This window comes from Benincasa hispida, chromosome 4, assembly GCF_027475165.1.
Source record: "Benincasa hispida cultivar pf3 chromosome 4, pf3_genome.v1.1, whole genome shotgun sequence".
NCBI lineage: Eukaryota > Viridiplantae > Streptophyta > Magnoliopsida > Cucurbitales > Cucurbitaceae > Benincasa > Benincasa hispida.
This window is the reverse complement of record NC_143481.1, coordinates 47,530,520-47,602,608: the sequence shown is the minus strand read 5'-3', so window position 1 is coordinate 47,602,608 and position 72,089 is coordinate 47,530,520. Positions and strand designations below refer to the sequence as shown.

General features: G+C 35.5%; 2 protein-coding genes across 3 annotated transcripts; one reads left to right on the top strand and one right to left on the bottom strand.

The window, feature by feature from the left end:
* Positions 1-1,123: 1,123 nt before the first annotated feature.
* On the bottom strand, positions 1,124-11,063 carry LOC150036770 (zinc finger BED domain-containing protein RICESLEEPER 2-like). The gene is made up of 4 exons (XM_090313229.1): positions 10,233-11,063; positions 10,053-10,107; positions 9,876-9,964; positions 1,124-1,183 (listed from the first exon to the last, which is right to left on the bottom strand). Exons 1-4 carry the CDS (start codon positions 11,061-11,063, stop codon positions 1,124-1,126), a joined length of 1,035 nt encoding a protein of 344 aa, XP_090169355.1.
* Positions 11,064-41,484: 30,421 nt separating this feature from the next.
* On the top strand, positions 41,485-68,259 carry EFS (histone-lysine N-methyltransferase). 2 transcript variants are annotated; one of them, XM_090312608.1, is made up of 20 exons: positions 41,485-41,853; positions 41,981-42,144; positions 42,233-44,663; positions 44,754-45,077; positions 45,203-45,404; positions 46,336-46,505; positions 46,648-46,736; positions 48,426-48,557; positions 48,656-48,772; positions 49,622-49,714; positions 52,410-52,487; positions 57,597-57,653; positions 58,557-59,421; positions 59,502-59,557; positions 60,279-60,358; positions 60,460-60,542; positions 60,687-60,766; positions 64,154-64,233; positions 66,123-66,168; positions 66,667-68,259. In XM_090312608.1, the coding sequence occupies exons 3-20, from the start codon at positions 42,233-42,235 to the stop codon at positions 67,927-67,929; spliced, it is 6,246 nt and encodes a 2,081-aa protein (XP_090168734.1). In that variant the 5' UTR covers positions 41,485-41,853; positions 41,981-42,144; the 3' UTR covers positions 67,930-68,259. The 2 variants fall into 2 exon arrangements, with proteins under 2 accessions (XP_090168734.1, XP_090168735.1); XM_090312609.1 differs by having other exon boundaries at positions 41,567-41,701; positions 41,908-42,144.
* Positions 68,260-72,089: the final 3,830 nt, after the last annotated feature.

Below are 72,089 nucleotides of genomic sequence, written 5' to 3'. Positions count from 1 at the left end.
TTTGACTAAAGAGGAACATTTATAATTTATGATGGGGGTTTGCCACAATAACCTCGTTTAACTAACTGTCTCCTCTCAAATCTATCCAATACGCATGTGTATGCATATAGGAAAAAATGTGTACATGTATTTGTATTATAACACATGCTTTCGTTTCTTAACAATTTTTATATCCAGATTGACTTCTTGGAAAGATGGGATTGAGCAATTTCGCTGATTTGAATAATCCATTGGGTGTACATTCATAAATGGATAAAATTTCTTTTTACCCTCATTTTTATTTTTTTATTTATGTATTTGTAAATGATCTAATTACCTAACCTTTGAAAAGGAAGAAAACAATAGATACCTTCATTGGTTGTATAGTTGATTATGCTAAGCCCTAGAAGTAGAAACCATATCCACCGGCACGTCTGTGGATCCCCTTCGTTACATGATTTTTTCTTAATATATCTCGATAATTGATCTATAGAGCTCCAACTCCAGAGAGTTTGAGGCCTCTGACACCTTTTTTTGAAGAGGAGTCGAGCATTTATTAGGAATTTTGGATCGAAGAAGCAACAGATCTAAATATGGTGCAGAAAAACCAAAATTGATATGAATGGAATATGCCTCTTTCATGAGTTTTTCTCGGTCAATCATCGTAGAGCACTTTCTCACTTCTTTAGTAAGATCAATGTGAAATTACCCTCCACAAGACTCTTGGTCTTTTTTCAGGGCTTTGGTGCAATAACATAATGTCCATAAATCCGGGTCGAACTAGTGTGAGCTAGCCTATTTTTGGAGGTCGTATGAGATTTGTTCTAATTTTTTAATATCTTTTTACGTTCTACTTACTTCATCAAAGGGTAAAATTACCAAAATAACCAAAGATGCACTTATGACGGGCTTCGCTCCTCGATTCTCTTGCTCGCTTCTATAGTCAATGAGATGAGGAATACGAAAAGTGAGGTGAGGAAACCCACATAGTCATTGATGGGAGCAAATCCAATAGGCGTCAAACATATTTAGCAGCAACTTGAGTGATTTGTGCTTTAATGCACCATTCTAGAAAAAGTTAGATACTTCGAACCAATAAAATAAAGGAAAAAAGAACAGTGAAATAGCTCGATCTCAAACATGACTAGATTATCTTCAGCTCAATCTCAAACATGAGTGGATTATCTTCTATCTCGTTGTTTCCCTGCAGAATAAACAAAATAATGGAAAAAGAAGACAACCTAGTGAAACACAAAGATGACGGGAAACTGGCATTACGAGAGAATGATGAGTAGGCACAAAAATCGAGGAAGTGGGAGCGAGATAACGAGGAGCGAAATCATTAAAAGAAACTTATCGTTAAGATTGTCGAACTCAACATTCTTCAAAGCTCTCTTTCTCCGCTTGTTATAAATAGAGATGTTATTCTTTTCGAAACGCATGCAAAACTGTAAAGTGTGAGAGTTGTGATACTATCTCGTAAATTGTCTTAGATAGTTGAATAAAACTTTGAAGTCCCTATTTGCACACTAGATGTAGCTTTAAAGTTGAACCACTTTAAACTTGTTGTTGATCTTTTCTTCTTTCTCTTCTTCATTACCTTTTTGCCCGTAGACCCCTGATTCTTTCATATTTCCTGGACCTTTCGTCTCTGCTCTATGGTTCTTGATTGGAAATTGGTTGAATGAAGTCATTTACAGTCTACATGCAAAATCAAGAGAAAAGATGTTAGAACTAAATGTAGATCGTTTTGAGCCATGGAAGATCCACTACCTCGAAAGTAAAATTAAGCGCAATCTTGATGCTAATCGCAATCGCAAGTTGCTCTCCAAGGTTTATAATGAAGGGATTGAAACCCAATGCGAAAGTGTTTTATCGCTTTTTGTCTTTGAATTGGGATGGAAAAATCACATAGTTGATTTTACATAATTAAAATGCGCTATACATATAAATTTCCAGTTCATAAAAATTATTTTCGAAGACTAATTTCTTCAAGAAAATCCTCTTCATGATCCTCCAAGGTCACGAATGAATACCACCAAGAGATATTCTCTGCTATTCTCTTTGGACTGGGAGGTTAGTGGAAACCTTTGTGGAATTGAAGGAATAATTTAGACAACTCTTTCTCTTTATGTGAATTAATGGAGAATTAGTGTGAGAGCGAGGGAAATAGAGTAACTTAATTTCACGTAAAGAAAAAAAAAAAAAAGTTGTTCCAAACATTGCAAACCATTCTGCAATTAAAGGCAACGAGGGAGATGGTGATTGCCCCTCTCCCACGTTTCCCTCTATCCCACTCTCCTCCAATGCATTAGAGTTTAAAATTAAATTAAATTAATAAAATTAAGTAGTTAACTTAAATTTAAAACTAATTAATTTATATCTAATATTTAAATTAATTAATTTCAATCATATTCTAAATATATATCTCTCACATAACCAATATTTTTAATATAAATCTTATTCATATTAATTATTGAAGGAACTGTGAAGTTCCACAACGGAAGCGGGATTAATCCAATTTTGTTTTTCACATAACAAAAATTTTACAGAATACTATATGCATGAATGAGAAAAATTACAACATGCTTTAAATTAGAAGAAGAAGATGTTGGATTAAGGAAGCAAGCAACGGAAGTAAAACAAGATCATTAAGCATTCTAATTCATTAATTTTGGCTTCAAACTAAGCATGCTTATGAACAAAAAACAGAGTTAAACTCTGACCTTTGAAATACCTTTGATTCACGATTTTCAGCTGCATTCTCTTCCCTCTTCTGATGTGAACCACCACAAGGTATTCCCTACTATTCTCTTGGTATCTTAGATTGAGTTGTGAGACTCAAAATAATCTTGAACCGAAGAGAATTTGAGAGGAGGTTACTGGTTTTATACAATGTGAATAACACTTCTTAAACACAAAATTTCAACATTTAGCAACGATTGCTCTGCCCATTCCCCTCGAAATTCCAGCTTTATATTGCATGACTTTCATGCAAATAACAGCCTTGCATGAATCATGACTCATGCTTGAATAATTGAGCCGAAGAGAAAATGGAATTATGTGTGAGCTACTACAATTTGAAAGTGGAAAAATCCTACTTTTGAGATTTTTTCCATTTTCAAATTTCCTTTGAATTTCCTTTTTAATTTTGATTTCCAAAATTAAAAAACAAAAAAAAATCAATTTAAAATAAAATTTTATTAATTTTACAAAATTAAGTCAATAATTAATTTTCTAATAAAATAAATAAATAATTTAATTAATTTGATATCAAATATTAAATTAATTTAATACCAATTCCACCTTTATGAATCCCCATTCATAAAATTAATATTTAAATCATATTTAAATATTAATCGATTATCCAATTCCGATTAATTCCAAAATTAAACGTATAATTATATCATATATAATTACTAATTTCCTTAATTCTAATTTGAATGTTTCAAATCAACTTATTGCACTACTCTAAGGCTAATCCGTTTGTGAGCTAGTAGGGGGACCTAGTGAACCTACAGATCATGGGCTCCAATGATCCGAGATTAATTGGCTAAACTCTTTACCGAATTAACCCACATTCGTTAACTACTGGGTTAAAGTCTGTACACTCCTCTCAATATATATATATATATTGTGTCAAACCGATATAACCATGATTAGTAAGTTAACCCTTCACAGGTTGTTCGTAATAATGGTCGTGTCAAAAGGTTGTTTTACCCCCGAGATTACCTCTTGTTCCTTAAGTCCCTCGATCCTCTAATGAATAATTAGTTTGTGATCCGATCATCAAACCGAGTCCCTCTCGAGCCAATGAGAGGATAGGGCTCCTTGTTCAAGACCTAGAGTCAGCACTTAAGAGAACAACCTCTCTATTATCCCCGAAAGCAGGTAGGAATCAATTCCATCTTGCACCTTATGTCCCCCAGCTATCTACCCAGTCTTACTCTTGAAATGGGAGACTTATTGAATCGGTGCTGTTAAGCCAACCCTCACCTATGCAAATCTAAGGATAATCCCGAATAAATAGGAGTTCATAGTTAGCTTGGGATTAAGGTCAAATTATTGTTAGGTTTTATGTCCTAAAACTCGTGGTTTGTAAACATTAGAACTTATTCTGATAATTCGATAAAGTTGTTGTTGAATATATTATAAATCCAATAAACCTAAGTCCCTTGACTATTATATGAGTACTTGAACTTTATGTGGAGACATACAAGTGAATCAGGTTCGAGTAAATAGTCAAAATGATTTATAGTATATGAATAAGATTGGGTACCTTATTCTGGTAACACTGTTGGATGCAACCTACTCTGTAGTTGTTACAAAGTGTTGTAAAGTGCTACACATAAAGTGATCATAATTTGTGCATGTTAAGACATAAGAAGTGGGGGTGTCCTGTGCAAATGAGTTTTATGCAAGATCGGACCAAGAAACCTGTCACTCTTACTTTATAACGTTGTTTACTGTTTAAGACTGACTATTTCGAAGTGATGATCTAGGTAACATAACCTTAATCCTGAGCTAACTATGAACTCCTGTTTGTTCAGGATTATCCTCTGATCTGCAAACGGTGAGAGTAGACCAATTACCTCTGTTCGATAAGCTTACCATTTTAGGGATAAGATCGGATGAATAGCTAGGAACATAGGGTGCAAGAAGGAATTCACTCTTACCCGATTAGGGTTAGTAGAGAGGTTGTTCCCTTCAAGTGCTGATTCTAGGTCTTAAACAAGAGGTCTCGCTCTCTCATTGGCCTGAGAGGGATTTGATTTGTTTATTGGATCATAAATCAATTGTTCATTAGGAGATCAGTGGAACTTAAAGAACAAGAGGTAATTTCAGGGATAAAACAGATATTCGACCCAGCCGTTATTACGAGCAACCTGTGAAGGGTTAACTTACTAATCATGGTTATATTGAGTGGACATAATATATCTACAATGAGGGGAGTTCAGTTATGAGCTTTAGTGGAATCACCCATTAGTTAACAAATGGGGGTTAGACTGGTCTAATGAGTTTAGCCGATTAATCTTGGATCGTTGGAGTCTATGATTTGTAGGTCCACGAGGTCCCCCTACTAGCTCGTAAATGGTTAAGCTTTAGGGTAGCTTGAGAAATTAATTTGAAGCGTTCAAATTAAACAGAACAAGAGAATAAATATTTAAATATGATTTAAATATATAAAGATGATTATTATACAAAAAATAATTTAATATTTGATATCAAATTAATTAATTTTTAAAATTAATTTAAGAAAATCAATTTTTAAATTAAAATGATTTAAAAGTCATTTTGTGTTTTAAAAAGAAAAATGGAAAAACATTTTGCATGGATTGCGCAAAGTGGAAAAAGAGTTTTCTCCATTATCATCATCTTTATGCTTACACACAAAACATTTTCTTCTCTACTTTGATTCTCTAAGTATGAGTTGCAAGCCATGCGCTCCATCTCTTTGCACGTTCATCTTAATATATAAAGAAGATTGGAGTTGTTGGAGAAAAAAGGAAGAATACAGAATTCGGAGAGAAAAACTACAGTGAAGAATAAACTATCTTCTTCAATTTGTTGTTGTGAGCTTTCCTTGTTTCTTCATATCTTCAAGCTATTATTGAATCCCACAACTCTGTCTAAAGCTCCAAGAGCATAGTAGGGAAGGCTTTGAGGTGGTTCACGGTGATATCAAGTGAAGGCAGCAACTAACCAAACGCTTTTCTTGAAAAGTTCATCAAAGGTATGTTCTGAAAACCCATTTTTATGAAGAGCACGCTTTAGTTTTTGTCAAAATTAGTGAATTAGAATGCTTATAGATCCTTGATACTTTTGTTGCATGTTGTTTAACTCTTACAGCTACTTAGGTCATCGTTTTTAAATCGTTAGTCTTAAATAGTAAACAACGTTATAAAGTAAAAGTGACTTATTTCGCGGTCCGATCTTGTGCAAACTCATTGCATAAGACGCCCCCACTCCTCATTTCATCACATGTACAAATTAGGATCACATCGTCTATAGCACTTTACAACTCCTTGTAACAACGTGGACTGCATCTGATAATGTTACCAGAATAAGGCACCCAACCTTATTCATATACTATAGGTCATTTTGACTATTTACTCGAACTTGGTCCACTTTTATGTCTCCACATAAAGTTCAAGTACTCATGTAATAGTCATGGATCTTTTAGTTTATTGTATTTATTTCTAAAACGAAATAAGCAATTGATATGTTCAATAACAACTTGTTAAATTTTCAGAATAAGTTTATTATTTACAATCCACGAGTTTTAGGACATAAAACCCAACATAAGAGTGCTTACCCTTGAAGCCACAAATCTTCACAAAACCCTCAAACTGGTCACGAACAATTCGTGGAAATACGAACACCCGATGATGACACAACTACAAGTGAGACCTCCGTATTCTCTTTTGGGATGAGAATTTCTTAAGAGTGTGTGGGCTTTGAGAATTTGGAAGAGATGGATTGAGAAGGAAGAAGAGATCTTGAGAAATTTTGGCAAAACTTAAGATGCAGCACTCTGAGAGCAAGCGCGTAAAAAAAAACTCTTGAAGAAGATAATCTCCTTAAAAAAAAACTGCTCATTCCCTACGTGATTAACCGATAGAGAATTAAGGTTTAATTTTGAAAATTGAAATAAATTAAAATTAATTTAAATTTAAATAATATATATATATACACACACATAACTATATGTTATATCATATATTACACATAACCTATAGTTTTTAATTTTCTTAATCAATCATGGTATTTAAAATAAATCATATTCATACTAAATTTAATTATATGAATCTTATCCATATAACTAGTATTTGAATCATATTCAAATAATTAATTCATCTCAAAATAAATTTTATATTATAATGTATCAAATACCATTATATTAATTATATCACATATAATTAATTTAAATTAATTGTATCATATATAATTAATTCTCTCAATTAACTTGAACAATTCAAATTCAAAATTTATTCTCAATAATCCCCGTTGAACTATAGAGGGGACTTTATAGACCTATAGATTGAAGCTCTAATGGTACTTGAATAATTAATTAAACTCCTTTAATTAAATTACTCAACATCCATTAACTGTTGATCACTTCACTAAAGACCGACAACTACACTCTTCGCACTACAAATATATTTTTGGGTCCATTGGATATAATCAATCAACGATGCGATGAACTTTCACAAATTGCTCGTAAGTACAACTGGGTCAAAATTACCATTTTGCCCATGTAGTTACAACTAACTCATCAAGTACCACTGATCTCTCTAATAAATAATATGTCATAGTTCAACTATGACCAAACCCCTCTCGAGCCAAGAGAGGGTGTGGTGCCATATTGTTCAAGCCCCAGAATCAGCCCTTAAGGGAGCAATTTATCTACTTACCCAGACGTTAGGGAATGAGTGAATTTCGTCTTGTGTAGCTGCATTCCCAACTCCCCTATCAGACGAATCCTCAAAATGGTAGACTTATTGAGCCAACGATCTGGCCACTCTCACTCATACAAATCAAAGGGCCGCCTTCATAGGTAGGAAGAGTTCACAACTCACTCAGGATTTAGGTCATATTACCTATGGTCATCCTGGTGAAATGTAAGTCTCTATTATGAACGGTGTTATATAATGAAACTAATCATTTTGTAGTCCGATCTTATATAAACTCCTTTGTGTTTGCTCACATGTCTCTACATGAATGATCAGGATCACATCATTTGTAGCACTTTACAACAATTGTAACATCTACAAAGCGGATTGTATTCATAATGTCGCTAGGATAAGATACCCAATCTTATCCATCTACTACGGACCATTTAGGTTATCACTTAAATATGATCCAATTATATGTCTCTACATACATGTTTAAACTACATAAGATAACCTTGGATGTTAGTTTATTAGTTTATGGGTTAATGCTACTAAATGTCGAATAAAAAATCTCATATTTTATTAAATAAATAAAAAGTTTGTACATTACGATTACAAACTACAAGACCCACGAGATTTAGGGCATCGACCCCAACAATTATAACCTATATTTTTAATGTAAATCTAACTTATATTAATTTATTAAAATATTAATACTCTCATGTTATATGGTTTATTTTAAAAACTAATTCAAAATTAACTATATATTATAGTAATCGTATCACATGCAATTATATTTTTTTCGTACCATATACAACCAATTTCATTTCAGTAATTTGTACTCTTCAAATTCTTTCCACTTAAAATCTTTGTTTAATCCATTTGTGAGCTAGCAAAGGGACCTAATGAACTTACAATTATAAGTTCCAATGATTCGTGATTAATTAATTAAACTCTTTAATTAAGTTAATCATCATTCATTAACTATAGGGCACTTCACTAAAGACCTATGGTTGCACTCTTATAAACTACAATATATTTATGTGTCAATTGTATCAACCATATTTTGTAAGTCAACCATTCACAAATTGTTCGTAATTATAAATGGATCAAACTTTCATTTTACCCCTGTAGTTACCTCTTATACCTTTAAGTACCATTGATCTTCTAATGAACAGTTTTGTTTATGGTTCTAACATACAAAGTCATTCTTGAGCCAGTGAGAGAATGAGGTCTTATTGTTCAAGTCCTAGAGTCAGCACTTAGGAGAAAAATTTGACTACTTTTCCTAAAGTCGAGAAGGAACGAATTCCATCTCGTGTAGCTATGTTCCCAACTCCTCACTCAGTATCGTTCCCAAAATGATAGGCATATTGAGTCAACAACTAAGACCACTCCCACTCATACTAATTAAAGAACGACCATCATAAACAAGAGTTATAACTCACTCAGGATTAAGATCGAGTTACATGATTATCGTTTGAAATATAAATCTCTTCAATTAATGGTGTTATAAAAAGAGATCATATTTCGTGGTTCGGTCTTATACAAACTCATTGTAAAGGGTACCTCCACTTGCATGTCATCACACGAACGATTTGGATCAAATCATCTTACAACTATTGTAACATTTACAAAGTGGGTCGTATCCATAGTGTTATAAAGATAAGGTATCCAACCTTATCCATATACTATAGTGTTGGGATTGGTGTCCTAATTTTCCCGAGTCTCGTTGTTTTGTAAAGATACACATTGTTCAATGAATAAAATAAGTGTTATTTAATTCTGGCATTTACTCATATCCAATAAACAAAGCTCCTTGGTTATCTTATGTGAACTTAAGCATGTATATGTGATATACAAGTAGATCATGCCTTAAGTGATAACCTAAATTTGTCTATAGTATAAGGATTAAGGTGGGATACCTAATTAGGGTTGGCAAGGGGGCCAGGGCGAGGCGGGATGCGTCGCTCGTCCCCAACCCCGTGGGGGAAATTATCTCACATCCCCGCCATTTGAAGGTGGGGACGGGGGCGGGGATTCCCCGTTTCCCCCCCTTTTTTTAATTGAAATTTGATTAACCCACAAAAAATCTATTAAATAAGTTTATCGAATTCCTCATTTTTTAATTCAAGTGATTTTATTTGAAATTTGATTAGTGCACAACAAATGAACAAAAAATAATAGACTATTCTATGAAATAAACACAATTGAAAATTTAAAAGCTAACAAATCCATTAAATAAATTTACAACTTAAAATTCAATAAAGTTTGAATAAGGAAGTCAACTAAAGAGAAACGTCTTACACATTCAAGTACGTTTAAAACTTAAAATTCAATAAAGCTCGTCCTTCTCTCTTCAACGATGACTTCACAATCAAATCTTTCTCCTTTATTGGCATCATACCGTTCTTAGTTGTATTTATTCCTAAATTTAAAATGTAATAAACAAATAATGTCACAGAAAAAAGACCACGAAATAATGTTAATCCTTGAGCATACCTTAGTCACCACGCCATCTTCATCAAAATCGTCTGCATCTTCTAAAACAGTTGCTAAATGTTTAACCATTTCTTTTCCCGTGCTAGTACCTTACATTGTCAAATATTTATCATAAAAGAAAATATTTATTAATATATTAAATGATAAAAAGATGTAAAACAAAATAAACAAACTAACCTGTCAAAACTTCAGTTGCAATCCAATTTTGAGCGCACATCAAAGCCTCTATCGTCTTTGGATGAAGTTTGTTACGATGTGAGCTTACAACTTACCACAAGTACTAAAGCAGACTCTGATGCAACACTAGATAACGAGATGGCTAATATGTCTCTTGCAATTTCTTGTAAAATTGGATACTTGACAACATTCAATTTTCACCAACTCAAAAATGTCAAAATCGGATGTTCGAGGTAAGACAGGTTCATCCAAATATGCATCAAACTGTTGCTTCTGATTCATATTATTGGATTTTGATACAAACAAGTCATAATCATTAAAATCATCAAACTCTATATTTTGTAAGGTTCCATCTAAATTTCTAGTGTGATAATCATCACCTTCACCTTCATGCTTCAGCTTATATTCTATTTCCAAATCTGAACAATTTTTTTTAATCCTTTTCACTTCAAGAAAAAAACTATCTCCATAAATTCTAGGGAAGTAAAACTCAATCAACTTTAATTTGTAACGTGGATCTAAAACTGCAGCTATGACCATTACCCCAAGAATTTTCTTCCAATACTTATCAAAATTTGACATCATATTTGAAGCCATGTCTCTTATCTCTTGAATGCCAGAATTAGTCCACTCAGAAATAGCCAATTTCAATTTATAAATTTTTGGGAAAAAAAGATTAGCAGTAGGATATTTGGATCCAAAAAATATTTTAGTCATGTGATGAAATATTTTCAGTTTCTCACATATCTCTTTTGCTAATACCCAATCTTGATCCAAAGGCAAACACTTGTACTTTGGTTCTCGGTGTTTTAATCGATAAAAAATAGCCTTGTACTTTAATGCAGTGGCTGACATAAAATATGTAGAATTCCACCTAGTACAACAATCAAGACTCAACATCTGACCATCATAAACATTCAACTGTCGAGCAGTTTCCTCAAATTTCTCCCTTTTTTTGTGTGTGTGTATGCACCCAGAAAGACACACTAGTACGTACTCTTTCGATCCCATCTCCTATCACTGCCAACCCATCTTTCACAATCAAGTTCAAAATACGAGCACAACACCGCATATGAAATAAACTCCCATCCAATATTAAGTTTCCACACAAATTATAAACAAACATATTAACCATGGAGTCATTGATACTATAATTATCTACAGTTACTGATGACAATTTTCGATCAATATTCCAATCTAACAGACATTCCGTATTTCTTCATGAAGCATGTCAGAAGTGTGTGGAGAAGGGACATATATAAACCTGATTATTTTGTTTTGCAAAACCCAACTATCATCAACAAAATGAGCAGTGACAGTTATATAACCTTTTGTTTGGTGGTTTGAAGTACACATGTCCGTTGTAAGGGCAATTTTTCCTCTGATCTCATTCAACAATGCCATGGTTTTCAACTTTTCAGTCTCATAAATTTTCAAAATCTCCTTCTTTATTGTGTTTCTTGACACCATCTTTAAATAATGATTGGATGACATTACAAAATTCCCTAAAACCTTCATACTCAACTTTTGAGAGAAGATATTCATGTCTTATTATCATCCTAGCTAATGCTTTTTTTGCAGCTTCCTGATCGAAGTTATATAAACTCAATGTATTGTTCTTCTCTTTATTAGGATTCAATAGGGATTGTCGTATGTCCTTTTGTCCTTTATATGGGCATATCTTAATATGATCATGCAAATGTTTGGTTCCATTTTTACTTTCACCCCCTAATTTTTTATTGCAATAATTACAAACCGCCTTGTCTACTCAGTCTATTTTTTGTTTTTTAAAATGGTTCCAAACAACCGATGTCAATCTCCTCTTTAAAGATCCCTTCTCAATATCCTCATCAAGAATAACACAATTATCAACATTCAAATTATCATCATTCGATGAGCATGAAGTTAAATTCAGGGTTGAATTTGGGGTCGAATCTGGGGTTGGACTTGGAATTGGATTTGGAGAATCTTTATTTGTAGAAGGTGATGAAGACATTGTTTTCAACCTATCAAAGATTTAATTTAAAAATCCCTCTTTAGACTTGGACTTCATTTTCAAAGCATTCAAACATATTCAAAATTCAACCCCAAAATTGAAAGTATTCAAATTTCAAAATGACCCCAAAAACATTCAAACATACTTTTCAAACTTCTTCAAGCCTAAAATTCAAAACATTCAAATATCAAACCTACACAAACATATTTTTCAAACATATTCAAGCCTAAAATTCAAAACATTCAAATGTCAGACATACACAAACATATTCAAGCCTAAAATTCAAAACATTCAAATGTCAGACATACACAAACATATTCAAGCCTAAAATTCAAAACATTCAAATATCAAACATACACAAACATATTTTTCAAACATATTCAAGCCTAAAATTCAAAATATTCAAATATCAAACATACGCAAACATATTTTCCAAACATATTCAAGCCTAAAATTCAAAACATTCAAATATCAAACATACACAAACATATTTTTCAAACAGGAGAGCGAAAGGAAATTTTTACCGACTTGAACGACAACAAATCTCATACGGCATCAGCTTGAACTTTGAAGCCTTGAAAGTTGAATGACACAAAGTCTGATTTTTTCAAAAGAAAACCAACACAGAACAGTCAAAATATATAAAACAAAAACTCACGATCTAAACAAATTTTGGATATAGCTAAACAAATTTGTCTTCATCTTCAAAGTTCAATGGCGAACATGCGGACGTTGGTACTGGAAGTCTTCAATGGCGACGGCGGACGCGGATGCGGACCTGTCTTCACACAGTCCACAAATTTGTCTTCACCTTCAATGGCAGACGTCGGACGCAGACCTGGATAGTGGGCAATCGACTGGTCGAGTGATGATCTGTCTTCACCTTCGTCTTTAGTGGCGGACCTTCAATGGCGGATGCCAGACTCGAACCTGGACAGATTTATCTTCACCTTCGTCTTCAGTCAATCTTCACGTTGGTTGAGGAATTTAGGGCTAGGCAGTGGGCAGTCGACCAAGTGATGATTTTCTCAAAGCGATGAACTATGAAGTTGAAGACTATTTTCTCATTTTTGGCAAAACAAGAAGGAAGGAAGAGAGGAGAAGATTTAGGGTTTTTTTTTTCTTTTCATTTTGGCTTTTTACTTGTTCATTTAGGGCTTTTTACTTTTTCATTTAGGGCTTTTTACTTTTTCATTTAGGGCTTTTTACTTTTTCATTTTTGGTTTTTTCTATAAACATATATACAAATTAGTTATTTTATATTATTCTAAATATATATTTATAAAATATATATATATATATATATAATCGGAGTCGGGGATTAATCAGGGTCGGGGTCGGGATTGGGGCGGGGATAATGTCCCCGTCCCCGTCCTGTCCCCGGATGGGGCCTTAAAAAAATTTTCCGATTTGACCCCATCCTCGGTTAAACAGAGGAATCCCTGACCTGAAGGACCCGCCCCGCAGGTTTTTTTGCCAACTCTATACCCGATATTGGTGACACTACGGATACGACCCGCTTTGTAGAGGTTTGCAATTGTTGTAAACTACTACAGATGGTAGATCCTGACCATTCATGTGGAGACGTGGAACGGGAGTGTCCTATACAAAGAATTTGTATAAGACCTAGACCACGAGATGACTAGACTCTGTATATAACGCCGTTGATACTAGAGACTTACATCTCACCTAAACGACCATAGGCGATACAACGTCAATCTTGAGTGTTTTGAGAACTCTTGCCTTTGAGGGCAGTCCTTTGATTAGTATGGGTGAGAGTGGCCAGATTGCCAACTCAACATGCCTACTTTTTTGGGGACTTGTCTAATCTAGGAGCTGGGAACTCAATCCACAATATGGAATTCACTTCTTTCCTGAAGTAGGGATAAGCAGAGAGATTACTCCATTAAGGGCTGATTCCGGGGCTTGAACATAGTGGCTACAACTTCTCTTTGGAAGAGAAGACTCGGTCATAGTAGGAATATAACTTATGTTCATTACAGGGATCAGTGGTACTTAAGGAGACAGATGTAACTACAGGGGCATAACGGTTATTAGTCCATCTGTATTTACGACCGATTTGTGAAAGGTTATCTTATTGTTGATTGGTTAAGATGGACACATAATATATCTATGGTAAGGAGAATTTAGCTTCCGATTTTTAGTGGAGTGTCTGGCAGTTAACGGATGGTGGATCCCGTGACTAAAGAGTTTAGTCAGTTATTCACGTACCATTGGAGCTTCGAGCTATAGGTCTATGAGGTCCCGTTGGTAGCTTGGATTCAGTTGAAGATCAGTTCTTGGTGTTGATTTGAAATGTTCAAATTGACAAGAGGTATTTTGATTGTATATGATATAATCGGTATGATGTATAAGATACATCTTGTGGAGGATTGATGTAAATGAGATTTACATTAAGTACCATGGAATAGAAAAAGAACTATGGTTTATATGTTTCATGAGATAAAATATTAAAACTATAGGTTATAACTATAGTATGATAAGTTGGTTATCGTTTATGTTTATAATAATATTAATTATTGGATAATTAATTCTTTTTATTTTAAATAACCAGAGTAGTGGGTGGTTATTGGATCATGGTAACCGTGAGTTTAAAAGGAAAATGTTTTTCCTATTTTAAAAGAGGTTTTTACAAACATTTGAAAATGTTTTTGAGTTTTCTCTCACGAAAAAGAAACTCACAAAGTTGTCAAGTAAATTCGGTTTTCTAAACGATGGTTGGACGAGCTAAATGATCGTGCAGGTGCGAGCTAAACAATCGTGCAGTATTTACTAAACTATCACATAGTTTTCTAGACGATCGTTGGCCCAAGGTAAACGATCGTGTAGAGTCTGTATGCGACAGTCCGAGCTAAACGATAGACTAAACAATCGCATAGCTTTATCTAAACGATTGGGCATTGACCTATACGATAGGTCTCCACCATCTCCCACTTGCCCAGTCGTGTACGCGATCATTGTTTCCTCCTTTGTCTGCCTCATACCAAGTCCGAACAGAGCCCACCTTTTGGATTCTCACACTGAGAATACCAAGGTAACCTTGTTGGTGGTGTCTGTCTCAACTCGACACCGTCGAGGTTTTTTGGAGGTCGTTCATGGTGCTATGAAGTTGGTTCGTGTCGCTGAGGACAAGCGCGGTGTTCGTGCTGTTGCGAAGGAGATCGTGACCCATTGAGTACGAGCGCGAAGTCTTCATGCTGTATTCGTGCGGTGTTGCGGTCGTGTAGATCGAATGTTCGTGGTTGCTGTTGTTCGAGCGATCAGAGTGCACAATGGAGCGTGTAGACGTTTCTACCATTGTTTGTACAGGTTTCCCTTTATGCTTTTGAGACTTTCATTCTGTAATTTCTGTATGATTTGCATAACCGTTTATGTTCGAAGTCAACTGTAAATGTATTGTTGATTCATGATTGTAATTTGGAATAGTTTTTTTTTTCACTGCTTGAGAAAATCTCAGAATCCGATTTCCTTTCATTGGTATCAGAGCCAAGTTCTCTAATATTCAAAAATACAAATCTGAATTGAACGCATTTTTCAGTCGCGGTGGGTTTTTGCATTTGTGGTTAACTATTTTCTGCATTTGTGGATGAACTTGATGAACGTTTCGGGTTTAACTTGCCTTTTGTTAAAGCTTTCGGTATTACAAAATGTTAATTGTAAGGGCCCTTGCGTTTTTTTGGCGAAATTAACTCTACAATCGAGTCTGTAATTCGAAAAGTTCGAGTTCGTCGAGTCGTTCGTGATGAAGCTTTGACGCATGGCGATGCAATTCTCAACGAAGAAGAAGACCAAGCGTTGATCGGATCGTGTATCTTCAGGTAAACGATCGTTGGGATTTAACTAAACGATCGTTTAGATTTTTTTATCTATACGATCGTGTAGTATTTTCTAATCGATCGTTTAGCTAATGCTAAGCGATTGGGTAAATCGTTTACCATATCGCCTAGCGTTGGTTGCGCGATCGCATAGGCGTTGGAGGTAGGTGATCGTAGTGGGAGCATGCGATGCTCGTCGTTTAGTAAGGCGCATGCTAGACGATTGCATAATTAGCAAGCTTCATCGCTTAGTTACTATTTATGCGATCGCACGTATGCGATACGGAGACGTTTGCTAAGTGATCGCTTAGGCGATGGTGCTTCGCGGCAATGTAGTCACTTAGAAGATCGCGGAAGGCGGGCGTAATGCATAGTGCGCTAAGCGATCGTGTACTTTAGGCTTCATCGCTTAGTAAAGGTACACGATCGTATAGTAATAACTAAATGATCATTTGGATTTTCTAGACGATCGTATAGTAAATGCTAAACGATTGTTTAACTCTGGAGCGCTGGTAAGCGATAAAAAGAAGTGTTTGTTTTATTCTGTACACGATCGCGGGGTGCTTAGTACACGATGGTAGGAGAAGCGATGCTTTGCCGAGCGGTTCAAGACCCGGTTCGCTTGTTTGAACCGGAGACTCCTTGTCTTTGTAATAGTTAGCTTTCCTTTTTGTGTTTTAAGGCAATTTTACCCGGTTCATCAACTCTTATTACTTATACATGTGATGTATAGTGCTTATATGCCAAAGTGTTTGTCATATAGTTAAAACCCACCTTAGGTTGTGCAATTACTCATGCATCATGTATTATAATTGTTATAATCTTGCATGAAGAAATTACTTGAAAGCATGCGCATGCATCATGACATATAGGAGTTATATTTTGCATGCATTGAGCATTATCATGTATCATCCTTTTATTATAAATGTTATAGTCTAAGGGTGAATGGAAGCATGTTTTGTAGGAAAACATATTAAATGTAAAATTAATTTTTGATCTATAAAAGTCAAGCTTATTAAAACAATAGAAGTGTAACCATAAAACAGTTACAATTTGTAAATATATTTTTCAAATTGTTACATTAAGATGGTCACAAATTTAAAGGTAGAAGTCATTACAATGACAAGTGATTCTCAACAATCCTTCTCGAATGACTAACATTTGAACGAAAGTAATAATAAAATATTTTCTCATAGAAAAAAAAAATATATATATAAATTTAAAAACCAATATCTTTCTATTTGAATAGATGCATAGTGAGACAGGGCAACTGTAACATTCCGAGTTTTTCATAATTTAATTTAACATTTTCTTTGTTAAATTAAGGACATTTTTGTCAGTTTTGAAATTTAGTTTGCTTAAAGGGAAATTTTGGATTTTTATGTGCATTAATTCAACATTTTATTGGGAGAATTGGTTTAATTTTGGAATTTGGATCCAAAATTTAAGTAAATAATTAGGAGAAGATAATTAGTTTATTTGGAAGTTATTAAATCAATTATCTAAAAGATTTGTAAATTTGGATTTAAGTTAGAAAGTTGGAGTTTAATTTTGTGATTTAGGATTTTTGGAAAGAAGTGATTTAAAAAGTTGGTGAATTTATTATGAGGTTTATTTAATTAATGGAGAAGAGGCGAAAGGTTTGAGTTCGATGTGATATATTTATTAAGGAAAAGAAAAAGAAAAAACTAGATATATTATGGGTTTTGGAATTTAAGAAAAGGGAAGGAAAGAATATTATATATATATATATATATAATTTTGTATGGTGGAGAATTAAAAAGAAAGAAAAATAAAAAGAAAATCCTCATTCTTCTCCCTCTCCAACTGTCACAGTCGCTCTTTTTTAAGCTTCACTTAGCGATTATGCGACACTTGTTCCCGCTTACGAACAAGTCAGCCAATTCGAATACGAACAGCCAATGGCACACCGGATGTCTCTCGCAACTTCCCACCCCGTTTTAGAGAAAACGATTTTAGAAAACGGGTATGGAGAAAAGGCCAAACAGTTTGATTGTAAGAATAGAGAAGAGAAAGATTGTAGTAGGCTAGAAAGCAATAAGCAACAACAACAACTTTATAACATACTACTCTGGGTATAGGGAAGTGATCACGCCGCAAACCCCCTCTCATGATAACTCTCTCTCTCCTCTACGTTTCGTCTCCTTCCCGTAATGCAGCCCATTGCCGTCAATTTCAGCCACCACTTCCAATTCTTTTGGTCATTGCTTAGTGTCCATCGTCGCTGCGCCGCACCTTTGACGAACGAGTGACCGCGAGCACCGTCGGTTCTACTTTTGTGTGCACCCATCGCTACCGATCTCTTTATCTCCATCCGATCTTTCTTTTTCAGACTCATCGTGTGGTTTTATCTTACCGCCGCCCAATCTTGGATCTACCGTTGGCATCACCGCTTTCCAGAATCGACGTTTTGGGTAAGTTTTGGTATCCTGTATGGGTTTTCTTGGTGAATCTTAAATAACCATCTAGTTTTGGCTTCTGTTTTAATTTACCCACGATATTTAAATGATAGGTTGAAGACTTGGAGGATTTTGATATGTGTCTAGTAGTATTTGAGGGTTCGATATTTCCTTTGGTAGGCTTTGAGATGTTCTTGGTTGGATTTTGTTGACGGTAAAAGTTTTAGCCTAATTATTGTTACATCCATGATTTTAGAGGTTGGATCTGAAACTTTGAAGGGGTTAGAGTCATTGTTCAGCAAGGTCATGGGCGTTATCTTGGTTTTGTAAGTGTTCAAGGCTTTGAAACTCTTTGGATTTATTATCAATTTAAGTTTGGGGTTTAGCCATAAATGTCAAAATTAATCATAATTTTGTTTTAGGAATTGGGTTGAGGAGTTTCATAAGCTAAAGGTGTTGGGATTTCTTGAAGTGCATTTAGGTAAGTAATCTTATTACTGGAACCGCCTTTGTGCCGGGCGATAAGATTAAGGGTAATTTTATTGGTTCTAAGATTGAATGACTGTTTAGAAATAATATATGAACATGTGATAATATGTTTGAAGCATGTTATAAGTATGGGCATGTTTTAGAATTTTTATGAGGTGTATTAAGAGAATGATTGAGCTTGGGTCTAAATTATGAGATAAGTGACACTATTAAAATTCTATAGTGCTACACGAAAATTAGATATATGTTGACGTACATGTTTTCATGAAATTTATTTTTGGATCTATGAATGTATGTCGTGTGATTTACCATGAAATTACGAATGATCCATTATGTGAATATTTTAAAGAGTCTAGTGCATGAAAGAGATGTATTAGGGTTGATTCATTTTTTACGAGATTACACATGCTTGTCTAGACTGATTTGCATAATATTATTTACAAGATTTTATAGGACTCGTGAATAGGTAAATGTTATATGTAATATGATCTTGGATGCGATCTCTTTTTCTTTCCAACATTATATTTATTTGAGTGCATGAAAGGATGCATGTCTAGGGGGACTAGTGCGTGAAAGAGATATACTAGGGTCTATATGTATGAAAGTGATACATACCTAGAGGAGGCTGAGGTGTACGAAAGAGGTGCACACTCAATGGTAGTTGCACTCTTCGCACTACAGATATATTTCTATGTCCATTGAATATAACCAATCAACAGTACGATGATCCTTCACAAATTGCTCGTAAGTACAACTGGGCCTAATTACCATTTTTTCCTATAGTTACACCTAACTCCTTAAGTACCAATGATTCCTCTAATGAACAATAGATCATAGTCGCACTATGATTAAATCTCTCTCAAGTCAAGAGAGGGTGTGGTGCCACATTATTCAAGACCCAGAACAGCCCTTAAGGGGGCAATTTATCTACTTACCCCTGCTTCAAGGAAGAAATGAATTTCATCTTGTGTAGCTGAGTTCCTAGCTCCCCAATCAGACGAATCCCCAAAATGGTAGGCTTGTTGAGTCGGCGATCTAACCACTCTCACCCATGAAAATGTAAGGACCGCCCTCATAGACAGGAGTTCATAACTCACTCATGATTAATGTCATGTTACCTATGTTGGGTTTTATGTCCTAAAACTCGTGATTTGTAAACAATAAAAATTATTCTAAAAATTCAATAAGTTGTTACTGAATATATGTATCGCTTATTATAAATCCAATAAATCTACAAGTCCCTTGACTATTACATGAGTACTTGAACTTTATGTGGAAACATAAAAGTGGAGGTTCGAGTAAATAGTAAAAAATGATCTATAGTATATGAATAAAGTTAAGTGCCTTATTCCGGTAATACTGTTGGATGCTGCCTACTCTGTAGTTGTTACAAAGAGTTGTAAAGTGCTACAAACGAAGTGTTCCTAATTCGTACATGTTATGATATGAGGAGTGGGGACGTCCTGTGCAAATGAGTTTTGTACAAGATCGGACCACGAAATCAGTTACTTTTACTTTATAACGTTGTTTACTAACTATTTCAAAGCGATGACCTAGGTAACTTGACCTTAATTCTAAGCTAACTTTGAACTCCTATTTGTTTGGGATTATCTTTTGATCTACAAACAGTGAGAGTAGTCCAACAACACTACTCAATAAGCCTCCCATTTTGGAGATAAGACTAGAAGCTGGGGATATAGCTCTACAAGATGGAATTCACTCCTACCCGATTAGGTTAGTAGAGAGGTTGTTCTCTTTAAGTGTTGATTATGGGTCTTGAACAAGGGGCCCCACCCTCTCATTGGCCCGAGAGGGACTCAATTTATTGATTAGATCACAAATCAATTGTTCATTAGAGGATCGTGGGACTTAAGAAACAAAAGGTAATTTCGGGGGTAAAACAGAGATTTGACCCAGCTGTTATTATGAACAATTTGTGAAGGGTTAACTTACTAATCATGGTTATATCGAGTGGACATAATAGAGTTAAAAAATGGGCTTTAGTGGAGTGACCCATTAGTTAACGAATAAGGGTTAATTCGGTCTAATGAGTTTAGCCAATTAATCTTGGATCGTTAGAGCCCATGATTTGTAGGTCCGCGAGGTCCCCCTATTAGCTCGTAAATGGATTAGCTTTAGAGTAACGTGATAAGTTAATTTGAAACATTCAAATTAGAATTAAAAGAAATTGAAGAATTAATATTTAAATATGATTTAAATATATGAAGGTGAATTTGTGTAACAATAATTTAATATTTGATATTAAATTAACTAGAATGATTTGAATTGTTTAAATAATTATTTATTAATTTTATTTAAGAAAATTAATTTATGAAATTAATTTTGTAAAATTAAGAATATTTTCAATTTAAAAAATAAATTGATTTATGAAATCTATTTGAAAAGTTGAAAAATAAGAAAAACACATAAATGGATTAGTCAGTTTTTTCCATTCATCTTCTAGTTGCTCACCCATAACCCACCATCGTTAGTCTTCAATTACTCCAAGCATGAGCTGCATCTCATGCATCTATCTTCGTTGCATAATTGTCTGCAATATATTGAGAAGATTGAGGTGAATTTGAGGCATGCAATATGTAGAATTTTTGCTGAAAAATTTGTATGAAGAATGTGTTTTTCTATTGGGTTGCTGCTGTGAGTTATTCTCCAAGTTCCCTTAATTCAAGCTTATTTTGAGTCCCACAACTCAATCTAGAGCTCTAAGAGGATAGTATGGAAGATCTTAAGGTGGTCTACAATGAAATTTAGAGAGATTTGCAGATAGAAATCTAGTTTTCAGAAGTTCTACAAATGTATGACTTGAAACCCATTTATTTATGCAATAGAATGCTTTAGTTTTTGCGAAATTAATGAATTAGAGTGCTTATCGATCCTTGTTACTTCTGCTGCATGATGATACGTTGCAACAATTGGTATCAGAGCATCATATAAGCATTCAATTCGGTTTAATTTTGGTGTGGTGGGTGTTTTTTCACAAGTTATATGAAACTGCTGCACTGATATGGTTTTTTGAGTTTTGAAATTTAATTTCTCTTTTATTTTTTTATTAAATTTGTAATTGGCTCTTGTTTGATGAGCTTATAAGTGTTCTCGATAGTCTATAATTTATTTGGAGTCATTAAAGATGAAATTAAGATATAATTGAAGAAATAAGTGAAAAAGACCGAGTTGCATATTCCAGTTTTTCAGCCTCTGCTCAAATATCGCCGTTAAGGTTCAGTGCTAGACAATCGCTTAGCTACGGGAGCTAGACGATGTGAAGAAAAGCTAGACGATCGTGTAGCTTTGGGCATTCAGCGTTGAAGTGCTATGCGACAGCACTACATGATCGTTTACCTTTGTGCGACAGCTAAACGATGCATTGAAACGTTATACAATAGCACTACACGATCGTATAGCTATGCATGCGATAAACGATAAAAAAGATGCGTTATACGATGGCGCTCAACAATTGTGTAATATTTGTCTGGCGCTAGACGATGGAGCTGCACGATAATGTTAGACATTAAGCGATCGTGTAGCATTGTCCGACATTAGACGATGGCACTATGCGATAGATGGAAGACACTATACGATCGTGTAGTTTGGTCAAGCGCTATGCATTGGCTGCTACACAATCAAGCAAACACTAAACGATCACGCTAGATGATTGTAGTCATTGCTAAATGATGAGCCTTAGCGAGATATTAAGCAAGGAACGAGAGCAGCCAATTCGACCGGTTCTCTTGAGGTCTGGTCCGATTTAACCTCAAATGGTTTTTGGCTGGTCCAATCCATACTTTTCTTGTCCGATTCAGACGGTTCAGGTCCAATTCAAGCTATTTGGGTTCGTTTTGGAGTAGTTCGAGCGGGTTTAGAAGCTGTTTTGTAATAATTAGGCTTTTTGTATGCTTGTTTATGCCAAAACTAAAATCGTATCAGTTAGTGTTTAATTGTTTATGCATGTGATGTATGTAATAATTAAATAATTCATGTATGTGCGTACAGTATGCCATGTAGATTTAAAACCCCACTGTAGGAAGCATGTTACATGCATTGAAAGTATGTTATAATATATTATAATATATAGTATGCATGTTAGGGTTTCTTTTATTTAATATGATAGTTATATTAGATATTGAATGTCTTTGTTGTTTGTTGTGGATGTTTAGCATGTCTAAAATTTTGTAAGTTGCTATAAAATTGAGTTAGACATTTAAAATCCATAACAAAGAACAGTTGCATGCTCACTTAGGTTAATGGTTCTCTAGTGTCTGCATGGAATTTGCAAGCTGAGAAACATGACCAACCTCAACAAACATAGAAGCTTGAGTTTCCATGTGATTCTCAATAGAATCCTACACACACTGAGAAGAACTATCAACAAGTTCATACATTAAAGAACTCAACATCATACCTTGGCCTTGAGTTTGAGGAATCAGGCGTTCAATAGGGATCGAGGCTAATCACTTCATTGCTTAGCTCGGTAATCTCAAAAGATTACAACAATGACTCATCGAGTCTCCCAACTGATTTAGTGATATGAGCAACGAGGTCACTCAGTCTCTGAAACTCAGCTCTAGCTTCTGATCCATAATGAAATCTATCCTGCTGGAAACTCGAGAATTCATGTTGACCAAATAAGGGCTCCTACTCAAACTCATCAGAATTGTTAGAAAGTTCCCTAACCAATTTTTTTAAAGACATACCTGAATTGGCAGAATAAGTGCACATCGATGTTAAGCTTGGGCTAGGCATCTCCAAAAGGAATAATAATCATACTTAGGACCATGCGAAAGCTAAGGACATGATTTAGATGGATGACCTTGAAATGAACATATTCGGCATGTCTTAAGCTCTTGCAATTAGCTAGTAGCCAAAACTTGAACAAGAGAGGTTAGTTCAGAAATTTGATTTCTAAACTCATGAAATTCTCTTACATCTTTTTCTTTACGTTGAGCCGCTTGCCTTGTACGAAGTGCGTAGTAGATATTCACATCATCTGCCATGAGAAAACAAGTAGACACAAGAAAAGAAAATTATTTTTGGGTTTTTAAAGTTTACAAGTCAAATTCAACTAAAAGAGATTAAATGACTTGCCTCCCCAACAACAACGCCATTTTTGTTCGAATTCGAAAATCACTAACGTTAATTCAATTTCAACCCAAAACAAAAAAAAATATATATATATATATATATATATATATATATATTTATATCACCGAAACCTACTTCTTATACTAACAAGTAACATAAGCAGAAAGTACGAGATCAAACCATAGAGAGGCCAATAATTAAATATTCTCTTAAACTAAATTCGACTATAAAAAGCAGTAAAAATGAGGTTTTGGTTTTGTATAAAATGAAAACATGCAATGAATTAAAATGCAAGGGATAAATGTAAACTAGGAATGATCTATCTAGTTTCTAGAGCCATTCAATGCAATTTCTGATGGAACGAATACATGCATAGCGGAAGAAAAACGGATCTAAAGTACTATAAATAGATTAATTACAAAGATAAGCATGCATGCAATAAAACAAGAAAAACGGAAAAAAAAAAAGAATACAACCGTTGTAGTCTTTGAATCTTCTCCAAATCATCTTTGATCTCCTCATAAACGATTCGTAGACTACCATAAGAGTATTTCCGACTATTCTCCGACCTTAGTACGGGATGGTAGAATCCAATGAGTGACTAATTTGGAGAGGAAAAAGCTAAAGCTTTGAGAGAAAAAGGGACGAGATTATCACATAATCTCATCTAAACCCACTATGGCTAAGAGTTCTTCAAAAGCAATAAACACTCCCTTTTAAAGAACATTACATGCAAACATGCAACTTTGAGTTTGATGAGAATTTGACACTAAAAAACCCACTAACTCAAAGTGAGATTTAGTGGGACAAGTGTCTTCAAATAAAGACAACACTTAGCCATGCAAAAGTTGGCATATCCCACTCACAGATGTTGGATCTTTCCACTAACTCGGTCAAAGTTTGACTCTCAAAATCCAAAGTCAACAAATTTGACTTTTTTACTTTCAAAGTCAAAAGTAAACTATTTGACTTCTATTGTATTTTTACCAAGTCAACAATTTGACTTTTAATGCAATTTTGACCAATTCCATTTAATTTCAAAATTAGTTATAATAATCAATTTTTTAAACTAAATTGATATTAAATAAATAAATAATTAATTAATTAATTCAATTTAATATCAAATCCAACAAAAATCCCAATTTTTGTGAATCCCTACTCATAATCTTGATATTTAAATCTTATTTAAACATCTCTTATTTTCTCTCTTTTTATGTTAAATTCACAATTAACCATTGGGATAAGTATATCGTATATATTTAACGCTTTGCTCAAAAAACTGAATTTGAATACTACAAATTCGTTCATCATATTGTTCTAATGTTTAGTCTGATATGAGCTAGTAGGGGGACCTCATGGACCTACAGATCATGAACTCCAACAATCTATGATTAACCGGCTAAACTCTTTAACCTAATTAACCATCATTCATTAACTACCAGGTCACTCTACTAAAGCCCAGTAGTTGTACTCCCCTCACTGTAGATATATTATGTCCACTCGATATAACCATGATTAGTAAGTCAACTCTTCACAAGTTGTTCGTAATAACGGTTGGGTCAAAAGTTGTTTTACCCTCGAGATTACGTCTTGCTCCTTAAAAATCACTGATCCTCTAACGAACAATTAGTTTGTGATACAATCACCGAGTTCCTCTTGGGCCAATGAGAGGGTGGGGCCCCTTGTTCAAGACCCAGAGTCAACACTTAAGGGAACAACCTCTCTACTATCCCTAAAAAAAGGTAGAAGTGAATTCCGTCTTGCACCCTATGTCCCCAGCTATCTACCCGGTCTTACTCTTGAAATTGGAGGTTTATTGAGCCAACCTTCACCCATGAAAGTCTAAGGATAACCCCAAATAAACAGGAGTTCATAGTTAGCTCAAGATAAGGTCAAGTTACCTAGGTCATCGCTTTGAAATAGACAGTGTTAAATAGTAAACAACGTTATAGAGTAAGAGTGATTTAATTCTTGGTTCGATCTTATGCAAACTCATTGCATAGGACGCTCCCACTTCTTATGTCAATACATGAATAAATCAAGATCACTTTATTTGTAGCACTTTACAATAAATTGTAACAACTACAGAGTGAGTCGTATCTGATAGTGTTACCAGAATAAGGTACCAACCTTATTTGTATACTATAGACCATTTTGGCTATTTACTGAACTTGACTCACTCTTATGTTTCCACATAAAGTTCATGTATTCAAATAATAACCATGGATCTTTAGTTTATTAGATTTAGACTTTACAAGTGCAATTCACATATTCAATAACAGTTTTATTGAATAAATGTCAATAACATCTTTTTGGATAATATAATATGTTAATCATTACAAACTGCGAGTTTTAGAACATACAACCCAACAAAATCCTACCTGGACTAAAACTCCAGTGGATGATATACAATGTTGAGTAAAATAGAGAAAAAATACAATAAACTAGGGAATCAGATACCCAATACTTATCCCACTTGCCTTAGTTCTATCTATTTCGCAATCCTAGTCCCACTAGGTGACCATTGAACAATTTAACCAAGAGGGCCTTTGTAAATGGATCAGCCAAGTTTTATTTAGAGGCAATATGCATGACAATCACGTCTCCTCGTTGTAAATACTTGGCTTCTATGGTGGAGTCACCAACACAGCTTTGCTTGATACTCCTCTACACTATATCTCCTCCGTTCAGAGTGAATACTAACCTCGAAGAAGATTTCCCAGAATCTAAATCGGTCTGAAAGTCAAAATCAATGTATCCAGTAAGGAGAAAAATATAACTACAAGGGCATAACAGTTATTGGCTCAGCTATACTTACGAGCGATCTATGAAGGATTATCGCACTGCTGATTGGTTAAGATGAACACATAATATATCTGTGGTAAAGAGAGTTCAGCTATCGATCTTTAGTGGAGTGCTTGACAGTTAATGGATGGTGGATCCCGTGTCTAAAGAATTTAGTCAGTTATTCACGTACCGTTGGTGCTTCGAGCTACAGGTCCATGAAGTCCCCTTGGTAGCTCAATGGATTCCGTTGAGGATCAGTTCTTGGTGTTGATTTGAAATGTTCAAATTGATAAGAGGTTTTTTTTATTATATATGATATAATTGGTATAATGTATGAGATACATCTAATGGAGCATTGATGTAAATGATATTTACATTAAGTACCATGGAATAGAAAAAGAACTATGGTTTATATGTTTCATGAGATGAAATATTAAAACTATAGGTTATAAATATAGTATGATAAGTTGGTTATCATTTATATTTATAATAATATTAATTATTGGATAATGAATTATTGTTCTTTAATAACCAATTGAGTAGGTGGTTATTGGATTTTCATTGTAACCGTGAGATAAAAGGAAAATGGTTTTCCTAATTTTAGTAAGATTTACAAACTGTTGAAATTTTTCATAAATTTTTTTGGAGATTTCTCTATCGTGCAAAAGGATCTCACAGAGTCGTCAAGTAAATAAAGATTTACTAAACGATAGCTTGGGCGAGCTAAACGATCGTGCAGTGGTGAGCTAAACGATCGTACAGTATTTACCAAACGATCACATAGCTTTTGTTAGACGATCGCATAGCTTTTTTTAGACAATCACTTAGCTTTATCAAAATGATTGGGTATCGACCTATACGATAGGTCACCGCCATCTCCCACTTGCCCAGTCGTGTACACGATCAGTGTTTTCTCCTTCGTTTGCCTCATTCCAAGTTCGAATAGAGCCCACCTTGTGGATTCTCACATCGAGAATACCAAGGTAGCCTTGTTGGTGGTGTCATACTCAAATCGACATTGTCGAGGTGTTGTGGAGGCCGTTCGTGTTACTGAGGAGTTCATGACCGAGGCGATCGTTGAGGACGAATGCGAAGAGTTCGTGCTGTGTTGCGGTTGTGTAGATTGAGCCTTCGAGGTTGCTGTTGTTTGAGTGATCGTGCGCAAAAGAGCGTGGAGACGCATCTTCAAATGTTCGTAGAGTTTGCTCTTTGTTCATTTAAGTTTTTTTCATGTTGTAATTTCTATATTAATTGTATAACCGCTTGTTTTGAAGTCGAATGTAAATGTAATGTTCATTCATGATTGTGATTTGGAATAAACTTATTTCCACTGCTCGTGAAATTCTCGAATTCGATTTCCTTCAAAAAGGACCATGGTTTAAATGTTGCATATGATGTGATATTAAAACTACAAGTTATAAATATGATAAGTTAGTTATTATATTTATTTATATTTAAACAATTATGAGATAATTGTTGGTGGTTTTTCCATAACGATGCGTGAAAGTGGGAGGTTGTATTCAATTTTCATAATTGAAGGATAAAATGAAAAATGTTTTCATTTTTTTGAAAAGAACCACATTACCGCTTCAGTGGTTGTACACTGCTTATCATTTGGCTTACGAGAGCCTACACGACAGCCTCAAGTGTTTCCTAAACTACCGTGTTGTTTTTACTAAGTGATCGCACGTCTGAGCGAGATTCACTAAACGATCGTCAAACGATCAAACCTGTTTTACTAAATGATCGTGCACCTTTTCTAAACGATCAAGCACAAGTCTATACGATAGACACAAACCTTTCCCACTTGCTTAGTCGTTGAATACGATCGTTGTTTTCTCTTTCCCTCTACTAAATCCAATAGAGCCCACACCTTCTGGATTCTCACTCCGAGAATACCAAGATCACTGAATGGTTCGTGGAGAAAACTGTTCGTTTGCTGAGCGCCAGCGAGAGATTTGGGTAGATGATTGCAACACAGCGAGAGGTGTTGATCCAAAAGAGAGCGAGAAAAAGGTAGAAAAAGAGTTCTTCAAAAGGTATGTCTCTCGTTCCTTTGTATTTAATTTATCAAAGCATGCCGTAATTTGTTCTAAAATGCATAACTGGCTTGTATATTTGTGAATATTTGTAATTCTGTCACAATGAATTTGGAACGGTCTTGCTTTCGCTCATAGGTTCTCTTTGATAAGAGTTCCTCCAACCTTGACATCCATTTGCCAGATTTCATAGTCATAAAAGTGGCAACTGATAAGAGTATCCTAAATAACTTGATCGTGGCAACCGGAGATAAGGTTTCTTCATAGTCCACCCCTCTCTTTGGGAAAACCATTTGCCACAAGTCTAGCTTTGTAGGTTTATACCTTACTAGCTTGATCTCATTTTATTTTGTAGATCCATTTGCAACCAATAGATTTTACCCCTTCTGGTTGATCTACAAGATCCCAGACTAAATTGAAGTACATTGACTCAATTTTGAGATCCATGGATTTTATCCACTGGTCTTTATCCATGTCCCTCATTGCTTGTTTGAAAGTCAATGGATCCTCTAAGCCATCATCAGGTATGACGACCCGAGTTTCAATTAAACTCATGTACCGGTCAGGCTGTTGCACAATCCTCCCACTACGTCGAGGCATTCTAAACTTTTGAGAAGGATGTGAAGTACTAGTTTCATCAACAATTCTTGCTAAAGGAGCTGCTTGATCAACAACTCTGGTTGATCTATCTGTAGTTTCTATGATTAACTCACTTAATACGAGCTTACTGCGAGGTTGATGATTGTTAATGTGGTTTTCCTCAAGAAATGTTGCATTTGTCGACATAAATACTTTATCTTCCTGAGGATCATAAAAGAAACCACCTTTTGTCTCATTGGGATAGCCTACAAATAGGCATACCTTTGAACGACGTTCTAGCTACTTCGAATTTTACACCAACACATGTGCTGGGCATCTCAATTCCTGAAGTGACGTAAACTACCTTTACGTCCTCTCCATAACTCATAAGGTGTTTCTGAAACACTTTTCGAGGGAACCATGTTCAATGTATACACTGCAGTCCCTACTGCGTGACCCCAAAAGGAACTTGGCAACTGAGTATAACTCGTCATAGAACGAACTATGTCCAACAGGGTTCTATTTCTCCTTTCTGCAACACCATTTTGTTGAGGTGTGCCAGATGCTATGAGTTGTGACTGAATTCTGTGTTCTATTAAATAGTCTTGAAATTTTAAGTTCATGTACTCACCAACTCGATCTAATCAAAGTGTTTTAATCCTTTTACCTAATTGGTTCTCAACTTCTGCCTTATCTTCCTTGAACTTTTCAAGTGTATTGGACTTATTGTGTAATAGGTAAATGTAGTCATACCAGCTCTAAGGGTTCTTTGACTCTAAAATCTTTAACAGTAAAAGTTCTTTTGGTCATCTTACCCTCAAGATTAGATTCGCATGGTGGTAAAAAGTTATCTTCTAACCAGTTTAGAAGTCCACTCTTAACCAATCTCCCAATCTTATTAAGATTAATGTGACCTAGTCTTAGGTGCCAAAGATAGACATTTGGAGAAATTTTTCTTTTCTTATGATGAGTTTCAGCTGTTTTAAACATCTCTATATTTAAAACGGCTTTTACCTCAATCAGTTTTAACATGTATATGTTATTCTTTATATTTGCAGAACATATTATATTACCTTTTGAGATAATGAACATTTCATTATATTCAATAAAAAAAACTTTGTAATTTTGTTCTACAAACATGAGATATAAATTAAATTTCTTTCCATAAAAGGAATGTAATAAACATTTTCAAGTAAAATATGTCTATCTTCAATAACTTTATATCTCCCACTGCTTTAGCCGAAACAATCTCTCTGGTCCCTACTTTAAAGGTTATTTCGTCTTCTGTAAGTTGTCTCTAGGAATTAGTTTCCTGAGCAAAAGTACAGATATGATTAGCGGCTTCTAAATCCATTATCCAGGTTAACGTATCATTTTCCACCAAGCACGTCTCAATGACAAATAAATTATGTTTACTTTGTTATGCTTTCTGGTGGGTAGCATAATTGGGAGATAAAGGACATTCCTATGTTAAAACATAGTCTAAATCATTAACTGCTAGTATATTCGATTTCCATGTTGATTTACCGTTAAAAAATGTCAGAAGCGAGTAAATTTGAAAAATTCAACATGCTGAAATTATAAACAAATTATAATTTGTGAATTGCTTCTAAACCTAATCAAATTTTAGCAAAGTAATAATGTACCCAAATTTCATTATTTTATTTGCAACAATACTATAGTGAGTCAGAATAAGTGCTACCGAGGGGTAGTCAAATACTCCTCCACTAAAGCGAGACATTATTGACTAAATACTATCTCCATAATAACTCATATTTCGATAGTCATTTAGCTACTATTTTCAGTCAAGAATTTACTAACACTTAGTAATTATGTAAGTGTTACCCTCCATTTTTAGATCTTGGAGATTAGCGATCCAAACGATGCTACTGAATTGAAGAGTCAAAATCGGGAAACAACCTAAGAAATCATATCCATTTATGGAGTTTAAGTTGTTCCGTATCCCCTGTTACAACCTTCCGAGGGGATAGCCATCGTTAAATGACTAGCAAGGGCCGTGTAAAGCTAACCAGCAGGCGCAACATAGGAACCTCATGGTCCAAACCAACGGAAGAGACTGTAGGACACATCAACACAGATCCTTCACCCACTTACTGTAAACTACTTCCCCCATTCACCTTGATCTTGATCCATACGAACACTTTTCGAATGGAGGTCACTTTTAGGGTGACACGAAGCATCGTATAAATCTCATGGTGTGAAATTTCTAGGGATATGAGAGTTGAAATCAATAAATCACGTATTTGATTTTCCAATGAACAACTTCTCCTCAATCACCTTGATCTTGATTCATGCAAACACTTTCTAAATTGAGGTCACTTTCAAGGTGACACGAAGCGTCGTATGAATTTTATGGTGTAAAATCTTTTAAGGACGTGAGAATTAAAATCAAAACCTTGTGTATTTGATTTTGCTATGAACAACTTCCCCTATTCACCTTAATCTTGATTCATGCAAACACTTTCCGAATTGAGGCCACTTCCAGAGTGACACAAAGTGTCGCATGAATCTCGATGTGAACTCTTAGGGACGCGATCACATATGTTATTAATCTCCCACTGAAGTGTTCTAATAGCATATCATATGTGTTATTAAATTCCCACTGAAGCATTTTAACAACATATCATATATGTTATTAAACTCCCACGGATGTGTTCTACTTGTTTTTGGGTAAATTTTTACTTAGGAATGTTCCAGCTAATTAAACAACCTAAGTCTATGTGGTTTATCCAAGTATATATAATTGGATTTAACCTACGATGTCTAGGTGAAAAACCAATTTTAACACCTTATACCACTCATGTGTGCTCATAAAACCGGTTAACAATGCTCAATTATTTGGCCATAATCCCTAGGTAGGAGGTGTTCCGTAGACGTCAACTTAAGTACCCCCAACCTTAGATAGGATTATATACCAGTTGAGTTTGTAACGTATTTTACAAGATGTCGACCTATTTTAACTATTAAAATAGGTGGTTTAACCTACGTGAGCATGCAACTTATCTTTGTTATGGATTTTAATGTCCAATCCAATTCTATAATAACTTATAGAATAATAAACATGCTTTACATCCATAACATGTTTTTATTTAAAAATTATATAAACATTCATTCCATGCATTTAATATAACAAATTATATTAAAACAAGAATCCTACACATGTATACAATATATTATAACACTTATAATATACTTGCAATGCATGCTACATGCTTATTCTATGGTGGGATTTTAAATCTACATCGCATACAATATGCACACAATATGCACACAATAGATAAATTATTTAATACATACATTTACAATGCATGATTAAATACACACACTAAAATGGACCGATTTTGGCATCCTAAGCTACCTAAAAGCTACACTTATTACAATAATCAGCAAACAGCTCCCTCGAATCGACTTCAAACTCTTTGAACCAACCCAAACCACCTAAGAAACCAGCAAAACAGCTCAAAAGAGGCAAAAACTGGTCAAACCAGCTTGAACCGGACCGATCCAGACCATCTGGACCCGCTTAGCCACCACCAGACGTGCGGGTCATCGAGGAACGAGTCTGGTCAGACGCGGTTCATCGGGTTGGAGCGAAGTTATTGGGTCGAATCAGACGCACTGACGCAAACCGGCTGGCGAGGCATCGAGAAACGAATAAATGCCAAATGAGGAAGCAGGCACGCGGGGAATCGAGGAATGAGTAAGTGAGGACGAACCGGGTTCTCGGGTATGAAAGTGGGTCTGGCGCCATATTGTTCAAACCTCGAAAGCTGCTCCTTGTGTAGTTGTGTTCCCAACTCCCCAATCAGACGAATTCCCAAAATGGTGGGTTTGTTGAGTCGACGATCTGGCCACTCTCACCCATACAAATCAAAAGATTGCTCTCATAAGCAAGATTTCACAACTCACTCAGGATTAAGGTCATGTTACCTATGGTCATCCTAGTGAAATGTAAGTCTTTATTATGAACAATGTTATATAATGAGACTAAACATTTTGTGGTATGGTCTTATAGAAACTCTTTTGTATATAATATCCCCGCTTACATGTAACCATTTGAATGATCAGGATCAGATCATTTGTAGCACTTTACAACAATTGTAACATTTACAAAATGGGCCATGCTCGTAGTGTCACCAGGATAAGGTATCTAACCTTATCCATCTACTACAGACCGTTTAGGTTATCACTTAAACATGATCCACTCGTATGTCTCTACATATATGTTTAAGCTACAAGATAATCTTGAATGTTAATTTATTGGTTCGTGGTTAATGCAACTAATTTTGAAATAAAACATCAAATACTTTATTACATAGATAAAATGTTTGTACGTTACAATTACAAACTATAGGACCCTACGAGATTTAGGGCAGCAACCCCAACAATAACTATCAGCCACTCCTCGGCCTCCACCAGATTTTGCATCCTCCCCCTTACCTAATTCGGAAAGAAAGCATATATACCATAGGCGTAGCATTGCAACTCTCTTGTTGACAGTAACCCTTGAGTGTTGGAGCAGAGGCGCAACTCTACGTGCAATGCCTACTTGCGGCGAGCACGCATGCATGGATGCGCTAGTGTTCCGCTAATCATCGCAACGTTGCAATACTGCTCTGTATCTTCAAGTCCTGCCTCTTATCATTGTGCGAGCATTGGACTTATACATGTACGAGTGTTACGACGCTCAATCAAGGGCATTTTGGTCATTTCTCCTCATTTGAAGCTTGAATGCTCAAAATGCCTCCAAATTGCTTCATATTAACCTTGTTTGACTCAAATTGTTCGATTCTACCTCTTCGGTGCTCAATACCTCAAAATAGAATTATTAACATTAAAAGTCCATTAACTAGCCTAAATTAAGCTAGGAATTATAACTCTTTTCTAGAGTTATCAGATGCATACACTTGTGCGTGTCATTGACCCTATGATGACCTAATACGAGTGTTATAATTTTTTACATGCTCGAATCACTAGTGAAATAAATCTGACGATTTATAACGGGTAGTAACGACTCGATTAATTACTCGAGGAATTAATTAGTGATAACTGTTATGAAACTTATTTCTATAAAATCAAGAGGGCTCATGACATTTGAGGTACACCAAAATATACCATGGACTTTCCACTCTCTAACTCTCTTTAAACGATTATTTACTTGATCGTCAGAGTGTTGGTGGCCAAGCACCACAACTATGCGAATTTCTTTATTTTGTAGGGCGTTTGTTTAATTCTTTCCTAAAAATTATAAATTTACTGTTGGTACCAAATTTTGGTAGCAACAACGATATTTTTACAAAATTGAAAACATAGCAAAATCTTTCAGTGATATAGTCTCAAAGGGACCGAATCTCGCAGCGAAATCTTTTGCGTGAAAATGCCTTGCATCTTTAAATTCGATTTTTACGTAAACAAATTCATTATATTAAAACATAATATAAACATGTAAATTAGCATGCTTTGGAAAAAGATTCAAACCATTATTACCTATGTAGATTCCCAAGCTTTACGAACAATCCTCTCGAAGTTCCAACGAACGACTCCTCCAACGATCTTGATCACAAATGCTTTCTTCAACAATCTTGAACACTACCACGAGATAAACCTAATTATTCTGTAGGATTCTAGTAGAGGGATTAATTGAATCTTATTTAAATATTCCAATAGGACTCCAATCCTCGTTATTCTTTGTGAATCTAATTTACTTCAATTAATTAAATATTATTTTCTAATTTAATTTGAATTATAGATCATATCCATAATCAACTATATATTAATCACATTAATATATTATTTCCTCAAATTAATTTGAACAATTCAAACCATCTCTCTTAAATATCCTCTAGTGAACTAACAAAGGGACATGGTAGACCTGTAGATTAGAAGCTCCAAGGATATGAGATTAATTGGCTAAACTCATTAACCAAGTTAATCGATATTCGTTAAATGTGGGTACACTCTACTAAAGACCCACAACTGTACCATTCTCAATATAGATATATTTGTGTCCACGAATATAGACCAGTAAAGTGTTTGTAATTTCAACTGGATCAAATTACCATTCCAGTGCTCCTCTAATGAACAGTCTATTTATGGTCCAACCAATAAATAGAAATCCCTACTAGGCCAATAAGAGGGTAGACCATTTGTTCCAGTCTCGGAGATACCACTTAAGGGAACACTCACCTACTTACTCCTAAGGCGGGAATGAGCAAATTCCATATTGTATTATTATTTTCCCAACTCCCCACTTGATTTTGTCCCCAAAATGGTAGACATATTGGGTTGTCGAACTGGACATTCCCACCCATACAAATAAAAGAACAATCCCTCATGAATAGAAGTTCATAATATACTCAGGATTAAGACTAAGATATCTAGGTCTTCCTATTGAAATAAAAACTTAACTAGTTAACAGTGTTGCATTTAGTGGTTACTATTTCACGGTCCAGTCTTATACAAACTCATCGCATGAGATAGCTCCACTCGCATGTCAACTACACGAACGCGTTGGATCATTATATTTGTATCAAATACAAAGTGAGTCGTATCCATAGTGTTATTAGGATAAAGTATTCAACTTAATCCCTATACCATTGACCATTTAGGTTGTATCTTGGACACTGATCCCTGTATGTCTCCACATACAGTTCAAGACTCATAAGACAGTCTCTGATGATAGTTTGTTAGATTTAGGGTTATTAAGACAAGACATACAAACTGTTGGCGTTGATGCCCTAAAGTCTCGTGTCCTGTAGTTTGTAAACAGTATGTACGAACGCTTGTGTTGTTAATATATGATATTTACTTCAAATTTTGTATTTTGCTCATTTACCTGTTTTATTTGCTTTACCACAAACCAATAAACATAAAATACCTGGTTATCTGTATGTGACTCGAGCATGTATGTAGTGACATACAAGTGGATCATGTCTTGAGTGATAACCAAAATGGTCTGTAGTATATGGATATAGGAGAGAAACCTTATCTTGATAACACTACGGATGCAACCCGCTTTGTGGAATGGTCACAAGTGTTGTGACTTGTCATAAATGGTCTGATTCTGATCATTCGTGTTGGGGACATGCGAGCGGGGGCGTCCTGTACAAAGAGTTTGTATAAGATCTGACCACGAAGTGTCAACTTCTCGTTATATAACACCGTTCATGACAGAGACTTCACTTCACTGGGATGACCATAGGTAACACGACCTTAATCCTGAGTGAGTTGGGAACTCTTGCCATTGAGGGATGTCCTTTGATTTGTATGAGTGCGAGTGGCTAGGTCACTAATTCAAACCTACCATTTTGGGGATTCATCTGATTTGGGAGCTAGGAACTCAGCTACACAAGATGGAATTCACTCCTTCCCCGAGGCAGGGGTAAGTAGATAGATGACTCCCTTAAGGACTGATTCCGGGGCTTGAACGATGTGGCGCCACACACTTTTTCTTGGCCCAAGAGGTGTTCACACATAGTTGGACTATGTTGTATTGTTCATCAGAGGAATCGGTGATACTTAAGGAGTGAGATGTAACTACAGGGGCAAAACGGTAAATTGGCCCAACTGTACTTACAAACATCTGTGAAGGATCATCGTACTCATGATTGTTTATATCCAATGGACATGTAAAGATATCTGTGGTAAGAAGAGTTCAGTTGTTGGTCTTTAGTGGAATCACTGACAGTTAACGGATGGTGGATCTCGTGGTTAAAGAGTTTAGTCAGCTATTCACGTACCGTTGGAGCTTCGAGCCACAGGTCCATTAGGTCCTCTGGGTAGCTTGGATAAAGTCAATAACCAGTGTTTAGGTTAATTTGAAATGTTCAAATTGACAAGAGGAAGTTCAATTATATATGATATAATTAGACTAGTTAGTTATATATGATATAATTGGCTAAATGTATGAGATACATTCTTTTGAGGAAATTAGATATAAATATGATTTATATCAAGTAGAGGAGAAAATACTATAGTAGATATGTGATATCAAACTATAGGATATAAATATAATATGATTATATTTATTAATTAATTAATTGATTAATTATATGATAATTAACCAATTTTTTTCACGTTCGGACGTGGGTAGTGGGCATCGTCGGTTATAGTAACCGACAGGTTAAAAATAAAAAAAAGTTTTCATTTTGGAGGGTGAATTCAATATTGCTTCGACCGCCCAAAAGAATTCATGAAACGATCGCCCGAGATCCTATGCGATAGTTGTTTCTCCATCTAAACGATCGTCTACCTCACGATTTCTCTAAACGATCGTATACGTTTTTCTTAAACGATCATCCAACTTTTCATACACGATCGTGTAGCTACTCTATGCGATAAACACTTCTGCTATACAATAGCACTATATTTTCTCCCACTTGCTTATCGTCTACACGACTCGTTGTCCTCTGTCCTCTGCCAAATTCACCAAAGCCCACTCTTTGGGTTTTCATTCCGAGAATACCCAGGGTTCTTTAGTGGTGGTGTTGTCCCCGCCGCAGTGCTCGTGTTCGTGTTGATCGTGCTGTTGCAGTCGACATTCCCGCCGGGTGTTGGTAGATCTGTTGGAGGGTTTTTGCTGCATTGGGATTCTAAAGTTAGAAGACAGTCTTCAACTGGTATGGAATCCTTTCCCTATTATTTATTTTATGAGCATGCCGATAATTAGATTTATGTGTATAATTGTATGTGTTGAATGTATATCATTTGTATTTCGGTCATTGTGAAATCGGAGCGATCTGAACACGCTCATGGAACTCTCGGTATGGGATCCTTCACAAACAACACAAACCATAACATTTATTGAATTAACATTTATAACTCTTTATTGATGTCGATCAATTAATAACATTTACCATCTACGAGTTTTAGGGCATAAAACTCAACAAGTCTATCACTGATAAACTCTGGAAATTAGATCTAAATTTTGTTGTATCAAACTATATTTGTTAATACTTTGGGTTTGATGTTATAGTTGCAATTACCCCTTTTATTTAAATAACCCCCTCCATTTGAAAAACAACTAAACACTTTTCAATGCCAAAAAACTAGTGTCCACAAAACATATCTCAATGCATATATTTTTGTCGAGGAGTGCCTTTAGCTCTTCACCATCCACTAACCCCTTTACAAACTTATAAGTCAAAGTCCCAAACAAGCACAAAACTAACAAAAATTGCATTATAAATATCCGTTCATAACAATACACAATTTTGTATATCCATTAAGTTGTAAAACTATCGTATCCATATAGAAGAGAGTGTGGAAAGAGACGAGTGCTGATGTGAGAAAGAGAATAAGAAAATAAGAAAATAAAATAAGCACCTGATAACAAGCACTATTAATGTTAGATATGGAAGATCTAGTGGCAAATGTGTGGAAGCGACGACAAACATAGATAAGAAAAAAACAAGAAAAAAACATAGAATTGAAGAGGAAAGATAATGCATGAAAGGAAGGATAAAGAGAAAATGTGATAAGTTTGTGGTTTACCTCTCTCGACACGATTAAAGCATCACCATATCCTTCAAATTCGTTTTCAACCATGTGAGTCACACGTTTCAATTAAAACTTGAGTGTTTCATTTCAAACCTATCTCGATGGAACGTAGGAACCATAAGGAGGAGTATTATTTTTCCAAATGATTGTGACAACCTACAAAGAGATGTTACTTCTCCCATCGATTTTAACATAACATATGGGAGAAGTGCACTCAAGATTTTAACTTAACTTCTCCTCACACCAAATTAGAACCGTTGAGGAAAACAACATCTCCTGATGAGTTATTGTAGTCGTTGAAAAAAACACTTAATTTTGATGATTCTTATGTTGCGTAAGAAAATGCACAAAGAAATGATATTTAATTTAGATATTTTAAAATAACTTCTAACGATGCCACATATATTGAATCGTTCGGAGAAATGTTCCTTTTCTCCATGACAAATAAAAACCCGTCTAGATATGTTGCTTATCCTAACAGCGAGGATGTGGTCAAAGAAAAATAACACTTCTCCCGACAATAAATATTGAGAGAAATGCACTTTTTTCTACCTTCTAACAGGAAAATCGAGTTAGCACTTAAATCAAAACAATGTTCGACTAAGTTAAGGTGAAAATGTGTGACATGCCAACGACGAATCCATCAGTGGTGAGATGACATATTGAATTCAGTTGGCAATTTGGTTGATTTCGAGCTTTCTTGGTAATATTGGAAAGTTTACATGCCATATATCTATTAAATTTTTAATTCAACAATAGAGGATAGGAGAACAAATAAATATTTTGAGATGATAATCAATACCCTACTATTCATTAAATTAGACTCATTGACTAATGAAGATTACACCCAACCCAAAACAGAAACAAATTTATTTTAATGTGTTTACATTTAATTATTTGTCCCAAAGCTTGTTTTGCTCCATGACCAAAACATATGAAAACAAAGTATTAAAGGGTATTTTTGTATTTCACTTAGTTTGTGTGTTGACCTGTCCTTTTCCCTTTTTTAAATTGACTATGTTTCGTTTTAATCCCCAATAAAAGTTGCACGATATTTTAAAATATCTATCCAATTCGTTTGGCAATAATAATTAAAGACAGGGAAGTAGGCGATTCAAAATTAACATGTTTAATTATCTGAAAAAACAATTAATATTGATTTGTCTAAAAAAAAAAAAACATTTGAATTATACGTGTATTTAAAATTTAGGTTAAACTATTTTTTTTAGTCCTCAAATTTTGAAGAATAGGTGCATTTAGTCCTTTCGATTGTGGATATTCCTGCGGAAAAGGCTATGTTCGGGCATGTGGTCGACGCGTTGGGAGTACCTATTGATGGAAGAGGGGCTCTAAGCGATCACGAGCGAAGACCCGTCTCTTAGAAAGAGCCGCTAAACGATCGGACCAGGTGCAGGTAGCTTGACCGCCTTACCCATCATTGAAACACAAGCTGGAGACGTATCGGCCTCGGTTCCTGCCAGTTTTGATTCACTTATTTCTCTTGCTTTTGCCCTCCATACAGGGGAGGTGAATCAGAGTTAGGAAGCCCTCGCCCTTTTCGGCACCCTTTCCGGAGTTATTGTTTGTGTTTCGCCGGGTTACTTTCATATTAGAGCATAAAGTTACTTTGTCAAAGTGAAACAAAAGCAAAGACCAAGGGCAACAAAAGAGACTACCCTACGGGCTAGAATCGAGAGGAACTCATCTGCCAAAGAAAGTGTTCAATTGTTGGAACTTTCATTAATGAAAAGAAAAGCGGAGGCCCGCCAAATTTTCAAAACGTACTTTTTTAGTTCCGACTTTTTAAAATAGGTGAATTTAATTTATGAGTTTTCAAAATATACCTTTTTAGTCATTCAATTTATAAGAATAGGTTAGGTCCTTGAACCAATTTTTATTTACACTTTATATAATTATATGAAATTTTGAATTACGAAAATATGTTTAAAAAATAATTTTAGAGAGAAAAGATAATCTAAAAAAAATAATTTGTAATTCCACAAGATAACAAAATTTTAATATTTTTTGACAGAGATTGATAGAGGCTGATAGAAGTTTATGTCTAACACTATGGATGTTTATAAAATCATATCAGTATTTTTTTTGCTATTTCTGTAATTAGTTTGACATTTTTTCTATTTGTGAAAATTTCTCAAAAATTAATGTAAAGGATTTTTAAACCTATTTTTAAAAATTCAGGGACTAGAAAAGTATATTTTGAAAACTTAGAAACGAAATAAACCTATTCTAAAAAATTGAAGAACTAAGAATGTATATTTTAATCCAAGGATACTATGCCGTTGGAAGACTAAATTGGTATTTGTTCTTATAATTTAAAAGAAAGGGGATGTTACAGTAAAAAGGTTGAAAGTTGATAAAAAAGAAAAAAAGCCAAACATCACCTCGTGTATATATATTCCAACGAAAGATAAGTTTTTTTTCATTGCTAAAAATTCATATTTGATATATTCAATTTATATTACTGTCTAACTTGAAAAGTTTTTTTATTTTTTTTATAGATAGAGATGATAATGGGTTTTTTAATAAAAAATAAAAAATGATATATTTATTTATTTATTAAAAAACAAAAGATAATGAACCAAAATCACAGTATTAATATTGAATATTATATATAAAAAAAGGAGTTGAACCCTAACAATTGTTTACGTGAAATTTGGGTGGCCCAAATCTTTAGAATTCATATACTTGAACCCATTTTGCAGCAGGAGAAAGGAAGGGGGAAGTGAAATTACCAAAATACCCTAAAACGTACGATCAGAGCGTGTAGGGCAAAACGGTCTCTACCGACTACCAATCAACACCAAATTCCTTCTCTCGGTCGGGAACTCTTGTTAGAAGTTGGAACTTAGAACAACGTTTATAAGGCGTAAACATCCCTCTTCGATTCTTTTTCTTTTCTAATTTTTTTTCTCTTTTTATCGCTCTCTTTGCAAACGGAATTCATAAGAGCAGCAATTTGGACGCCATTGAAATACTTCACAACTTCATCCGTTTACTCAATTTTCATCTTCCCACCAGGTAATTTGCCGTCTTTCTTTGATTATTTCTGACTTTTCTTTTCGTTTTTGGCAGAACTTTGTGTTTTCCGGCGCGGATGTTTCTGCATTGCTTTACAAATTCTGAAATTAGGGTTTTAATGCTGCAGAGAGTCGGGCTAGTGTCATTTTTTTTGGTGGGTTATCTGCCCCTGTTAGAATTCCTTTGGAATGCGACGAGAGTATTCTTGTTTTCTCCGGTTGTAGATGTTTGAGTTAGCAGAACTGGGATTTGATTGAAGGAGATTGGATACACACATTTTACTTGTTTCGGGTTAGTCGCGTTTTAGGCTTCTATTTTTGTTGCTTTATGCAATTTTTGAGTTATGGGTATCGATTGGTTTTCGCTATCGATAAAATAGATGGGTTCATGTGATGACCCGGCTGTGATCGGGGAACCGTTTCGCGGCTCTGTTACTCGGCTGGTTAGGTGTTCGAGTCAACCTCTTCCCAAGCATCAGTCACGCCAGGAGATGGCTTCCTTTCCATCTGATTCTAGTGACGGTCAGATGTTTGAGCCAGATAGGGGATTGGAAGTGACTACGACCTGTGTCTGCACGAATGCATCGGAGTCTGGTACTGCAGGGGAGGATGGGACATTTAGAGGCTTCGAACATGCAGATACTTTGCTAATGGATAAAAGGTTGGATGGTGATTCTGGCGATAGTGGTCCCTGTCTAAACGAGGATAAAGAAGCTTGCAACGGGGGGAATAGAACATTGAGCTTGGATATGAAAGAATCTCAAGACGTTGATGGTTTGGTTGATATTTTGGGATGCAAAACTACCATGGAAATGATGTCTTTAAATGGGTCATTAGTAGATTCTGTTAAACCCGAAGATCTTGATAACAATAGTTGTATAATTGATGCTCCTGCAAAAGTTGAAAGAGATAATACTGTAGCAAATGGTCCTGTTTTAGCACGGATGGGTACTTGTACAGATAACTTAAAATCTCCTTATGTCTGTGAAATTGTTTCTAATTCAGCTTCTGCCGATGGACTGCCAAGTGACTTCATACAACAAAACGAGCTGGAAAATGATGGTGCTGGTTGTTCATTTTCAGAGACTGCAGACAGGATAACTGAGGCTTCAGTTGAAATAGAAGCAGATGTGTTGAATGAGATGTCCCCTTTACAGAGTGGTCAAATACTACCAACATATATGGAACTATCAGTTGCCAATTTTGATCAGTATGTTTGCCAGATGGAGGGGAAGAGCTTAAGTGGTACCTCTGGAGAAACAGTTATTGAAGTTGCTGCTATGAACAGCAATCCTGAAGTGTGCTTGCAAATGTTGCCTTCACAAGAATGTGAGAGGATTGGGGAATGCTTGCAATCTGATGGTTCACCACTAACCATCGATGCTTCAGAGAATGATTGGTGTGATGAAAAGCGTGACAATAATTCATCCAAGTACATTACAGAGGTTGTGGAAGACGATATTGATGTCTTGACTAATAATAATAGTGATGGTGGACAACATATTGTTCCTGGGATTGAAAATGACCGCAATCTGGAGGAAGGTACTATTCAAGTGAACCACAACTGTGTTGAACTACTTGCATCACCCTTGCTTTCTCAGCCCCCTAATTCTGAAAAAGATGAATTTTATGGGATGTTGAATGGTGCAGATTTTCCAATAAAGGATATTAGTTCTGTTAATTCATGTAGTGTCGGTGATCAAGACCATAATGACATAGAGAAAGTTGGCTGTGTTTCTGAAGTTAAATGTCCTGAAACAGTTATCACGTCTTCTAAGAGGAGTGGCCAAAGGAGAACATCAAACCAAAAAGCTGTGACAAAAAGGGCATCCAGGAAAAGCAAAAAGAAAGTGCCAGAGCCACTGATTTTTGATACTGCAAGAAGGAGGAGAAGCTCTTTATCTAGGCCTGCTCGTCCCTCACCCTGGGGATCACTGGGCTATATTATTCAGTCATTTGAAGAAATTGATGATGTTCTGATAAATCAAAGTCAGAAGCAAGGAAATGATAAATCTAAAAGTAATCAAGGAGGTATCAAGCGGAATAAGAAAAAACCAAAGGAAAGTTCACATAGATCAAGAAAAGGGACCCAAGGAAAATGTGCTACTTCAACTTCAACCAACCGTATTCGTCTGAAGGTTAAATTAGGGAAGAATGTGGGTCATAATTTTCTGAACATTGTGGTTCCCGAAATTGTTGATTCATCATTGTCTGCCAAGGGTATCAATTGCAATTATGGTAATGAATCATATTGGGAAGGTAATTTGGAATTTCCACCATCTACCCTTGGTGTTGATGATCAAAAGCCCGAAGAGGGGCCTTTAAAAAAGATCTTTTGCTACAGCAGGAATCAGGATAAAGAAGAGAAATGTCCTGATGCTTCTGTTGTGAATGAACAATGTGCTAATAATGACTCAAGTTGCACTATTAATATAGACAAGTCATCTGCAAAACATGCAGATGATAATCTGTGTGTTTCCCCTCATTTGGTTGAGCCTGTAGAAAGGGTAAGTGATACCAGGAATTCGGATCCTGGAACTTCACCTGATTCGGAAGTGATAAATTCAATTTTAGATATTCCAGTCGGAGCAATGCGTCGGGAAATTTTGCAGGACTCGGTTTTGGCATCCTTAGAAGATTTTTCTGCTTCTGGAAATGCTGTCAGTACGAAAGGAAGGAAGAAGGAGAAGCCCTGTCAGGCAGTTAGTTGTTCTGAGGAAGGTGGCACAGGTGCTTCTGCTTGCAGTAACAGGTCCAAGTCATCAAAGAAGCATGGAAGAAGACGGAACGTGGACAATCAACATGGTTCTGGTGAGACATTTACTTACACTGATGCAAATATTTTAAACTACGCTTTAACTGTTAAGGAGTTATCTATGGAGCAAGTGCCTTTGTTGACAGAGATTGAACTTCCAGAAGAGGTTTTAAAAGCAGACAACATTCTCAAAGATAAAGAATGTTGCAGAACAGATGTTGGCAGTGTGTTTCCTGAATCAGAGAACTCAAAAACATTTCTTCCTTCTCAATCTGCAAAGAAGAAACATCCCAAAGGTTCCAAGTCTATTAAAACAAGCAAGGACAAGTTGAAGGCTCCTGGCTCAAAAAACAAAATAAAGAATGCTTCAAAAGAGAGGGTTTACCAACGGAAGTCTTTTAATAAGAGTAAAATCAAAGAGGATCTATGTGACCGAGTTGTGACTGAAATGGGAAGTCACCAAATATTAGGTAATTTTACTTTAATTGATTAAGAGTACTCTTGTGATGCAATTCTTTTCCTTCTCTAAACAAGGAGATATTCATGTTCTACTGCTTTTGTGCTAGAATAGTTCTAATTTTTTTTAATGTTTTAGGAAATTGCTTTGTAGACAAGCATGAGAAAAGTGATGACATCATTGCATCCACAGTGGCAGTAAATTTGAGTGTGGTACAGGGTGCTACAAATGAGCAGTATATGCCTCCTCGCAATGCTTGGGTGCTCTGCGATGATTGTCATAAATGGCGACGCATACCAGCTTCTCTTGTTGATAGTTTAGGACATGCAAGTTGCACATGGTACACATTTATTTCTCATATTCCTCTTTCATTAAGAAAAAAGGAAAGAAATACAAGGGCGGCCATGATTCATAAGTCTTCTTCAAATTGTTTAAAGTTTTCCTTTATAGACTTGCAATATGCATTAGAATATTAGATTGCATTCTCATGCAACATCTTCACAGGTCGGCATTTTACTATAATATTTGTACGGAGGAGCAAACTTGGGAATGGGGAGATTGGGATTGAAAAAAATTTAACCAAGTCTGGGTTTCAATAAGCAAATTTGGTTTGGGAATTGGGTAAATGCCAACCTTTTGTCTTGTTTAGGTTGCTTACTATTTGAGTTACCCTATCTTTTTAATTTAGTGTTTTCTTTTTGTTGCAAAAAGAGAGATAAATATGTACCCATTTATTTTTTTTCCTGGAAATAGAATGTTCAGTATATTACCTAGTGGCATGTTTCCTCCGTTTTGGGGATATTACTGAACTCACGATAGAAGAACCAAGTTATACCATACCTCTGTCTGGTGGGATTTCTAATCTTGTTCTAAATTGAGTTCCATGTTTTTCACTTCTTCCTTTTTCCTCGATATCGTGAAAGTTCTCTAATTTTTTCCTGAATGAACTTTAATATAAACCATCATGTCATGATAATATTTTATTGACGGGAATGTATCTTGTTCATAATTTTTAAATATGCATTTTACAAATTAGTGCACTTGAAATAGTTATTTTTTGGTATCCTCAAGTCTTTAGTTCACCAAAGCTGTTTGTTTTTCATGCACTTGATTTTCCTTTTCTATAACTAATATTCTACAAGGATTTTATTTTATTTTATTTATTTTTAGTAAATTCCATATATAAACACTACAAGGATTTTTTAATTATCTAATCATTTTTTGATTTATCATTACCATTATTTTTAATTTATAGTCGTTTGTCATTGAAGGACTTGTAAGGACAATGTGGATAAAGCTTTTGCTCATTGTTCAATCCCGCAAGAGAAGTCAAATGCAGAGATTAATGCAGAGTTGGAAATATCAGATGAATCTGGGGAAGAAAATGCTTCCAATAAACGGCTAACTTACAGGGAATTGGAGAGTTTTCATCCAACAACAGGTAGACTATGAAGTTCAGGATTAAATTACAATTTTCCTTAGCGAGTGCATGCAATAATAATAATGATAATAGTAGTAGTTACTGTTGTCCCACAATCCTGCATTTCTGATAGTCGAAATGTGACTCCTGTACTTGTTTTCAGTGACTGCTGTTCCTCAAGAGAACAAATTTGCTTCCATTAGCAGCAATCAGTTTTTGCACCGCAGCCGTAAAACTCAGACTATTGATGAGGTGCATTTTTCTACATGATGTTTTTTTGATTGGTGATTATCAATATTTTAATCATGTGTCCCTAAAGTTCAAAGTAGGTTTAACTTGTGTGGTCAAAACTGATCAAGTGTATTAGTTGGGATTGAGAAACTTGGAAGTGAGAAGTGGAAGAACATATGAGAAGTGTGCTGTGAGGTTTGGGCGATTTTCATATCGTTATGCCTTTAATAATGGAAATTTATGTTGTGTTCTCAGGTTCTTGATTTTCCTGAGTGTTCTTTTTAGCTATGCTGCTTTGGCTAGGGTTAGACACCTAGCCTTTTGGCATATAATTATGTGTTTTTTTCGGAAGAGAGTGTGGGTTGTTTCTACTAAGTTATCTCATACAATTCTTCCAATTGGGGAAAACCCTTCAATTAGTTTCAATGAAAAAAGGAGTACAGAAGTCCTTTCATCGGCAACTTGATTTTGAAGCTAGGAAAGAAGTAATTTTTGTTCCAGAAAGTCCCTACAAACCTCCTCGGGAATCTCCTATTTCTTTCTATCCCTTCCGTAGGTCCTTGCAAGCATTAGATTGTCCAACAAATCTTCCCCTTACCCAAACACCGTGGGTGAGCAAAACTCTACTGCCGAAGATCGCAAGTCTTATCTGGATAGCACTATAGTACATACAACAGTTATTAAGAACCTCCATCCAAGATTGAACTGGTACCACGGAGAATAAAAGGCTGATTTTGCTCTACAAATTCCTGGTACACAAGGGCTGCCTGCACCAGCGGGAGAGGGAGAAGTGAAGAATTTTCTTCTGAATTTGTTTTTGGTTGATTATTCCATGGACCAATGAGCAGAGAAAAGATTCATGAAGTTGGTTGAGGGTTTCTTTTGTTTTCTATTGCTTTTGTACAGCTTTTTATTCCATATGTGCCTTTGTATCTTGTAGTACATATTTTTTATTTGAAGTTTCATTTCTCGTAAAAAAATGTAATTTCTACTTAGTAGAGAATCCATGTAATATGTTCTCTAGTAGGGAAAATATCTGAAAATGGAACTTGTCACTGCAATGCATCTAGATTTAATAAGGCTGGGCAATCTACTGTGTGTGTGCATGTGTACATATATATTTGATAAGACAGCCTACAGCATGCTTCACGAAGTTGATGTGAAAAAGTTCAGAAATGAAAATGGAAACTTTGTAACTGAAAGCTATGCTGGTGGAAGTAATATGTGTAAAGGAACGCATATGGACGAATGCACAAGATATATTCAACAAAGCTTAAATTAGTGGCAAGTACACAGTGGATGGAATTGGTGTTCTAATGCCCCTGAATCATGGTCATTCTATTCTTGTAAAGTTTTGTTGCTGATGCTGCTTCATCAGTTAGTCCTATTGTTGATTTCTTAATTATTCTTTTATTTTCTTATAGGATGGGAACAAAAATAGCAATCTTCCCTTTTGCTGGGATAAAGAATAATTTTGTTAGCTTTCTTGTATTTTTTTTTGGCTCATATAACCAATGGTTAGAATCAGTAGCTTGTAGGCAAATTTCTTTTTCTCTATTTTGTATATTTTATAGTACTTCATCTTAGAATGATTTGTCGGTGTTGGTAGCCACGTTTCAGAGTTTCAGTGGCCAATTAGGCTACAAGATTGAATACATTTAGGCAAATGTTGTATTGTCCTGATTTTGTATGTTAATAAATCTTAAACAGATAATGGTTTGTCATTGCAAACCAGCTTTGGATGGCCGGTTAGGTTGTGGAGATGAATGTTTGAACCGAATGCTCAATATTGAATGTGTTCGAGGTACATGTCCATGTGGGGACCTTTGTTCTAATCAACAGGTATTACAACTTTTTCGTAGAGTTTGATCCATCTTTTTGGTAAAGTAAATCACGTCCTAATGAAAGGGTGTATTTAATTTTTGAATATGTGGTTTCAGTTCCAAAAGCGCAAGTATGCTAAATTACAGTGGTTGCGGTGTGGAAAGAAAGGTTATGGGCTACAGTTGCTTGAGGATATATCAAAAGGACAATTTCTCATTGAGTATGTTGGAGAGGTAAGAAGTATTTTCCATGGTTGAAGACGTATCCTATAGCACAATCTGTCACGATCTTTGGTTAATTTTCATGTCCCCTGAAAGTTGCATATATATTTCTTTCTTTGTTTGATTTATCTATTGTGTTGATTGTATGTGTTGGTAAGAAACTATTATATTTGTGGGACCAATAATGTAATCTCCTTTTCTACTTCATTCTTTCGGCTAAAAAATTGTGCAACCGTGTGAATATGTCCATGATTATGTGAAGCTCTAGGTTGCATTTGCATAAGATTCTTTATGACTTCATGACGGGTGATATAAACATAACAATGGAAGGGTAGCATGTCAGTTGTTAGAATGCGTGTAGATTTCCAAGTCCTTTGTTAGTATGATTTATTATTTATTTATTTATTATTATTATTTTGGGATAGGATAGTATGAATTTTCTTTTGTCCAACTAGAGATGTTATCTACAACCTCCTTCTGTATGGGGGTTGACTTTCCCCTTTTTGGAATTTCATCTCATTAATGAAATGGTACACACAAATATTTTGATGTGTTTGAATTTTCATGATTTTATGTCATTTTTATTTTTTTATTTAGAGGAACTCGATGATTTTTAAAGGAAAGAAACGATCACCAGAAGCAGTTCTCAAATCATTGTTATTTATGTTTTTTTTTTTTGGTGTAAAAATATTCAACCCTTCAATACTTTCATAAAAAATTTCCTTGTATCTAATTGGAAAACCATTTTGTAACCTCTGTATGGGCCCCTTTTGTATCTCTTTGAATATTTCATTCATTAACGAAATTGTTTCTTATCCAAAATAATATATATTTTTTATTTCTATTATTCTGTCTACACAGGTCCTCGACATGCATGCTTATGAGGCACGCCAAAAGGAATATGCATTGAATGGTCATCGACATTTTTACTTCATGACACTAAATGGCAGTGAGGTTGGATCTTCATTTTCTTTGCTAGTGTTCTTAATTCAATTGTGTTCTCGACACAACTTTCTTTTTGTGGCTAGGCTGTCACCTTGTTATTGTGGTACCTCATCTTGATCATTAAGTTGTGAGTTATAGAATGTGGGAATTCTTTGTAGTAAAGTAATTCATTTCGGTATACTGCTGCTTATCCCCTTTGCAATTTGATTTTATGTTGTTGCTTATGCTTTATTACAAAACTTTAGTTTGGTTTATGCCTCTATGTTGTTGCTTAATGCTTATACTTCTTTGTTTAGTTCTTTTAGTTTCTCCTTATATCATTGAGGATTAGTCTCTTTTCATTTTTCTAATAAAAAGTTTCGTGTCATTTTCAAGAAAAATAATGATCCTATCTACTCTTAAGACTGAAATGTATATAACATTTCATATTTAACTACTATAATGTTTTATAACTTATTATGGTAGATTCCTTCAATCTAATGCAAGTATCCTTATGGTATCATGTGGGTGTCGTGTAGTGTTTTTTTTTTTTTTTTTTTAAATTTTGAGAAAGGAGCTTCTCTCTTTCCTTAGAGGGATCTGTACTCTAATGACGAAGGTTTTTCTTTAGATGCATGAGATGATACATTAGTGTCACATGCATAATTATTTAGAGCTTAAAAATACCACAATTGGTCGATACTCGCATACGTGTGTGTATATATATGTATGTATGTATGTATATACTTGTTTCCTTCTTTTTTAAAAAACCATAGTTGGAGTTGCCAGTTTGCTCGCTCCGTTTGAGATAGCTTTCCAGTTGTTTGATTAGACTTAGATTTATCGTTGAGGAGGATCTCAAGCATTTTTCAGCACGTCAATTATTTCTTTTTTTCTATTTTTTGGGGTCTTTGACTAGGGAGGAGCAATGGAATCTTTAGGGGCTCCAAAAGATCCAGTGAGGAGATGTAGATTAACATCAGGCATAATGTTCGGTCTCCAAGGAGTGGATGAAAGAAAGGCATCTCAGTTGGTTAGTTGGGTGCCTTGGGGCACCTTGTGAACCAGGGTGAGTTGGAGATTGGTAATTTAAGGCTTTGTAACAAAACTTTGTTGGCTAAGTGGCATTGGCGTTTTGCCCTTGAGCCTGAATCCGTGTGGAACAAGATCATTGTGAGTAAGCACGGTAATCATCCCTTTGATTGGGTGGCAAAAGGGGTTAAAGGCACAAACCAGAATCCTTGAAAAGATATTGTGTTTGAGTTTCCGTATTTTTGGGAGATTAGTGGGTTAGTGATAGCTCCCTCTGTTATATGTTTCCATCTTTATCATCTGTCACTTTTAAAAATTGATTGGTCTTTGACTCGTTGGTTTGGTTAGGGAACTCTATTTCTTTTTCTTTCCGTTTCCATTGTCGTTTATCCATTAGGGAGACGAGAGATGTTGCCTCTCTTTTTTCTTCCTTGGAAGGGTGCAATTTTAGGGAGGAGAGAAGGGATGTTCGTGTCTGAAAGCCTAATCCTTCTTAGGGCTTTACTTGTAAATCTTTCTGGAGGGAATCGGTCTTTGATGTGGTCTGGAGGATTAAGATACCAAAGAAAATCAAGTTCTTTATTTGACAGGTTTTACTTGGTCATGTGAACACTTTGGATAGGCTTGCTAGGAAGATGGTTCTTTTAATGGGTCCTTTTTGCTGTATACTTTGTTGGAAGGCAGAGGCAAATTTGGATCACCTTCTTTGGGTTGCCAATTTGTGAGGTTTGTGTGGAGTTGATTCATGCAGGAGTTTGACATTCAGATTGTTGGCCAGAGGGATATTCATGCGATAAGGAAGTTCCTCCTCCATTTTCCTTTCAGAGAGAAAGGCCATCTGTTGTGGCTTGCTGTGGTGGGTGCTATATATCGTGGGACATTTGGAGGGGAGAGAAACAATAGGGTGTTTAGAGGTTTCGATATGGACCATGGTGAGGTTAGGTCCTTTGTGAGGTTTCATGTTTTGTTTTGGGCTTCGGTTTTGAAGTTTTTTTGTAATTACTCTTTAGGTAACATTCTACTTAGTTGGAAGCCCTTCCTTTAAGGGGTTGCTTTTGTGGGCTTGGTTTTTTTATATGCCCTTGTATTCTTTCATTCTTTCTCAATGAAAGTTGTTGATTCTATTAAAAAAAGGACTTTTGTAATTATTCTCGTGGTGTTATTATCTTTGATTGGAGGCCTTTTATTTTTAATATAGGCTGGGTTAGCCTTCTTCAATGGGCTGTCTTTTTTGTATGCAGTATGCCTGTCTATGTTCTTTCAATTTTTCTCAAGCGAAATCTGGTATTGAATTAAAAAGAGCTTTATTTATCTTTTGGCCCCTTGTAATGTTTTAGATTCTTACTTGTTTGTTTTCTTTCCCACCCCTTTGGAAAAGAAACAAATGAAAAAGGAACATATGGACGGAATATATTTTCTCCTTCATCTGAACATCTTTGAAGTAATGCTTTAAGAATATAATTGTCAAATTACTGCGAAGTCAGAATGATTTTCATTCCTATTGTATCCTGTTAGAAGTAACATTTTTTTGTGTAAAGGATTTATAGCTTGAGGTTTAAGAAATTCCATACTATCCTAGACTACTGATGAGGAACTAATATGAGGACCACTCCTCTTAATTACGTCATTTTTTTCATTTCCCCTTTGGTGAAAGTTATTTAAAGTCTGTAATTTGTCTGTATGTGTCTTGCAGGTCATAGATGCATGCAGAAAGGGAAATTTGGGGCGTTTCATTAACCACAGTTGTGATCCAAATTGCCGCACAGAGAAGGTTTATACCCTATCACTAAGCATTGTTGCATATTGTTCTTATAATAAAAAATTGTAGCATACTGTTAATTTTCTTGGTGTTGTGTGTGCGTGTGTTTTAAATAAGTATTTTCACCCTGGAATGAAAGGCTTCTATGCAGCAGTGTCATATTATTGCATTGCCCGATGTGATCCTAAGGTTTTGGCCCATAGGTTGAGGAAAGAGTTCTGTAGTCTGATTACCAAGTGTCAATGGGTTTTTTAATGGCAAGAGGCACATTCTAGACCAAGTTCTTATAGCTAATTAGGTGATGGAGGATCATAGGAGTGGTAAACATGAAGATGTTATTTTTATGTTAGTTTCTTCATAAAAGTAAACATGAAGATTTAGTTTCTTTATAGAAGTAAACATGAAGATGTTATTTTATCAATTGATTTTGAAGAGGCTTATGATTATGTAGATTGTTTCATAGAGAAGGTAATTGGGCCTCAAGTGTGGGTTGTAGTGTGGTAGTTTTTCTTCTTATCTAGGCCTTCCTTTTTGAGGTAGGTGGACCATCAATCTTGAGCAAAATTCTGACTTGCTTTTGTTATTTAAGATCTTTGTGTTGGTTATCAATATTATAGAGAAGTTCATGAAAGATTACGGAATTTGGTGGTTTGGATATAATAGGTAATCTAAGATTGCACAATGAAATTCTGTTGGTTTAGTGATTATGGCATTTCTAGGCTCCGTGCCATAGATTTATTATTGGGCAAGTATGATCCTCATCCTTTTGAGTGGTCTTTCGGTTGTAGGATGGAAGACACATTTAGGAGGGTTCATTGGATGGATGACCCAAATTTTTTTGGGGGGGGGGGGGGGGGGGGGAGGAGATTTGCCCCACTTTCTGAATATGAGGGTTTTTTGACTTTCTGAATATGAGGGTTTTTTGACCCTTTGTTGACGTCAAATTTGATTGAAATTACCAAAAAAAGGAACTTTGCACACACGGAATGGGCTTTCTCACTCTCTCTCTCTCGCTCTTGCACTCTAGCTCTCTCGCTCCTTTTTCTCTCATAGTTCCCTCTCCTCTCCCTCTTTCACGGTCTCGCTCTCTTACTCTCACCCTTGCCCTCGTACAATCCAAGCCCAAACGTACCATAATAATACCAAGATAAAGCAAACAATCCAAGCCCAAACGTACAAACTCTCGTGTACAACTAGGACAAAACACATGGTGCAAATAGAGCAGACTACTAAACAAGTACCAATACAATGGGAAATGAAATAAGATCAACTAGACGACAATAGCTAATAAGCTGGAAATATGAACGCCCTCCAATTTAAGCTTAGATCTTGGTTGGAGAAATCAGCAAATGCGCTGGAAAGTGTACATCGAGAAGAGGCATCGATTCGAGCTATCTATGGATCTATCCAACCAAGGCATTGATTTGTCATGGAAAACTCTTTGGTTTCTCTTGAACCAAATTTCAGCAAGCCAAGCTTTGACCGCATTATTCCAAAGTAACTTGGCATCTGATTTCATCCTTGGTCCAACCAGAATCTGCAGAACATTTTCACAAAATACTTTGCCGAAGACCTAACTTAAGTTAAATAAATCAAATGAACAAGGCAACACTTTTTAGCATAACAGCAGTCAAAAAACAGGTGCTGAAGGTCCTCCTTGTCAGCCATACATAGAGTACAAATAGATGGAGATAGACAATGAGAAGGGAGTTTCCTTTGCATGACTGACGAACAGTTTAAAGACCCAAATAGCATGATTCAAACCGTAATATTCACTCGTAGGGAACTTCTGGATTTCCAAAGAGCTTTCTTCAACCCTTTATCTAAAGGGGAGGCCAATGATAAATGAGTGACAAGAGATTTGACCGAGAAAGCACCGTTGCTTCAAGAGACCATAACCACCTATCTGGACATGCCGCTACTTCTTTTTTTCTTTTCTTTTTTTTTTTTTTTCTTTCTGAAATGAGGCCAAGAGATTCTGAAATTCGATTATCTCTTCCTAATCTTTGAAAGAAAATGGACCATGAGGAAGAGGAGGTATCTCAATGATCCGACACTGAACCATTTGGGTTGAGAGCAATTCTGAATAAGCTTGGGAAGGAGATATTTAGAGGTGTTTTATCGATCCATGGAATATGGATCAAGCCAAAATGCAAATCTACAACCATTGGCAAGCTTGAACACAATCAAGGCTTCAACTTTCAAACAAGATCTTGAAATGAAATCCATGGATCAAGCCAAAATGCAATTCTACAACCATTAGTAAGCTTGAACACAATCAAGGTTTAATTTTCAAACAAGATCTTGAAATGATAATCCATGGGCTACGTAGGCTAACACTTGCCTTACCAGCCGTGTGCCAACTGAACTTGCTTCTACCATGAATGCTCTTTACTATTTGGCACCAAAACGAGTTGGGTCTTCTTTGTCGGGTAGGGGAAAAGAAAATGGTTGGTGGGCTTACTCAAATCGGGTTGGGTCCAAGGTTGTCTTTTGGGTCGGGTCAGAAGGAAAAAATCGAAAAAGAATTTTGTGAAAATGTTCGTCACGAGATCGTGCCGCTGCTTTGTCTTCTTCGTCTTCTTTGTCGAAGGTTGCAGATGGTTTGCGAAGGATCTTCCAACGATTTTCTTCTTCATTCACGGGTTCTCCTTCTTCTTTCTTCTTCGTTAGAATGTTAGGAATTAGGGTGATTGTTTCGCGAAATTGCTCATCTCTTACATCTTCTTCTTCCTCGAGAACGTTTGTGAGTGGGTCATGGATCTTGCCGACGACTGCAAATGGTCTGCAAACGAGATTCTAACAATTTTCTCCGTCAACCACGAGGTTTCTTTCTCCTTCTCTCTTTATCGGAACTTTCTGTCCAACCACACGTTCGTCTTCTTCCTTATTCGTCAGAATGTTTGAATCGATCCTTTCAATTTTTGATGTCAAATTTCCGATTCAGACCTTTTCTTCCTTGCTGGTGATTTCGTCAGAAAACCCAATTTTTTTTATTCAAGATGTGTAATCTTCCTTCTTGTTGCACACTCGACTATTGGAAGCAATTTTGGTTGGTCTTGAATTTCTTGATTACCCGTTTTTGCTTCCTCTGTTTCACCCTTGCCGTTTGAGACTTTCTTGACCTCTCTTGTCAATTGTTCCATAATCTTGTGCATATCTACCATGGACGCCTGCATTGCTACAATTTTTTCATTGAGGAGCTCTATGGATTACTCGACTTGCTGAGTCTTCTGTTGAGTGATCGCAGGGGTGTTGGTTCTTCCGCATCTGATGAGGAGGGGGAAGTGTTGCCTTTCACCATCAGGCCCTATCACGTAGGATGCTCTGATACCAATTAATGTAAAATCCAAAGAGGAAACTTCAATTCATCAAAATCTGCCTAATAGAAGAGAGGGGGGAGTCTATTTATAGAGAATTACACGAGGGATAGGGTTCAATCTTGAATTGTCTTGGCTTTGTCTTGGCTTTGTCATCCCTTGCCAGGTAGGGAGGCAACGGATGTTTTGGTGCTTCTGGAATTTTTCTGTAAGTCCAGGGAGAAGAGAGATTTGTTATTGAGTCTGCAATTCTTTGGAGGGGTTTTCTTGTTAGAGATATTCGTTATTGTTTTCTTGAATATGATAATTGCATTTGATAATTTAAACTAATTGATGCAAGCCAAAACATAGTTACAGACAGAACTGTGTGAGTCTTATGTCTAATAAGCAGAGGAAACATAAACAATATACTTTAGCAAAGTGAAGCACCCCTTTCATTATTCTGGAATAGTTTCCTATCGATCAATATTTCTTGCAAAATACACTAACTGTGTTGAGTGGGAGAACTATATCTTTACACTCTAGAAGGTGGCCTGTCGGAATCAACCAGAGGTGGTCATAGGGCAATGTTCTACGGTCATAGGGAATGCCATATTCTGGTAAGTAGTGAAAGGACATCTGGTGAAATATTTGTTCTACCATTTCCTCAAAAGATTTACATATGCAATGGCCATTAGGCCGTAGATCGAGAGCCATGAACTGAAGCCTGCAACTTTTCATGAGTATTTATTTTGATTGCCCAACAACTTTAATTAAAGCTGAAAGAATACACTTTTCATGAAAGCTGTTTTGTGTGTGAGTGTGTGTGGCACAATTCAAATCTTCAACTCTGATTGATTACCACGAAGAACAGACCGATTACCACGAAGAACAGACCGATTACCACGAAGAACTCCTTCTTATGCGTGTTATGTGCAATTCAAATGTTCAATCTCCTGATCATCTTTAATGACTTTAGCTAGCCTAATGGTGAATGTGTCTCCTAGTCTCCCTTTGACCCATGTTCAAATCTCCTGGTCATCTTTTTATGCAGCATCTCAGTTTTGGTTTACTCTTTTGGAAGCTTTCGATTGGTCGCCATTTCCTATTTCTATCTATGTTCTCCTTCTGTTTTGGTTGGACACCCATTCTATGGTTTGAGGAAGACTCTTTGGTTGGTTCTTGTCCATGCATTCTTCTGGCATCTTCGAGGAAACGAAATGACTGCATTGCATCCTCTTCTGTTGAACGCTTTATGATAGAGTTCTTTCTACTGCTTTCTTTTGGTGTAAAAATTAACACCCTTTTGCACTTTATAGCTTATCTTTTTTCATTTCCAATTGGACTTCCTTCTTGTAACCCATCAATAAGGTGTTTGGAGGTTTTCCCCCCTTATTTCATTTATCGACGAAATCGTTCCTTCTATAAGAAAGTTTTGTTTCTTATCAAAAGAAAAAGAAAATAAACAAAAAAGGAGTTGTGCCCTTGGCGAGATCTTGGGAGAGGATTTGGTCATGAAGGAGCCAAAACTGGCTAGACGACAAGCAAACCATCCAAGAAATTTAATTTGAAAACTAATGGTCATTACATCAATTTTATGTATTTACTTTACATGTTAACCAACCTTGGTTATTAACAGTTTCAAGATTTTTAATATTACTGTGTTGACTAGGTTAGTTCCTACTTTCTATAGCAATGGGGATGTTTTCTTCCCAAAACTTTCCTGTCAAGTAAAGGCAGTACTAGCAACTTAAACAGTTTCTGAGAGTTGTTGGAGAATTTACGAGTTTTTAGTTCTCTTTTCTTTTTGGTTTTGGAACAGTGGATGGTGAATGGAGAAATCTGCATTGGGCTCTTTGCACTAAGGGATATTAAGAAGGTACATTTACTGTTTGCTTTTGTTACCTTCAATTTCATTTACTGTAGACTTTTTACTTTGTCAATGAAAAGGGCTGTGCGTGTGATTTCCTTAGTTCCTTAAAAGCTCAGCAGTACCTTTTGACTTGATGATAGAATCTAATTCTGTAACCCCCATCTGTTTAGGGCTCCTGAAATGCAATTGTTAGATGGCTTTTTTTAATTAATTTTATAATACACACACACACACACATATATATATATATTACCATTTTCCTATCAATTCCTTCCATATCGCTCTCTTGATATGAAGTATATTCCCCTTTCCACGACTGTAGTTCAGTGTTTTTTGGTATGAAAAAAATGTCTTGATGAAAGATTGACATCAGATACATCATATCTGTTTCAATTTGTTTTTCGACAAGTAAATTGAAGCTGAGCTGTAATCAAATAGTTTCGGTGACACTATTCACCGAAGCAGGATCTTGTGATTCCATAATTTTTTTATGCTTTATGCTCTTTATATAACTCTCTTGTACTTTGAGCATTAGTCTGTCTTAATTTTATTAACGAAGAGACTTGTTTCCCTTTCAAAAAAAGATAAAGAAAGTCGAGTCTCTCATAGAATCTGTTTTCACATGATTCTGCAATTATCACTATGAATGTGGATGAAATTGAACAGCCTTGACATTTCCATTCATATCTTAGATACATTTTCTTTAACTTATCCTTGAATGTTTTCTCCTAATTTTTTGGCTGATTTGGATATTCCTGCATTTTTTGTTCACAGCTTGATATTTGATGCTTCGCTATGTTTTTGGTAGCAACATTAAAAAAAAAAACCTTTTCATTTTCTTCCTTTTTCCCCCATTTCATTTTCTTCCTTACATTGTATTAGCTGAAGCTGAATTCTTTCCTGTTTCAGGGGGAAGAGGTGACGTTTGACTACAATTATGTAAGGGTATTTGGGGCTGCTGCAAAAAAATGTTATTGTGGTTCTTTTCAATGTCGAGGTTATATAGGTGGAGACCCCCTCAATTCTGAGGTCATTATTCAAAGTGATTCAGATGAAGAGTTCCCAGAGCCAGTGATGCTTCGTGCAGATGGTAGAAGTTGGAATAATAACGTGCCAACTGCAGTTAGTTCGTTGGATGTTGCTAAAATGCAACCCTCAGGGCATATAAAAGGGATTAGGGATAAGAGAGATCAACCTATCAGAATTGCTATTGAATCAAAGATTTCAGAAGAAAAAGTGGATACTCTTAAGCTTTCTGTCTCGAAGATTTCAGAAGAAAAAGAGGATTCTCTTAACCTTTCTGCATCGAAGATTTCAGAAGAAAAAGAAGAGCATCTTAACCTTTCTGCCTCTACCATTTCACCATTGCACAGTTCATTGGAATTCGAAGACTCAAAGGTAGCATCACCTACTCCACTGCCGGATATTACCCATCAGACTGAAGATGTGACAAGCAAACCTGTCTTTGTTGATCAGACAGAAATCTCTCTTGTGGACAATATTTCTGACAAAAATACGTGCTCTATTGAGCAGGAGGCAAAGTTATCAGTTGATGACATTGATGGTCGTAAGAAGTCCAAGCTGGATGCTATTGAAGATAAGCAAGTGTATATAAAATCGCATCCTCAGATGAAAACTTCACGTAAACCAGGTTCCATCAAGAAAGGAAAAGTTAGCTCTGTAGAAAAAATTCAAATAACTAACAGGTCCCAGATTTCCTCTGTAAAGCCCAAGCGATTGATTGAAGGTTCTCCAGGCAACCGTTTTGAAGCAGGTTAGTCATGTTTGGAATACTAGCTTTAGCTTAAATAGCTGCGATGGGCTTATAATGGTTAATGGTATTTAATGCTTTAGTTGAGGAGAAGCTTAATGAACTTCTGGATGCTGAAGGGGGCATTAGCAAAAGAAAAGTGAGTCATTATTACTTTCCGCATGTTGACTTGTTGAATTTTCTGCTATTCTTTTGGTTTTATTTGCCGTTGGCAATGAATGGTCAGTGGGCTCTTTTATGCTTTACCATCAACTTCTCATTCTCCATGTAATTCTGATGTTTTTTTTTCATGGATCAGAGTATCGGTTTCTTTTTATGTAGCCTACGCTTTTGTTGAAAATTTCGTACATCCAGAAAATTTGTTTCTTATCACCAAAAAAAAAAAAAAAAAAAAAAAAGGGAAAAAGAAAAAGAAAAAGAAAAAGAAAAAAGAGTATTGGTTTATTTTTATGTAGCCTATTCTTCCGTACTTCTGTTTCCGTTTCAAACAAAATAAAAGATGTTTTTACCCAACCCAAGGGCAACAAAAAGTGGATTTGCATCTGCTGCAGTGTGCTCATTTTTTGTTCAGAGATATTTGCAGTGTTTGAGTACCCAAAAGCTTTTTCCTTCCTCTAACAGGACGCTCCTAAAGATATTTGCAATCGATATTATCATTCACAATGTTTTTTTTTTTTTTTTTTTTTTTTTGTGTGAAGATTTACAGGCTATACAGAGCAATAGTTTTTCTTTCCTTGTTTTGCACTCCCTATGAATGGATTTCTTTTGTACCCCCTATGTTTGGGGTCCTCATGTACATTTGGATATCTTCGGATATTTAATCAATGAAATCGTTTCTTATTTTAAAAAAAAAAAAACAGGATGCTCCTAAAGGGTACTTAAAGCTTCTTCTTCTGACTGCTGCATCGGGTGCAAGTGCTAGCGGTGAAGCAATTCAGAGGTTGCCTTAGATTATTATTATGTTTTTGATGTTCCATATTATGAACAGTTATTTCTGTAATGCAGGTGATGATAAATGCTTTTTGTTATTTTCTTTGACAGCAATCGAGATCTTTCAATGATCCTTGATGCTCTTTTGAAGACAAAGTCACGAGTAGTATTGACTGACATAATAAACAAAAATGGTAGAGTTTCCCCCAGTTTATTGTTTTATATATATATATATATATAATTTTTGTGGTCGGGGTATAATTTGTGGCCAGTCTTGCTGTTTCATTTGGTTTATAAAATACCATAAACTGTTTATTCCCCCCTCCTTTTGCTCTCAGGTTTGCGGATGCTGCATAACATAATGAAGCAATATAGAAGTGACTTCAAAAAGATACCTATTCTTCGGAAGCTTTTGAAGGTAGTACTTTTATGGCAATTGCAATATTCCTTTTCAGAGTTTGGGAAGAAACTTCCCACTTCAATATATATATATATTTATATATAATCATTTCCTTGTCTTCTCAAACCATCATGGGTTGGCTTAGTGGTAAACAAGGGCATGCCTTGATAAAAGGCTAAGAGGTCATAGGTTCAATCTATGGTGGTCATCTACCTAGGTACAAATGTTGTAGGCTCGGGGTTGTCCCCCCAAAAAAAATCCTTGTCTTCTCAATACTTTGTTTTTGGAGCATTAGTCTCTTTTCATTATATCAATGAAAATTTTGTTTTCTTTTAAAAATTAAAATCATTTTCTTGTCTTCTGAATGTAACTAATGAACAGTCGCATTTGAATATTTGAATAAACAAGGATCAAGTATGTAATTAGCAAAGAAACTGATATTTAGTATAAAACTGACTTGCAATTATATTGAAAGTGAATTACTGCAAATGTTTGTTTCAAAATGATTGAGGTGGTAAGTGCCAACCTTTTTGGCTTTGTATGGGGGAGAGGGACTAGGAAAATGTGGTACAGATTTCATTCTCTTGCCAGACTTGGTATTCAAAGGATAGTTATAAACCTTTTGCTATCACTACCAAAAACATATGTACATAATTGGTGTTTACTTCAGGCGAAATATATCTTATTTATTTGATATGTTACTGTGTAGCATATTAGGACTTTTGTTTCTTCTGAAGGAAAGATAAGATATTTTAAACATGTACAAGATTGCTTAAAAACACGAGTCATTTTTACTTTTTCCTAGTTAGGCATGCTCGTAGTGCAAGCACATCCTTGAGGGAGGGAGGGAGCATGCCTTTTATGCAACTGCAATGATAGTTCGTTTTTTTCCCTTTCTTTCTTTGATCTGGTCCTTGATGGGATTGGTGGATTTGCTTGAAAAGGATATACTATCCAATGCCCTCATAGGTCGTGGCATAGGTATAAAGTGGTCAAAATTAACCATTTACAGCTTCTTGATGATGCTCTTAGTGATGCACACAAGTAAAAATAATACCTCAAGCTTTTATTAATTGATGCAAATGATACAAATGGAGGCCCCTTATATAGGAAACCAGCCAGCCTGGCTAACTCAAGAGGGAACTGGTTGAACAGTTAACCAGTTAGAAAACAGAAAATAAAGAATAAACAGAAACTAAACAAGATTACAGCTTGGACTAATCTTAAAGAACATGGTATGTTCTTACATCACTTAGTTTTTGATCATTGAAGTTTTTGAAGCTGTGGTTTTTTGTAAGAGAGATGGAACTGCAATGTGTAAGGGTGCAATGTGCAATGTGTAAGAGCCCTAGTTAGGGATATTAGTATGGTATTAGGACATATAGGTAATTAGCTACGGAGTTAGGGCATTTGTTATAAACAGAGGGAGGGGATTGAGGAGCTTTTAATTATCATCGATTATCAAACTTGGTCTTGTGGCCATACTTTTTCGCTGTTCATTTTGCCGTGGAGGAAGTTTTTGTAGCACTAGCCTGCTTGTATTTTTTTACATTATTTACAATATTTGGTTGGAAAGGAAGAGGAATCTTTAGGGTGTTGGTTGGGCTTCCACTCTTTTCTTTTCTTTTCTTTCTTTATTTGTTATTTATTGTTTAAGGAGAAATAATGGCAACATTTTGTTTGAGCTACAATTTGGATTTTGGATGGTCTGGATTTGGAATGGAAGGAACTTAAGAAAATCTTTCAAGCAAAGAAAGATTTTGAAGAAAGTGATCGATTCATCTCTTTTCACGGCTCTTTATGGATATATAAGTGTTCTACCTTTTAGCAATTATGGTTTAAACTCTATTTTATCCAATTGGGGAAGTCTTTTGTAATCCCTTTGGGTGGGCTCTTCCTTTTGTATATTTCATTTGTTTATTCAATGAAATTGTTTCCTATTTAAAGAATGAAAAGGAAGGAGAAATAATGATTCTTTTTGGACTGTTGTTCAACATACAGCTTCTTGGTGGCGCACCAATACACAAATTTGGTGATTTTAGCCTCTCCACGATTTTCAACAATTGGAAGGCTCTTATACATTAGTGTTTTGGTGGGGGGAGGGGGGGGTGGTCATCTCATCCCCCGCCCTTAGGCGGTTCTCTTTTACTCCTCTTTGAATATATTCTTTTGTTTCTTATCAAAACCAAAAAAAAAAAAAAACCACAAAATAAAAACAAAAAAGAAAAGGAAGGAGAAATAATGATTCATAAATAAAATGAAATATAAAGTAGGGAGCAAAGTAGCCTCTCAACCACCCCAAGTGGATTACAAAGAATATCTCCACCTAGTAGTAAAAGTAGTGACACTGTAATGAATGGATACAAAGATTTATGCCAGTACAGAGCTGTGAAAGAACCAAATTTAAGAAAATGTTGAAGGAATTTGTGGATTCGTTGAGGTTGTTTCTCAGACCAAGAAGACCAAAATGAAGCTCTTTTGATAGACATGAAGGTCTCATAAGAAATTTTGATTTTTTGGGGTAAAGATTATCCTATATGCTGTTGTTATGTTCAGTACCTTGACTGACATTTCAATATGTTGAACGATTTTGCCAAGAAAATCAGAGAGAGTTGTTAAGGCTGAAGCCAAGTATCAGCGTCTTCCTTGAAACCCATAAAGTACTGAAACCAAGTATCAGCTTCTTCCTTGAAACCCACAATGGCACATGTGAGGGGCCATCCATACCAAAATCAATGGAAATCTCTGGAGATATCTTCCTAGTGAAGCCAAATTAATCTATCATAAGGTGAGAGGATAGAATTCGGAAAAATGAGTTGATTTCTTTCCATTCCAAGCCCAAAAACGATGGCTTTGACCACGTTAACCCAAAGTAAATAAGCCTTTGAATTCCAATTGTTACCACATAGAAGCTACAACTAGTTTCCTTTCAAAGAATCTGAAAATACCCATGGGAGATTGAGGAAGCAAATAACAGAAACCAACATTTTTGAGAATATGAAACAGGAAGATACCTGCTTTGAAACAGAGAGAGCAAACGAATTGCATAAAGCATTGTGAGGGATTTCAAACTGGAGTTGTTATGTAAAAGCTTGTCCTGACTAATAAAATGATTAGATTGTGCAGGATTTCATAGACTTTGGAGTTGAAAGTATTTATCTAACCTTGTCATATTTTAATTTTGTATAATATCAAATTAAAAGCCTATATTAGTAAATTTTGTATTTTCTTTTCTGTTCTCCTTTACCATTCAAACACAAAAATTTGATTAGGTGTATTTCAAACTTTTATTTTTTGTTCCAAACAATTCTTTATCTTAAAATTACTTCTCAGATTTTAAATCACAGTTTTTTAAATCATTGCTTGACACCAAACAGAGGGTTTAATAATCAAACTCTTATGCAGGTCCTAGAATACTTGGTGACGAGAGAGATACTCACCTCAGAGCATATTAATGGAGGTCCTCCTTGCCCTGGAATGGAAAGGTAAGAAATTGTGATGCTTAATTTCAAACAGTCATTTCCTAATCACTACGTAGATAGCGGTCAACTATGTGGTAGTTTAAATTTGTTGTGATGTGCTAATGTAGACTTCAGTTTCTTCTTGATGGTGCAGTGTAATTTTGTTTTCTTTTTCCTTCTATAGTTTTAAGTTTAGAAAGTTCATCATGAAGATTTTATCAAACATTTTCTTTTCTTTTTTCGTTTTTAAGAAGAGAAACAACATATACTTTTTTCTTTATATACTAAAAATGAAGTATACAAGAGATGATAAGAAATCTTCATGTGTCACTTAGGCCTTCATATAAAACCATTCCAATTGGCACCAGTAGCTAAGAGGATAGTTACAAAAAGGTGCACGGTACAAACTTTATTTTGAAGCTTAACCATTCAGTCTCTCCAATTAAGGGTTTATCTGCAATTGGTCTTGGGATATTGTATTCCTTTCAAACCAAAGTTCTGAAGGAGAACTTTTATAATGTTAGTACCTAAAAGTCTCTTTTTTTCATTGATCATTCTAGAAAAGCACCATTGAGAATATCAAAGAATTTGGGCAATAAATGCCACCACTTGAGACCGACTTACAACTAAAGAAGATCTGATCCACTGTTTCATTATCTTTTTTGCCCAAAATGCAGCAGCTAGGTGAAATTGGGATATAAGGCTGACGTTTTCAGCTATCAATTGAGTGAATTCCTCTGACATAGAGACAAATGAAAAAGTTGATGCTCTTAGGAGACTCGCACAAATTTTTTTTAGAAAAAGCCATTTAAAGAAATTTGTTCCATGTGGCACAATCTCATTGGGTGCAGGCCGGGCTGCACAAGAGATGGGTGCAGTCTGCACCCAAGTATTTTCCATCCTTTTTTCATGTGCTTTAAACTCCATCAAAAACTGCCAATCCACTTTTTATTGGTCTTTTCTAGATCTACTTTGATTACTCAACTTTTTAAATATAATATTTTTGTTTCTTATAAAAAAAAACCTTGATTACTCAACTTTTTCTTTTTTAATTTTCTTCCTTTTGTCAAATGTGCAAATTGAAATTAGGTTTTGCTTTGTTATTCTATGCTAAAAGTAATTGTGGGATATTTACCCTGCACGTACATGCATTTGAATCCATTGCATAGAATAGTCGTGCCTACGTCATTGAATTACTGTTTTCGTTCTGTTGCATTTATATACATTTGAATCCCGATAATTGGAAGTTGCACAGGAGTCATATTAGTGTAACACTTAAATTATATCTCTTGCTAGTGCCTACCCTGTGGTGGGGCTCATAGAGTTTTAGTGGAATCAGATAATGCATAGTTGAACTTTTTTGCTTAGGTTGTAAAACCAAACAACGAGGTGGATGTAACAAAATATGTTTGTTTGCTGAAACTTGGTGTTGTTTATCATTGTTAAAACAACCACACTGATGAGAGTGGTTTTGAAGTAAAGTGAAACCTTAGTGTGATTCCTTTGGTTAGGTTGGTCGAACAAAGGTTTATCTTTCAGATCATTGAGCATGTTGTACAAAATAATATTAAACAGATTAAAATGGGATGATCATAACTGATAGGGAGTGAGGTATAAGAAGGCAAAGTTGCTGAAACTACTTGACATCTAATGTTGGCAAGTAGTTCCTTTTCTTCACCCGTGAGTATGAACTCCAAAAAAGAACAGGCTTTGCTAGACTATGCATGCACAGATGTGTTAATTCTTTTCTTTTGAATGTTACTTTTGAAAGAAAAGAACCAACTTTCGTCAAAGGATTTGACATGCTTATCTGTATCTTCAGCTAATGATTTTCTTTTGCAATGAGTGATAATTGGTAGATCCTTGCGTTGCATGTATTTTAGTGATCCTTACATGACTACTTTTTTATGCAGTTTGAGGGAGTCCTTACTGTCACTGACAGAGCATGATGACAAACAGGTATCATCTACAATTTATTTTAGGGACCTATTCTGTAAAGAGCAATAGTGCAAAGAGTAGTAGAGGACAAGAACTTTAACTATAAATGAACGTTATATATAAAAATATATCTGGTGGGGTAAAAGGGCTTCCCATAGCTTGACTATATTAAAGAGTGAAGTCACAAACAGGGTAATAAGACATTTATCTTCAGATGAAATATCTATGCAAAAGTCGCATTCAATCACAGTTCAGATTTGCAATGTATAAAAAAACAGAGTAATTACGTGAAAGCCTCCGGGATGCTCAAAGATGATGGTAAAAAATATTTTTGTTTAAAATGTATGCCAAATCAAGACAATTTCCTAAAGAACACTAATAAACTTTATAAAATGTCCAAAAACATTCAAATATAGTTCATGATCCTTTTCCTTTAAAATGGGAAGACTTAGCGTAGCTATGATCTTTGGCCAAATGCTTTCGAAGTTCAGTTTTGACGAGTTAAGCATGGACCTGCAGGTACATCAAATTGCCCGAAGTTTTCGGGACAGATGGTTCCCCAGACATTCTAGAAAATTTGGTTACTCGGAGAGGGAGGATGGAAGATTGGAAGTTTACAGGGGTTCAAACTGCAGTAGGTTTACAGCATCGCACAGTTATCGGCATGATCAGGATTCCAGACCCACGGATGCAATTGATTGTGTCAAGCAGTCGATGCCTACATCTTTGCCAGATGCTCATCCTGTGGAGGTCTGTTCTGTGGCTTCCACAGCTGGTCACTCATCGAATGGACAAAAAGTCCGTAAGCGTAAGAGCCGATGGGATCAGCCTGCAGACACAAGCCTAGATCTGAGATCCAAGGAGCAGAAGCTTGAATCAACATCAGTGCAGCAATTGAATTCCAGCCAATTAAATTGTGTTGGAATGGCATCAATGTTGATAGACAAAGTAAACAATGATGATAAGGACTCCTCCCTCTCTGACTCTGTTGGAGTACGTTGTCGGCAAGATGAAGATATTAGGGCAGACAGTGCGGTGCAGAATGTACCTGAAGATATTCCTCCTGGATTTTCATCTCCTTTCAATCCCCCTGTGGCTTCCTCAAGTGCTTTTTCAACAGTTTTAGATCCTCCTCGACAGAATATTTGCGATTTGGGTTGTGCTTTTTCCACGGTTGGACACCCACAGGAAAGATTTATTTCTCGCATGCCTGTGTCCTATGGAATTCCATTTTCTATCATTGAGCAATGTGGAACATCCCATGCAGAGAATCTGGAGTGTTGGGATGTTGCTCCTGGAGTGCCTTTTCATCCTTTTCCACCCCTGCCACCATATCCCCGAGGTAAGAGAGGCCCGCCTACATCTGCCTGTGGTACTGCAGTTGGACAGTCCTCTCAAGAAGGGCAGGTCAACAGCCATGATTCTCGAACTTCTTTCTCAGAAGAAAGCCCTCCTAGTACAAGTACTAATTACCAACCGGATTTGTGCACTTCATCAAACAACCAACAGATACCGAATCGGACAAAAGAATCGTCATATGACTTGGGAAGAAGGTATTTTAGGCAGCAAAAGTGGCGTAATACAAAGTATGGTCCCCCTTGGTTACAGAAAAGAAATCAGTGGGGATGCCAAGGGAACTTCAGAGGTGGCGTGAGTGCTATAGTTGATGACAATATACCCAATGAAGAAATAAGTCCATATTGCTCGGATGAAGCAAGTGGTAGACTGGATAAGGCTAATGATGAATTTTATCAGCATTTGCAGAACCAAAATCTGCGTTGAGTCTTAGGAAACTCATGATCTACTGAAATTTCAATAGAACCCAATGTATTCTCAGTTCTTTTCCTTAGGTTTGATATTAATCAATTGGAAAGTTTCTTCAACTTCAGTATGGTAGTGCTCTTACTCCAGCGTTAGTAGTACTATTCATGAGGTTGATCTTTGCTTCCATCAGCATATGAGGTTTTGGATCTTTATCCATCAATCAACACCTCAAAGAGGTAGGCATTCTTATTTGTATATCATTTTCTCACAAAAATTAAATTGTGATACGCAATGTTTAAAGATCTCGGGAAAATAAAATTTTCATTGATTCTTGCTGTCGTTTGCCTACGATTACTGGAGATTCAAAATATTTCTTCTTCATTTTCCCTTCAAGCCATTTCACTTATCCTGGAAAGTCCATGGACCCATGCGGATCAAAGTACTAAGCATTTGTATGAATGAACACTGCTTTTACTTTTACCATTTATTTGTTACATAGGAAATGATTTATTAGTTCTTTTTTTTTTTTTCTATAGTTCTGTATCTTTCTGTGTTTGTAAAGCTATTCTTATCTGGGTATAATTGGGACAAGTTGCTAAATGGAGTTCTCTCATCACTATTCATGAAGGCATTTTTGCATTACTGATGAAAAATGGTCTGCGGCATGAACTCAGGTACTCTTGTTATGTCTAGTCTACTACCAAATAATGTATGGTGATATTTTCTAAGCTGGTTGAGAAGTTGTATGATGATTGACTGTTGGTTGGAGATTCTTGGCAGTAGATTACTCTTTTTGGTTTCGATATCCCTAAATAGTAAATGGGTCTATGCAAATTATTGTTCTATAATATTCAGTTTTCAGTCAGAATACTGACGACTTCCTTTTTCCATTCTGTTCTTTCTGCTTTCCTTTTGTTGCTCTTTCCTGCTGATGATTAGTCTTGAAGTTTTCCCCTTGTCCCTTAGGTTGTTTTGTTGGGGCGTCACATGTACTTGTCATATAGAAGCATTCTTAATTTGATGTGCAAATCCGGGAAAACATTGTGCATGGTAACTATACTATCATTTGGTTTCGCGTTCTTCCAAATATCTTATATTATACGGAACTGTATTCAATCAATTCATCATTTTATGGCCGTTGATGTATTTTGTCATGGAACAAAGGGTTCCAACTTTCTCGGGGAGATCTCTATATTTTCAAATTTAGTATGGAATTGATATATACTCATAACTGTATCCGTTGTTTAATTGCCTTGATAACGATATTGCTCATTTAGGTAAGACTATCAGGGAGAATAATAAGACGTGTTTTTACGTTTGTAATGGCTGCTGCCGAATCAGAGGTGGTGTTATTGGGGAAGGGGGACAAGTGTTTCTAAGAGTACAGATCTGTGAGTAGAGACGAACTCAGTAGAGAAGCTCTATAGGTTAGGCTATTTACCCTAGGGATGGAGTGTTAAAAATTTATATTCCTTGTTGAATCTGTGTCAAATCAATAAAGATAAAGAAGGAATTTGCATCGTTCTTAGAAATTGCATACCAAGAATTCACGTCATTCTATTAATGGATGTAACCATTTTGAAATGGTTAAAATCAATTTGATCATGTATAAATTCACTCCCTTATATGTCTTACATAGTTCAAAATAAAAAAAATTGATGATATGAAAATTACATTTCAAAATATAAAACCAAACATTTAAATTCGTTTTCAAATGATTAAAGACATTTGAAAATAACTTTGAACATGACAAAAGGAATTTTAATCATGGTATTAATGTTGTATCCAGAAATTTTTTGCACTTCTAGAGGGTTGTCCTTGCTTCTTTGCGGTTTTGTGGGGTATTTGGATTGAGAAGAATAAAAGATTTTGAGGGAGGTAGAGGAAACAAGTGACAGTGTTTGGAAAGTGGCTAGATTTAAACTCCTTTGGGCGTTGGTTACCAAATCTTTTTGTAATTATGAGCTCGGTTTTGTTCATTTGGATTGGAGTTATTTTTTGTAGGTTTTTTTTTTTTCCTCTTTTGGAGCTGGTGTCTTTTTATATGTCTTTGTGTATTCTTTTACTTCTCCTAACGAAAGCACGGTTTCTATGAGTGGTCGATTTGATGATGTCCTGAGTGGGAATAGAACTGAAGGGGAACAAAGAACCAGGGCTTGGAAGTTATATATTTGTTCTTTTAAAAGAAAAGCCTTCTGATCGTAAAGCATGGCATTTGGTTTTCAATTGCAATGGAACCTACCCTCCACAGGTCCCTGGCTCTGGATATGTAACATCCAACTAGATCGCTCAAGTTAGATAATTGCAAGAATATAATTCTTGTTGGTTAAAGTATTACATGAACTTGTGTCTAAATATTTTAGATTAAGTCCCTAATTTCAGTTGCATGGACTTGACCCCTAAGTTATAGGATTAAAAAGAAATCATGTATTTTTTGACCTGTATTTGTCAAACCATTTTGTGATGTAGAAGTTAGCTCCAACACCATGATGAGAAGTATATTCAAAATAAAATCCTTTCATTCCCTATCTGCTTTAGATTCAGGGATAATTTTAGAGAATAGGGTGTCTATTATTCTAATATATTGCTGGTTAAATTACAAATTTGGTCCTTATGATTTGGAGAAAGTTAGAATTTAATTCTTATAGTTTATAATTAGAATCTAGTCCCTATAGTTTGACAAAATTTTAGTTTTTATCTATAAGACTAAATTTTAACTTTTATGGCTATAGGGATTAAACTCTAACTCTTCTAACCGTAGGAACCAAATGTGTAATGTAACATATATTGTCGTTCGAATATTTTTCAGTTAGTAATTCGAGATCTTCTCCTAGTTGCTTATTATTATTATTATTATTATTATTATTTAACCATCCTTCTGTCAAACAAATATTCAATTTCCATCTTTAACAACATCAAGAAATTGTGAAAAATTATACTTTTGGTTCAAAAGATAACCTATATGTTGAGCAGATTCAAAGGTTAAAAGATCAGGTTTCATTGTTTGGTGGTTAAAAAGATCTTAAAAAGAAAGGGTAGCTGATATTCCATTCGATGAGTGGGAAGGATTGAGAAATAAGGGTGAGAAGTTGTATTTGGAAGTGTTCATGTTTAAGTTATTAGGAGATCGATGAATGAAGCAATAATTATTTGAGTTAACTTCCACCAGGTTTCTTCATTTTTGCCTACTCTTCATTTTGATTGATTTTGTGTGTGGCTTAAGCTTCATTTTTTTTTTAACAACTTCTTGGTTGCCTTTTTTTTTCTTTCTCCTCCATGGACTTTGATGTTGCATCTTCTAAAATTATTCCAAATTCCTCATCCTTGCCTTCTAGAAAGGCCTCACTTTTATGCTATATATTGAATATGACAACAACTATAATGGGAAATTTAAGTCATATACAAGATTAAACTTGTAAATGCTTATGTCAATTTGAACATAACTTGGCTGGATAAGGATATTAAAGGTTCAAATCTTTCCACCTAACTCAAAAAAGAAAAAAAGAAGGCAAAAGCCTAATACGAACAGGAGCAAAGTTGAGCAATTAATGTATCTACCCTCTCTTAAAAAGATTCAAATGACTTGTTTTTATTGTATTAAAATAGATTTGTGACAATCTAGGCGTATACTAACTCAAAATGAGTTATTGCAATGGAAAAAACTTAAAAGAACAAAATTATTGTTATTTTAGCATAACTATGTTGGAAATGACTTTTGAGTTTAGGCCCATAGCAAAAGTTAAGGGAGTGCAAGTATTTTGTTTCACATTGGAAAATTTAGCTATGTCTAAAGGGTATAAATACTAAGGTATGCTAGATGTAAGTCTAAATTGTGTTGGTAGTGCAAGTATAACCCTTTCACCGCACGCACGCATTGACATCGGACAGATGAGCGGGTTCGAGTAATCGTGCTTGTGCGAAAAAGAACTAAATTTTGTTTTATTTACTATTTTACGAATATTTTATTTTACCTGAATTTGGAGCCTGTATTAACCTTGGGTAGCAACCAACATAGCAATTAGCACCGTCACTTTTGCAATGGTTCCACCACGATGCAACAACTCTTTACGGCATCTGTTTTAATAAGTTCAAGGAACATTTACTACATATTAAAGTGAATGATTGGTCCCCTCATTATAAAAAAAATACACTTTTTAAAAAATGGAATTGAAAATTCA

What these genes read in the sequence shown, in the direction of transcription:
- EFS (XM_090312608.1), top strand. Translation starts at nt 42,233, where the DNA reads ATGGGTTCATGTGATGACCCGGCTGTGATCGGGGAACCGTTTCGCGGC. An exon ending in AAACTCAGACTATTGATGAG is followed by an intron (nt 46,737 to 48,425) that starts GTGCATTTTTCT and finishes AATCTTAAACAG; the next exon opens with ATAATGGTTTGTCATTGCAA. An exon ending in TGACACTAAATGGCAGTGAG is followed by an intron (nt 49,715 to 52,409) that starts GTTGGATCTTCA and finishes TGTGTCTTGCAG; the next exon opens with GTCATAGATGCATGCAGAAA.
- LOC150036770 (XM_090313229.1), bottom strand. Translation starts at nt 11,063, where the DNA reads ATGGGATCGAAAGAGTACGTACTAGTGTGTCTTTCTGGGTGCATACAC. An exon ending in TGAAAATTGAATGTTGTCAA is followed by an intron (nt 10,108 to 10,232) that starts GTATCCAATTTT and finishes CTTCATCCAAAG; the next exon opens with ACGATAGAGGCTTTGATGTG. An exon ending in AAGATGGCGTGGTGACTAAG is followed by an intron (nt 1,184 to 9,875) that starts GTATGCTCAAGG and finishes TTTATTCTGCAG; the next exon opens with GGAAACAACGAGATAGAAGA.